Source organism: Olea europaea, unplaced genomic scaffold (assembly GCF_002742605.1).
Source record: "Olea europaea var. sylvestris unplaced genomic scaffold, O_europaea_v1 scaffold532, whole genome shotgun sequence".
NCBI lineage: Eukaryota > Viridiplantae > Streptophyta > Magnoliopsida > Lamiales > Oleaceae > Olea > Olea europaea.
In genome coordinates, this window is record NW_019263644.1 from 178,474 (window position 1) to 249,098 (window position 70,625).

Below are 70,625 nucleotides of genomic sequence, written 5' to 3' on the forward strand. Positions count from 1 at the left end.
TTAGTACACAAGAGAGGGATTGAACTTGACAAAAATAAAGCGAAGGCCATCTTAGAAGCCAAACCACCTAGTAATAAAAAGGAGTTGCAAAGGTTTCTAGACCAACTAAATTTTTTAAGACGCTTTATTTCTAACTGTGCAGGGCGAACTAAAGTCTTTTCGCCGCTATTAAAGCTGAAAAATCAGGACGAATTCGTCTGAAAAGAAGAATATCAAAAGGCTTTTGAAAGCCTAAAGACATATCTATCAAGTCCACCAGTGTTGGTGTCACCAATCCAGGGACGGCCAATGAAAGTGTATGTATCGGCTGAAAAAGAATCTATAGCTGGAATGGTTACACAGGAATACCAATTTGGTGAAGAAAGGGCAATTTATTACTTAAGTAGACGGTTAACGAAATGTGAATGTAATTACCCTGCTGTTGAAAAATTGTGTCTAGCACTGTATTTCACATGTACAAAATTAAGGGCTTATTTACGGCCCGTAACCGTTTATTTAATTTCTAAAGTAAATTTAGTCAAATATATGTTCTCGCGCCCTATTTTACACCAAACGGTAGGCCTTTGGACACAAGCTTTATCAGAGTTCGAAATACAATATATACCTCAAAAGGCAGTAAAAAATCAGGCTTTGGCTAACTTTCTAGCCGATCATCCATGCCTTAACATGCCTGAAGAAATCGAATTAGAAATCAATTCGTTCGAATTTGTATTTCGATGGGTCAAAAACCTCTAAAGGTGTAGGAGTAGGGGTAGCATTGATTAATCCTTTAGGGATTTGCTACAAGTTTGCATTCACCTTAGACAGAATGTGCACCAACAATCAGGTCGAATATGAGGCTTTAATTGTAGGCCTAGAACTAATGGTAGATATGGGAATAAGAAATGTGATCGTTAGGGGCGATTCTCAATTGGTGATCCATCAATTGATCGGTGATTTTAAATGCCAAAGTGATTCCATTATAAGTCAGCACGAGATCGCCCAAAAATTACTAGAAGAATTTGATCAAGTAGAACTCCAATGCGTTAATAGGATATATAACGACATGGCAAATGAGTTAGCCCAAATGGCATCAGGGTACTCAAAGGTTTTGAATTGGAAGTCTACTTGTGAATATGGAATCATATTGCCCGTGATTCAAAGAAGGGCGAGAAAAATTGAATTTCACTGTATACAAGATGGAGATGCAGTGAATTGGAGAATAGAGATTAAAAGGTTCCTTAAAGAACCTAATGGAGGGATTAGTAGGAAAACGAAGCTATGTTTGCTGAATTACACACTAATAGATGAAGAGTTGTTTAAGAAACACTCTGATGGTGTATTACTAAAGTGTGTAAGTTTGCAAGAAGCCAAGACGATCATGGCTGAAGTGCACGAAGGGATATATGGAGCTCATCAAACTGGCCAAAGGATGAGATGGTTAATTATTAGGAGTGAATATTTTTGGCCAAAGATGGGAGAATTATGCGTTCAGTATGCAAAAAGTTGTTTAGCATGCCAAAACCATGGTCCAATACAAAGGGCGCCAGCACGAGAGATGACACCTATTATTAAACCTTGGCCGTTTAAAGGTTGGGCGATAGATCTGATAGGGAAGATCTACCCTCCATCGTCCAAACAACATACTTTTGTTATAGTTGCAACCGACTATTTCACCAAATGGGTAGAGGCGGTACCTTTGAAAGAGATCACCCAGAAGAATGTTATAGAGTTCATTCGTGATCACATTATTTATAGGTTTGGAATTCCACAAACTTTAATGGTAGATCACGGAACATCTTTGAATGGGGATCAAGTGAACAAATTTTTGAGCGAGTTTGGGATTAAATTAGTAAACTCCACACCGTACTACTCTCAATCCAACGGACAAGCGGAATCTTCTAATAAGATTCTAAAAAATATCATCAAAAAGATGATAGATGAAAACGCCAGAAATTGGCACGAATGTTTGAACAAGGCCTTATGAGCTTATAGAACATCACCTCGGTCAAGTACCAAAGTTACTCCTTTTCAACTTATTTATGGTCAGGAGGCTGTTTTGCCTATGGAAATCAACGTGCAATCGATTCGAGTGTGCTTACAACATAAGTTGAATGATGACGAGTATACCGAATCACTAGTTCAAAATTTATTGAGTTTAGACGAATTGAAGTTGGACGTCTTAGATAGGTTGCAAATTCAAAAGCAAAGAATGGCTAAATTTTATAACAAAAAAGTCATAGCCAAGTCGTTCAGCCTGAATGAACTAGTTTGGAAGACGATTCTCCCTTTGGATACCAAGGATCCAAAGTACGGGAAGTGGTCGCCCAATTGGGAAGGACCATACAAAATAAACAGTGTGTTGCCTAATGGAGCGTACCACTTGGAAGATCTAGACGGCACCAAGCACGTAAGATTCATTAACGGCAAATATTTGAAAAAATATGTTCCTTCTTTATGGGAATGTGAACAGATAAAAACATAACCAAACATTCTGGACCATCAAAAGATAATAAAGACAGAGCGAAATACGTTTGAATAAAGTTCTTTATTATTAAACGTTCATTACAAGAATACAAAAGATACAAATAATGGACGTGCTACAAAATACAACTAAAGTAAGATGATCTCCCGGTTAATCGCTGAGTAAGCTTCACACGGCCTTCCTAAATGTATCGCTGCAATGGTGGGATTGACGAGTAAGAGGGTGTACTGGCCCCACTGCCTTCCTAAATGCATCGCTGCAATGGTGGGATTACCGAGTGAGAGGGTGTACTGGCCTCACCACCTTCCTAAATGCATTGCTGCAATGGCGAGCAAAGAGGCTGAGAAACACTCTCAGCAGGCAAGCTGAGAAGCACTTTCAGCAAGCAAAGTGGCCCACAAGCAGCCCAAAAATTGCCTCCCATCATTGACTCCTTGTGAAGAATAAAGAGACGATGGGAAGAATTTTGCAGAAAAGAACTTCGCTGCTGGCCAGAAAATATTTCCTATACCTCCCATACCAAAGGTGACATCAAGGTAAATATAAGGTGGACGGACTAAACAATCCATTTTTGAATCAGGTTGATTGTCAGAATGCCAAGGAACGGCAGCAAATTGATTTCGAAGAAGAAAATGAAGAGATGAAGATAGAGGATGAAAAATGCGAAGCATTTATAGGGGGGTGAAGATGAAGAGACAGAATATGAATAGCCACATTTCTGTCTAATAAACGGAATTAAATAGCCCTAAGTTTTGGGAACAGTAGTGGGAATATCAAGAGGGAATGGACAAAATTCTTAGTGCAAAGCAGTTAAGTGCTTAAAGAATTGATGACTAAAAAATAAACAAATAAATGCACAAGAAATTAATGTTCATTAATAATGAACAAAGTTACAAAAGGAAAAATTGAATTACAAAAGAAGAGAGACATCGTATGTCTTAATTACAGTCTACCCCATAAAGAACGAATTCGTTCCCTAAGTTTTTCCCAATCCTCGTTCTGCCGGGAGGAAGTGATGTTCAATTCAGCCGCAACGTCATCATCATCAACCTCCAACTAGCTTGAAGTTCCCTCATCTGAGCAGCCAAGTTAACCATCAAAGAGTCTTCAATCATGATTTCGGAGGAGATTTCTTTCAACTCGTCCTCAGCCTTGTTAATCTTCATACGCAAAGACTCTTTCTCAGCTACGGCTCGAAGATATTGAGTACGCTTGGCCTTTAGTTCAGTATTCTTGGCCAGCATAGAAAGGACCTCGGAGTGGATAACCTTCAACGTCGCTTTAAAATCGGCAGAAAGATTGAGCGACGGAAGCGTCAATGCTTGCTCCAACTTCGCACTCAAGTGCTCAAGTTCATCTTTGTGCCTGGTAGCATTAGCCCTTCCAATATCCATATCCATGAAGGATACGTACTCAAATATCAATTCCTTCAGGAACTTCAAGTCTTCCTCTGAAGAAGTAGCAGGACGACCGGATGGAGCAGGGCGAAACGTCTGAATTTGCCCTCAGGAAGCAAACAAGTCTTGGATAGAACGCACAATCCTGTCAGCGTCCTGCAAAGAAGACTGCCAGTATTGAAAATCCTCACTACAACGAACAAGGTGGAAATAGAAATGAAGCAAAAAGAAAAACTACCTCGTCGATAATCGTAGAAGATGGCGCGCCCTCAGCCAAGCTTGCCTCCAACGACTCATCCATTCGTGAGGACTTCCCCTTGTCCGAGCGAGAAGATGTTGCCACAACGGGCGGACTCATAGGAGTATCTGCAAAGCTCAAGAGCAACAAATCAGAGATCAATAGCACGAGCAAAGGTAAGACATCAAAAAACTGAATTACCTTCTGCTTCGACGTTTGGGGGGTCGACGCCCTGAGAGGAAGGTGGCTCATCCATGGGTTGTGATGAAGACTCTGGGACTGAAGATGTATCTTTAAGCATGGTCCCTTCATCAACCGGTTTGGATGAAGTAGCCTCAGCAGAGGATGATGGAGCAAGAGTTGTCGATGTCAAAGCCTTTGAAGGAGAGGCTGAACTTTTCTGAAAAGTCCAAAATATCATCAGTACACAGAAAAGTTTCAAATGTGGAAAAGCATATTTGTAAACAGACCAATTTAATTACCTTCCTCCTGACGATAAGAGGGGCATCATCATCATCATCATCATCATCATCATCCTCCAGAATGGGAGATGCTGAGGCTGGCCGTTTACGGCTTGGAGCATTCTTGGCCGTAGTAGGCTTAGCAGGGAGAGAAGAAGATGGACGAGCAGACTGTTTAGCGCGACGAGAAGGAGAGGGGCTCCGAACAGACAAAGGAGTGACCAGAACAGGAGGAGGAGAAGAAATGCTCGGTTGGTCTAATGAATGAAAGGCACGATTGGCCTCAGTCGCAAATAATCTGCGTTTCACCGATGGCCAGAGTTGTTCAAAAAGAGGGTGAGTGGCATGACAAGAATTAAAAGGGGCTAATGAAAAGTGGCTTGATAAATGGAGGTTGCGAGCGTTTATAGCCTCTGCTTCCGCCTTATTAATGGTATGAAAACGGTCAATTAAGTTCTTTGAATAGCAAAGAGGAATAGGCCAAGTTTGGCCAAAACCAAGTCGGCGAGCAAAAAATTGGAGAGCATAAATTTCTACCCCGCTTTGGCATTAGTCCCAGTTAGAATATCATGAAATAGCTCCCTCTCGGTTAAAAACTGAATCCAAATGAGCAGGGAGGTGCTCGCGCTATCTATGGTGGAAGGAGGATGTACATAATTTGGAGTCAAAAAAGGAGGAAAAGGAAAAAAGGAAGAGATTGAATCTAAAGAATAAAAGAATGAAAAAATGTCCATTCTGGACATATTTACAGGAGTTAAGGGCTCCATAGCTAGCCCGTAACAGCTAGCAGAAGGACGAGAAATGGATAGAGCACCAAGCGATGGAAAATAGGATCTCAACCACAGTTGAGTGAACCAAAGAGGTCCACTGCCAGTGGGAGATGCACCGTTCTTCAATTGAGCTTGAAGAGAGGCCATGCCTCTGTAAAGGGCAGCCAAAAACAAAGAACATAAATTCAAAGGCCTGCCACGTGCCAATTCGTGCGCTATGGGTAAATAACTCAGAGAAGGCCTTATACTTAGCACGCACAAACATATTTACAAAGCCAAACTAAAAGGAAGGCCACTCGCTCAGTATGGGTAGGCTCAGCACTCGAATGATTGTGGAGGGTTTGCAGGCTCGAATAAGAGTCGGTATAGTTTTTACCAAACTGTGGGGCGCCACCAGAAACTAAGATACCTGGGAAAATGGTATCGCCCAAAGGTGGTAAATTCACCAGGGCCCCAACATCCCTTAACGTAATAGACATGGGGCCGAAAGGAAAAATAAAGGTGTTATACTCAGGGGACCAAAAATTCAAAGCAATCGAAAAGAGCGCTGAATCAAAAGTAGGGGGGCGAATAGAGACTTCTAACAAATCAGAAATCCTAGCGCTATCAAAAAAGTGCCTTAGTAGGACCATGGCTCACAAGGCGAGCATGCCACCTACGAAAAGCTACATCAGATTTAGGCCAAGTGCGAATATCTCTTTCGCGAAGTGGCCCCAGCGACAGAGAGTTTAGAAAAGAAGGGCCATGAGTGCAAGGAAACTGCTGACCCACCGCCGCCTGTTCAACTGCCTCCGCATTGTTGAAGAAATGACCCAAGTAAAACTCATTACGTCCAACGTCGGTGGGCGCGAGAAAACTTGGGGTTATATATGGGCGACTCAGAAGTTTCTGAAAGTCATCAAAACTAAAGGAATCGCTAGCTTAAGATTGTGAAGCAGCCATTGAAGAAGGAACGAAGCTTTTCGGGGTTACGTAACAAGGAAGCAAAAGATGAACAGTGAATCGTGAAAGAGATGCAGAAAATATGAGGTGTGGTTTGGTAACAGTGAAATGCGCGTGTTTGGGGTTTATAAAGGTTTGCAAAACGACGCACTTTTTCAAGTTATAGAAGGAAACAATGATTGAAATTCTTGGGAATTTCGAACGTTGGTGGAAACATGAAGTGAATATGGCAAAATTCAATAATTATTATTAATTCTGCCATATTATGGGGTAATTGTTGACACATAAAAAATTCAGCCCAAATCGAACAGCCCAATGAGTAAAGCCCAATTGGAGGATCCCCAAATCGGATAGCCCAAAGAACGAAGTCCAATCGAACGAATCAAGGTGAAGGCCCAAATAAGGGGCCCAAGAATGCGGTAACGCCATCGCCCAAGTTTGCAAATCGCCCAGAATCTGAACGAATAGAGTGTCATACGGTCGCCCAGAGCTGTTATTCTATTCTCGCCCAAACCTTCAAGTCGCCCAAGGTATCAACAAACATAACGCATCGTGGTTATCAAGAAATGCAGTTATCAAGGCAGTTGTTAAAGTAGCATTATCACGTTCCACGACTCAAGGAATTCAATCGAAAGCGGTTGGACGATGAAAGATAATGGCAACAGTTAAAAGGCAGTTTCATGACAAAATGGCCATTACAAAGAAAGTGGGTAGTTATAGGACGATCAAGCAGTTTTTAGAGTAGTTAATCACAAAGAGATCGTCTATGAGGTATAAAAGGGAGAAAGGACGTAGAAACAAAGGACTGAATCCAAAACTCTCGAACAGAGAATATGTAATTTTCATTTCTTTAACTTTTAGACTTAAACGCTTTTCTTTCTGTAACTCGTGTGCTTGCGCCCCTTAGAGGCACGCTGTTTTTCATTTCCAATTGTAAAGTTCATCGCCAATAAAAGAACACCCCTTTTTGGGACTTTGTCTCAAGAGGTTTGTCCCTTACACAATCGTCTGATCCTTTTTAATTGTTAACGACTTAACCCGCGCGAAACAAAATGTATAATTTTTAAAATTTTAAAAAATCACCGGTCCAATCCTAGTTTGATCTTGATTCAACATTTTGATTCTTAACTTTTTATCTTTTTTGGGTTGATAGTCGGACTGATTTTTAAAACATTGATTAAAACTGTAATTTGGTACTAATTAAATAAACAATTGCACATTTCTTGGAACTCCCCATTTTTGGACATGGAACGCCCATTTGGCTCTCTTGAATTATTTCCATGCAATTAATGAAGATTTATCATTTGCGATTAATAATGACATACGAATTTTCACATCCTCGGTAACTAAATATTTAGACCAATTACGAAGAATATATGCGAGAGTGTATCTCTTTGAAATCCCAACAATTTATTTAATTGATACAAATTGAGATCCCGATATTATTCTATTCACCACTTTTTCGACTACAATTATATCTTTAAATATTTACCCTGAGGTCCCTGGGAAAACTGAACAACTGTAAATTGATACAAAACTTCCAAAGAATTGAACATATGCCACACAATTTCCCATAAAAAATTGTGGTTCATTGCACATTTTCTATGGCCTGTGCAATCATGAGTTTAATGAATATCAATTTTGATGTGTTTTTGGGTAGCGTTACAGAGATGTACGAAATTCAAGCGTGAAAATAGTTTTGACTATATTCGAGAGATTGTCAATTAAATTATAAATATTTGACCATCAACCCGAATAATTATTGTTAAGTGTGCAATGGATTGAATTAAAATGCATTAATGAAGGTGAAATAAGAAATTCTAATGTTTGAAATAATCGAACTCACTAAGAGCATGTTTAAGTTTTTATAGACGATTAAGTTATTAATTGATGGAAACGAGTCATGAATAAGTGCATAGAATTAGAGATGAACCAAAAAATCATCAATTTGTCAAATTGAATCGAATTGGTGATTTTGAAATCTCTAATTTAGGTTCACATAGTTTATGACGGTTTCTAACCGATAAAAGCATTTGGAAATGACTCGATTTACATTTCAATAGTGAAGAACCACTTAAAACCAAGACAAACACATTCATCCATTTTTTTTAAACAAATACTTGTTTTACCAAAATATATTATTTATCAGAGCAATTTATACTTTCACAAATTTATTTGCTAGTTGCGCTCCATATTGGCTCTTAGAAAAATAATGATTTATTTATGATAATACTTTTTTATCCAAAGAATAAAAATGTAAGTTCAAATTATGGTTGAATTAGTATTAATTTATTGGTTTTTGCTCGTATTTAGAAAAATATATTGGTATTGTAAAGTTTATGTTTGGAAGCTTTTAATGTATAAGTGTTATAGTGAAATTTTAGACCAATGTATTTTGTTTCAACTTGTTTAAAAGATATTATTTTTATGTCGGTAAAACCATGGTTTAAAAAAAATAAAAATAAAAATCGAAAAAAATGGTTTTCTTTGATTTTGTTGAAAAATGATATGGTATGGAGTTTTTTCAAATCGTTTAAAATATTTCAAAAACTGTCCAAATCGAACCTTGTTGACTTCTAAATAATATCTATGAGTTCTTCGAAACATGTGTAGTTTATAAACATGAGTTAAACATTTCGTTGTGTTTTTATTCTTTTAGTTGATTTTAATTCAATCAATTCATCAAATAAAGTATTTGCACAGTCTCAACAATTGTAAATTTAAACAATATCGATTGGAAAAAAAATAAAATAAATACTTAGGACCTTGTTTGAACATCCTTTATTTCTCATTATTTTTCCAATACTTTTTTTTTTCAATCACAAATTTTTACAAGAACATATCATTCCCGTAAATGCAAAATATTTACTTACTTTTTAATTACACGTTCTCCAATTTTTTTTCGAAAACTCATTTTTTCCAAGAAAAATCTGTCAAACAGGGATTAAATCACTTTGTTACTTATCACTAGTCGATGTCACGTGCGTTGCTCGATTTTTTATTAGCGTATGAATTTTAGTTTTTTGGAAAGTTTTTGAAGTAATAACTAAAAATATTTTCATGATATAAGAAAATGATTGCAAATTATTTTTATAATTGCAACAGAAAAAATATGCTTGTATATTTCATGCTTGAATAAGAAAAATACGAGGTTATACAAACTATTTTGCTTGTATTCTTTGATAGTGTTGATATGATTGAGTTGAGTGTGAAGATTATATTTCTAAATTTTATGTAATTCAATATTGAAAAATTGAAGATTGAGCACAAAATTATAAATCGACTTGCATATTCATATGTGTTTTATATTTTGTCTTTCATATATTTTAATATTTATTTTATGCTTATGTTGAAAAAATAAAAATCTGAAATTTTTTCTAACATTCGGTTTGGTAAGTGAATGTATGGTGTTCTGCATTCTCGGTATTTGTAAGTGCAAAAATCGGTATATACAGTAAGCTGCACATACGGTAAGTTGCCTGCAAATACGGTAGACGGCATATACAGTATTGAAATTTATTGTAGTGGACGAAACCGGATTTATTCATACCGTATATACACTTTACATACCGTATATGTAACATGCCGTATTTACGCATACTGTATTTGCAACTTATCGTATATGCAGCATACCGTATTTACAACATACCGTATTTACAGCATACCGTATTTGAATTATATTGAATATGCAATACACCTTATTTGCATCATACCGTATATGCAACACACCGTATTTACAGCATATCGTATTTGTATTATACCATATTTACAGCATACCGTATTTGCATCATACCGTATTTACAGCATACTGTATTTGTACATATTGTCTTTAGATACCGTATTTGGCAGATATTGATTTTTGTAATCCAATATTGTTTTCTTTTTTATAATTGTATTTTCGAGAATTTTTTTAAAAAAAATGTGATTATGAAATTGCTAATTTTTAAATGTGTTTTTTTGTTGAAAATAAAAATGATTTTTTTATACTATTTGTAAAAAAAAAAATTGTAATTTTATTAGCGTAATAAGAAGATTTATTACGATTATTTAAAAAAAAATTCACAACACAATAAATTTATACTTTTAACCTGGTGACTGCAAAAGTCTTTTGTGTATCAATAAAGCATTTATCATTCGAACAATAATGCCAAATTTTTTGGCATCATGCTTTCATTTTCTTCTTTTCACAAGTTTTATTTTTTTTATTTTTGTCTTCTTCATTTTTTTTATATTCTTTTGTTGTTAGCAACGATTATTTTTTTGAGATTTTTTTTGTATTATATTGAAATCATACTTATTCTTGTAATTATATTTTTTTATTAGATTTAATGCATATTTTTGTGATCACTATCACTCTCCCACGAGATACCCGTCTTGTTTATGGTCACCGGCTGGTTGTTGCAGTGAAGTCGTAAGTATCATTAAACAGGATCCAGGCTATAAGACCACAAGGCACAATTGGCATCCCGTGGGCAGTGTCTTCGGGCTCACAAGCACTTGTGTCACCTTCATCTCCTGGATTTCTCAGTTGCTGATCACTTCGGCCCTTCACATATCTTAGAAGGGCGTAGATATCAGCCACATAGTTTGAAAATAAAAAGGAATAATAAATTAATATGTTCATGAAGAATTCCTAACAATGTGCAAAAGATTTCAAATATACAACTATTACAAGATACCAGAAGAGAGAATAAAATAAAAATTTCGGTGGAGTCATTTCTCTTATAGAAGAGTTCTGTATCTATGATAAAAACAAGGAATCACTAACACTCATCCACGGAGGTAGAAATCCAAAATATTGCATCAAAGAAACAGTTAAATATTTAATTTACCAAAATTAATGTCAGAATATAGAAACATTAAAAGTACCTCCGATGATTCTGGTAGAAATTGTCAAGCTGTATCATATACATAAATGGGCCGTTTCATGCATTTTGTAACTTGATGATTAATCAATAGTTATCAAATTTTAGATTTTATAATTATACTTAAATTTAAAATGCAATTGACATGGTAAAACTCAAATACCATCGAATTGAAACTCACCATTAGATTTATGTGGCAGGTTTTATCTTGAGGGCTTTGAATAAATCCAACCTATCATTTCTTGAATCTAAAGGAATGCAATCAGTCTCATATCGATCGATAATCTCAACAACCTGATGAAAAGAAGCCACTTTAGTGAGGGAAGCACAAAAAGCAAAAGAACGATAGGTTAGGAAATACTGAGCATACATCCTGGGAATCAAATAGCGAGACAAGGCCAATGGGAATAAAGACGATGCTAACAAATAAGAAAGCTGAAATCACCTGCACAGAACATAGTTTATGAGAGGAAGTAAATCCATAGGTAAAATAAATCCCCATAATGTGGTGAATTACAATAAGACACCAGTAATGTGTAGAGACATTTTATAATATTTACCCATTTAGGTGTTAAAATAGGCTTGCATGCTGGAAGTTCTTGTTGCATAAACCTTGAATCTGAAGAGATAACAAAAATAGTAATGATGCTTTAATCAATCAAAATCCAAATTATGATCAAAATACATATATTATTGCTTCACAATCAGTGTGAACACTCCGTACAATCAGTGCAGAGTGTCCGCACAATGTGCGGATGGAGTGCAGACACTCCACACTGATTGTGTGGACGGAGTGTGGACACTCCGCACAATTCGCACAGATTGTGCGGAGTCTCCGCACACTCCGCACTCCGTCCGCACAATCAGTGCGGAGTGTCCGCACTCATTGTCCGGGCGGAGTGTGGAGTGTCCGCACATTACTCTCGACTTGTGTGGAGTCTCCGCACATATGAGGGAGAGTTTTTTTTTTTTTTTAAACTTATTCTTGTAATTATATTTTTTATTAGATTTAATGCATGTTTTTAACTAATAAAATAACAAAGTAAACAAATATTAGTTGCATGATCCAGGAAAAAAAAGAAAGTTCTCTCAAATTTGTGCGGAGTCTCTACACAAATTGTGCGGAGACTCCACACAGCACGTGTAATTTTTTTCAGTTAAATTATTAAAGCAGTAAATTAGACGAAATTAAAAATAGGTAAACGCTTTTTGTTTACTTTTTTGTTATTGATTTTTTGAGAAATTTGATTTGTATACTTTTTTAGTATATTTTTTATTAGCTTAATAATTATTAATAATTATTATTTTTAAAGCATTTTATATAAATAAATTAAACATAATTATATATATAAAAAAAATGGAAATGCACTTATTAAGTAATGATATCAATTAAAAAAAATAAAAAAATATCTCCGCACAGTTGGGAGAGATCAATTGATCTCTCCGAACAATGCGGAGGTCTCTCCGAACAGTTTCGAGAGTTTTTTTTTTCAATGACGACTAAATCTTAACTATAACATATTATTATAACATATTGTTTACCAAAAGTGAGATCAAAAGCTAAAACGGAGAGTTGGCAAACTGCAAACTCTCCGCACCATGGCAAAACTCTCTGCACAGTGCGGAGAGAGTTGATTTCTTCACGCAGTGCGGAGAGATCAATTAATCTCTCAGCATTGAGCGGAGAGATTTTCTTTTTTTTATTAGTAATTTTTTTCTCTTTTTTTCCTCTCTGCTTTTCCTACTTTTCTTTATTTGTTTACGTAGTATCTATTTTTTCCTACCTTTTTAAGCCATTGATCTTTCTTCTCTCCCACAACCCATTTAAGACACTAAGAGATGACAACATGAAATTTTGTCATAAAACCACAACTTAAAGTTCATTTGTAGTAATAGAAGGCTTTCTGAATTTCTTTGCAACTCATACTCCAATTAACAATTTATAACTACAATAATAAGATTATATCCAAAACCTCTATTTCAATTAGCAATTTTTTATAAAAAAGGACATGAAATAAATAAATGAATGGAAAACATAATTTACCACTGGTAAATGCACAAGTCAAGCCATCATAAAAGCAACAAAAGTAGTGAACAATCCTAGCAAACAATAATTCAACCGATGCTTCTGGAAGCAGTAAATCGCAGCAAGAGTGCTAACCCAAATAGCAGAAGGATGAAGAAAATGTGGTGTAATCGTTGTTTGATTTTCTCGATGGTTTTCTTTTGCCTCCATCAAGTTAGAAGAAGAGCAGAGGAATGGTCGTGGGAGTGAAAAAATGGAAACGGTATGGTATTAGCCGAAAACAATAAAAAAAGGTACAAAAAATGACGCCATTTTTTTCTCTTGTATAGTATTTTCGGATTAATTTACTGTTCCATCCATAGTAACATCTCGTTCCTCTTTTTATTAGAAGTTAGATAATATCACAAACATCACACATTCTATTTGCCCCATCAAAGCATGCATCCTTTTTCTCACTTGAATTAATCTAGAGCCTTCATAGGGTCTGCACCGACCCTCACATGGGGCCCCATGTGATTTTATTTTTATTCCCCCCCCCCCCCCCCCCCTGAACCATTCATCCCCCCTCCCGAAAATGAACCATTCATCCCACCTCCGATGTCTCGTTTGTATCGACCATGTGAACCATACATCTGTATGTGTAGCGTGGCTCATTAACCTATATGTACGATCTTTATTGACGATAATGATCGACAATATTGGCGTTATCTAAATTCGAACCATTACTTTTAATAACAGTTCTTGAAATGAATGATTGTGATGTTAACAAGTGTGAATTGTAAAAAAAATTGTACACGTAGCATGATTTTTCTCATTTTGTTCCTATTTGAATAAAAAATTTGAGATTAGATTTTGTAAAAGTTTTTTTATTTTTTATAATAAATGTATAGTTGAAGAGTAATGAAAATTTTAAAATTACATCCAAATTTATTTTATCAAAATTAACATATAATTTAAAAAGATTAAAAATAATAATTTAAAGAACATGGCTAGGGCTATAAGCAAAAATTGCCAAGTCGAAAAATCGAACCGAAATCGCATTTTAGAAATCGTCGATTTAATGCCACATGGACCCGGTCAACGAAATGGTTTTGAACCAAGCCAAACCTGTCAAAATGGTTTGATTTAGGTTTGAGAATTTTAATTGCGGTTTAAAATCAAGTAGGATAGGCGAAAAAATAAATAAAAATGAAAAAATGAAAAAATGAAATTTTTTGAAAATTCATCTAAATATGTAAAATTCAATAGTTTTGTCATTTGTAGGTATTTTTGTTAATTTCTAATTTTCTAATACAGATATATTATTATTATTATTATTATTATTATTCAATAATCCTAATTTATATCTAATAATCTCAAGACTAATATAGTCTATCAAAAGCCATTTTCTTCTTCAGAATTTGGATGAACTCCAGTTGACACCAAATACAGTCTTGAGCCACCGGCACACACACTTCTTTTTCAGATTTTTCACGCCTCTTCAAAGTTGAATTGAAATCCATTATATCAAATCGCAGACAAAGAGATCCTAGACCTTTGATGATAATATTTGCTACGAATAAAGTATCAGATTAATAATTTTTTTTGGAGCAAACTAAGATAAGAACCTGAAATTCAATGTGTGTCGTAACATCATACAAACGTAAACCTGTGTAATTGTTATATTTAGATATTATTGTGGTTGGTTATTCTCTTTATCTAATCAGTATCCTTTTTTCAGATATGATGACAGGAGATCTTGTTGGATATCATTATGTTTTTTGGGCCTTATATATAGTTTAGTAGACTTGTATTGTAACGTTATTATATCGTCATTAGCCTAAAAAAATGAACAAAAATGAAAAACAAATTACATTTTAGCTTATTGTGATTTCACTTTAATTTAGTTGATATTTAAATTTATAGTATGTATATTTAGCCCCTGTTTGAACCATATTTTCCATATCATCATAATGAGAAAATTGACCATCGGAGAGGAGGTTAGGTCTCACACATGAAGCAGCAAGTCAACAAGGTAGCTAGACTTGTGGGATAACAATCCAAATTTTCAATTTTTTGTCCGAAAAATTTGGTTCAAACAGAGGCTCGTTTGTTTTAGATTTATTGCTAGTAATATATAAATATATATTGAATTCAATGAATTAATGACATAAAAGTAGATACGCAAAAAAAAAAAAAATGACGAAATCAACGGTTTAAAATCGGATCAAATCATTAGATTTAGATTTGAGTTTTTTTTCTAGCTGTTCAAAATGATTTGATTTTGGTTTGAATTTTTCTCAAATGAATTTAAAAGATTTTGAGAATTAATTTTTTGACTGTTAGAAGAAAAGTAGGGTCCACTCATGAGAGAAGAAGTCAAATATGACGGTTAAAATAGTAAAATAACGATCAAAAAATTAATTTTTTGGATGAAAAAATCGAGCCCAAACACGCCCTTGATCTGAAAATTTGTCAAGGACCGCTTACCCCCTACACGACTCAAACATTGAATTGAAGGTAAAAAGGGTAGGCAGAACAAACTCACCGACGTCGCTTCATTAACCAAGGAGAGAGATTTTCTTACTCCCAGACGTGCCACTGAAGAGTGTTCGCCTAGTACCATGAATGCCCCTGACCGCTACGAGCGATTCGTCGTCCCCGAGGGCGTCGCCAAGTACACACTCTCCTTCGTCTGCAAATTATATGTATCTGTATGTGTATATACACATATAATCACTGTTTTGTGTATATACGTTTGCTTGCTAATGCTATTTCTGCCTCGGATATGTATATAATGAAAAAGGGTGTCCTACGAGAGAGACACCAAGATCATCAATGCGGCGTCCTTTACCATCGAGCGTGAGGACCATACTATCGGCAACATTCTCCGCATGTAAATATTTATTTTTCTTCTGAGCTTTTTTTAAAACCCCATTGTTAAAATGCTAATTTTTTTTTTTAATTGATAAAAATATGACTCAGGCAATTGCACAGGGATGAAAATGTGCTCTTTGCTGGCTACAAGTTGCCTCATCCCCTTAAATACAAAATCATCGTTAGGGTTTGTATTTAATTGTTATTTATTTATTCTTAATTATTTTACGAGCTGCATTATTTTTTGTATTCAGAGGAGGAGGTGTGGGTACTAGATTTTGGATTCTAAGATTTGCGGGAGTTTGTTGGAAGATTTAATTTCATGGTGTTTCTTTACCTTTTGCTACACCCCCACAAAAATAGACTAGTTTCTAAGATTATTTGTAATGTGATGCGTGTTAGATATTGTTAAAGCTATAGGTTGACGCTGAACCCTTTTTCCGTAACTTGCAACTCAGTGCGTTGAGTATTCATTTCCTGTGTATGTGTGTACACATCTATATCATCATGATCACTGTAACTTCCACAAAAGATGATTGAAAATTCACACAACAATTTCTTTGTTCCTTTCATGAATTCATAGCATTTATTTGCTTTCTCATTTTCTTAGTGAGAATGCTCGCACTTTATAAAAAAATCTGATATAATCCCAACTTCAAGATTGTTACTTTCTGATTTGTCATCGTATTTATGGTTATTACTTATTTGGTCAATTTGGTCAGAGTATTTCATGCCCTTTGGGTTTTAACTTTTCGATGGCCAATCTGCAGATTCACACTACGAGCCAATCATCACCAATGCAAGCGTACAATCAGGCTATCAATGATCTGGATAAGGAGCTTGATCATCTGAAGAATGCATTTGAGGTAATATTTCATTTTCCTGATTCCTGTTAAACCATGTCTTTTGAAGGCTGTTAACTCTTGTTTTTGTTATTAGTGCAGTGCCCGTAGGCAGCTTATTCTGATCCTGTTCTCTAGTTGAACATCTACCTTCCACTAGGCTCAAAAGTTACTGCAGGCATTAGGAAAAAAAATGTGAAGCTTACTTTAACAACTTTCAAATAGAAAAGGTCCTATATGACATACAATCAAGTTTGAATAGAGGTCCCTGTTTAATTTTATTAACAACTTCGTTTTGATAATTACAACTTGGTATTTGTGGGTTAAAAGTTCAGCCTCTGACTCAAATCTGCAGTCACATATAGACTTTTGACTAGTCTTTGGATATTGATTTCTTCGAATGGGTCGGGTGAAAGCACTGAAAGGTATAAAAATACGGGCTAAATTTCAAACTAGGCTTCTGCTTAGAACCTTCTTTTACAGCACTCTATTTATCAGGAACTTTTCAGATTCAAAAGGCTCTCTGTATAATTGTTTAATCATGAAAACTTCTCTGCTAATTTTAGAATTTAGCGTAACTGTAGTTTTTATGACAAACATTTGAAAACGATGAAGAGAGTTCAATTGAAGGCGAATTAATCCATTATAGATTCTCAAATAAAGCTAGCCAAGATTGTATCCTAGCGTCCATTTAAGGGGCCTTGGCCAGGGTCCCATTGATGTGGGACTACAGTTTATGAGAGAATAGTTATTAAAATGGTAGATTATTGAGCCACCCTTCGTTCTTGTGATATCTATCTTTTATCTTCCATTGTCTTGTAGGCTGAGTTGTCTAGGCACTCTGCGAGGCAGTGAAGGGAGTATTAGAGCTGCAGGGCATTTCATTATAAATGGTTCGCCGTATGGTGTCTTCTGTAATGTAGTTTTCATGTGAACTTAGTAACCAGAATTGTGATTTACTTTAGATTTTGTGGAATCCTTCGGGAATATTATATCGTGACCAAAAATTGTAGTGCTGGCTGGATCCTGAAAGCTATCGAACACTGTTGGTGAAGCTTGATTCTGATATCTATAATCTAACTTTGCAGGAAAGTCTCATTTCAGCATTTAATGAATGGTCTGATTACCTGTACCCACCCCATCTACATCCTGATACATGCTATTGATCGAGTAAAAGTGCAAGAACGTACCAAAAAACATTTTAGAATATCATCCCCATTCAGCTATGTATGAACTGTATTACATCCGTGCACTCTCATTTCCCCAACTCTTTAAATCATCCAGTCATGGACATAGTATCAACACCTTTACTGTGTGCTTCACTTGTCAATGCATTTCACTTCTCTACTCGTTTTGCTTCTCACCGGAAATCTCCTCCGTCCCTCCTGTACTCCAACTTGCTAATTTCCACAACCTGTCCAAGGTTTAAGCCTTGGGTTTTGACGGTGGACTTAAAAGCATATATGGATGCTTTATGTCAAATCATTCTGGATAAGCTTGCATCCTTGTCCGTCAATTCTTTCATGTCAATTATGTAACATTATTCTGTGATCTATTGGTCAATGATGGGAAGTAAACAGTGGTAAATAAGGTTACACGCAACATGCCAATGTTAGATTTGATAGTGGACTTATAAAGCACGTATTGATGCTTTATGTCCAATCATTCTAGATAACGCTTGCACAAATGCAAATACTTTCATGTCAATTATGTAACGTTTTTCTTAGATCCCTCTTGTGGTTAGTGGTTAACTAAGTCCAAGTTGGTGATTCCATCTCTTGTGGTTTAGGACCGAGAATGAGATTTATATGTATTGCGGTCGCCTCGAGAGTTCATCCTTCATAGCACATAGATAGTACCAAATCCCTTATTTTCAAATGGGGGTAATTGGTACACAGACGTCCTTGTCGATTGTCCCTCTATAATTGTCACTAAAACTTCTATCATTTGTATCCTCGCATCAATCTATTCTTATGCGAAATGTCCTTTCAGTAACCTATCATCCATTTGTTTCATTAAGTACGTGCATCCTCTGCGGACGATAAATTGTTAATTCACTCAGTCCTTATCAAGTAATTTTTAATAAAAAATGAAAAAAAAAAAATTGAAAGGGAAAAAAATATTTTCTTCTCGTAAGCCGCCAAACTCCTTCCCCGCCCCCCACGAGCTCTACTTTCATGAGCTCACCACCACGAACCAACCAGTCTGTCGTCCCAAAAGTTCCCGCATTGCAATTTTTATGGACACGATTTGTTTTATTTTTCAATTTGCGAAAATCTTAAAAAGAACCAGGATAAGAATATGTACGTATGATATTGGTGCCGTGGCTCTTCAATTTCTCTGTTTAGAAGTTGAATTTGTACATTTTTTTTTTTAAATTTGATTTTTGAAATAGGTTTTCGATAAAAATTTTAAGACCTTAAGAAATCTAATTGTAAAGTTTAGACTGAACACGTTATTGCATTGTTGTACACTTAGCACTTTCACAATTTTGAGATGAGCAAATATAAATTTGGATGTGGATTGCCAAGAATGCTTAACGTATGGTGATTCTTGAAGTGAATGACATAGTTTCAGATTTAACATGACATTAAGGCATTGGTTCAATTTGTAGGTCTTTTCGATTATAAAGAGACTTTCTTGGGTTGGTAGGCTTGGCAACCAACTTTAACATTTATTTGTGGCTCGTTTTCATGCATGGTGTTAATTTTCTTTAAATTTCGTTTAGTCATTTCGATGTGCAACAACTTCATTCGATTTAAATTTATAGATTATGTTTCGTATACGATATTAAACTAGCTAAAATGTGCTCATAACGTCTATTAATTAACGTTTCTACTACGAGTTGATGTAAATCTCACCAATAAAAAAGCATTGATAAAGGCCAAAAAAGTAGTGGATAATTAACGTTGAAATTCACGTACAAACGCAACATAAACACTAAAACACACATTTGTACGTGTTACCCATGCAAAGGTTATGAACTAAGCAACAAATCACAATCCCACCACACAACCCCGCCTCTCTCTTCGCCGTTGGAGGAAGTCGGAGGTTATCGAAAATCCTCTGACCTTTCTCTCTTCCCGTTCCCCCAGTGTTCTTCCCAAATCGAATAGTCGAAATCTGAATTCATCTTATCACATCTATGTCAATTTTCAACCCATTTTGACATTCGATTATTTATTTATTAATCATTTTGGAGAACTCATAATTAGAATTTCATTCTCTCTTGGTCGGGAAGAGTCTTTTGGGATTTCTTAAGAGGAGAGTATTCGTTTTTCTGACGGATTTGAAAAAAAATGGATGTGGTGGTGAAACCAGTGATGATGCCCGCTATCGATACCCTTTGCATCTGTTGTCCGGCAATGCGGCCGAGGTCACGGCATCCCGTGAAGCGCTACAAGAAGTTGTTAGCAGATATCTTTCCTCGGGCTCCGGTTAGTTTGATTTACACGAATATTATTATTATTATTATTATTATTATTATTATTATTATTATTATTATTATTATTATTGTTATTATTATTATTGTGATTTATTGTTGAATGTGGATTTAAACTTGTGAATCAGAGATGAATTGGTTAACCGCTTCAGTTTTTCATCTTGAGTGGAGAAGCTTTGTTTGAGCCCAATTCTTTTGAAAAAATGTATTTTTCTACAATATTTTTACCTCGCTTCAACCACAAATTCTTGAATAAAATAATATTACACGCAAATTCAAAACTCTTCCATATTTTTTAACCACATATTTTCCGTCAATACACTATTCAAAAATTCATTCTCTTCCCTAAAATGGGGCTCAAACAAGGTAGCTTCGTATTTTTGCAACCCAATACTTTCCCTAGTTGAGCAATCAAAGCCCTAGTAGAACTCCTCAAATATGCAATTATCTCTCTTAAAGATGGGAATAAGGATTCAATAGAAAAAATTGCTCCTTGATATTATGATTCATTGGGCCCACATCTTGTTTGAAGATCTTAATTTCTGTTTGTAACTCGCTAATACCAATGCGGCAATGCCTGCCAGAAGTTAGTATAAATCTGACAGAGAGAATCTCATGGTTCGGAGCTTCAAGTGGATTGCTAGTGTGGTGAGTTTCACTAAGATAAGGACTTAATGTCAGGGAAAAGTTTGAGATTAAGCCTTTGTTCGAGTCTTATTCTTTTCATAAGAATGAATTTTTGAACAGTGTATTAATTAAAAATGTGTTGTTAAAAAATAAGGAAAATTTTTAAATTTGCGTATAATATTATTTTATTGAAGAATGTGAGGTTGAAATGATGTCAAAATACTATTTAAAAATGTATTTTTTTTTTTTAAAGAATGGGACTCAAATTTGAGTTTTAAGAAATAGTGCTCGGGAGGAAAATGGGCTTGTTCACAGCTTCTGGATGGCATCATATCTAATCATGATTAATCTTAATCTTCTTCCTTAATCTATCGACCTTCATTTGAGTTAAAACCGACTCAAATTGATCTTTTAAAAGCCGTCACGCATCACTTTTGAAAGCCCCAAGGTTCATTGTTTCTATGACTCCCTATGTTCATCGAAAAAAATCTTTCTATCATTTGGTGCATATACGAACTCAAGTCCTACATTTGCTGCTTAATGAGAATTTAGTTACGATCAGTTGGATAAGACTCATAGTTGTGCTTTCTAGTTAATAGGCATCTTAATTTAGGTGGTTAAAGAGTCGAGGAGTTTTACTTTCTCATGTCTTTAATATTTATTAGTTACTCCCTCCATCCCATTTATATTGGCTGGCTTTCGTTATTTTCTCATCCCAATTATATAGTCCTGTTTCTTTAATGAGAATATTTTGTTTTGTTCGTTTATTGATATTACCTTATTTAATTTGCCTACTTATAACCAATTTTCCCCACATATTCTTGAAATTTTACAAATATAAATAAGGGTAGACTAGGAAAGTTTTCGGCAAAAATTGCTTTTTCAATAACTTAAATAAGATTTCTTAATCCATGTAAAAAACAAAATCAGCCTATATAAATGGGACGGAGAGAGTATTAAAATGGAGTTCCATCATGTAAACCATATTGGTGCTTTGTTTCTCTAATTGATTCATTTTCATTGTTAGTTATGAAACAGTTGCTTTATTCCGATTTCTCCATCTAAGTGGAGACCATTCACAAAAGTTTGACCTGACCTTTATACATTTAACCCTTCCCTCTGGAATCCTGTTATCTTTGCTACTGCATAATCTCTTTTAATGTATTTAAAGAGTTCTTCATATCTTTTTGATTACTGATATAATATTGTACTTTTGACAGGGTGAAGAACCTAATGACAGAAAAATCAGCAAATTGTGTGAATATGCTTCAAAAAATCCACTACGCATTCCCAAGGTTAGGTTTCTCAGTTATCCTTATATCTGAGCATCTTTTTTGTTTCCAATTATTTTTACAACATTGTGCAGTATTATTTTTATGCACATAATATTTTATATCTGCCATTTTTTTTCCTATTTTATGTAGCGATAAAAAATTTGGTGAACAATTGGTTTATTCAAAATATTCGTTCTCTGTTCTTATTGTTTTCTTGGAACTAAGTGGTAGAAAAAATCCAAGTACAAAGACTTATTAAGTTTTAGAAATGAAGTGACCAAGAAAATCTGAAACATTGGGAATGATATAGGATGGATGAAAAAGAAAGTGGAAGATACGAGCTTGTTTGAATATGTGAGACAAGCAATTATTGGATCACAAGGGTAAAGTAATACCCAACTTATAATCTCTATGGCCTAGTGATCCACCATATTATCTGTTCATTGCGCGAATTTTGCCCTTAATATTTCCTCTCTGAATATTATTGCCAATTGTCTTTATTTACTGAAAACATTTTTTGTTGTTTATTACATATTAGATAGGGCATTCATTTAGTGACGGTACGTAGTATAGGAACCATGTTCGTTCCATTTAGAACATAGTGGCTCATTTGGCATTCCCAGTCAAATGGATGGTTTTTTATGTAAGCATATTTTTAATGTCTAACATTTTAGATTTTCAGAATTTGATGTGAATTTTATTGCCATTATCTTTTTGAAAGCCAAATTAGGTTATAAGAAGTTGCATCATCGAAAAACCTTTCTTTTGACCATGAAAATCAAACCATCCTCCATTATAAAAGTGTAATAAGTTGATAACACTTCAATTCTATTTTTCATTACTTTAAAAAATATTATCATGTGATCATCAGTTGTAATATCTTTACCTGGAAGATCTGTTAATATTAAGATATGTGGCACGTGTAATGGTTGCGGCTGCATTGGTGGATACTATGCTAATAATTTTTTTAGCCTTTGAATATTCATGATAATTGAAGTTCTTTCTTCCACAATAAACCTACTTACAAATAGTATGTACCGAGCATCAGACAAATTCGCTGTTGTATATCCATTTTCAAATCTTACAAGTCCGAAGCACGAGTTAGGATGAGATGAATTATGACAATGACATGAAGGGTGGACACATTAGTGTTTGTTTTGTGTCAACGTCCCTTAAATCTGGATAGCTAGTTTATTGATTAGTTGTTTCTCTAAGTAATTTTGTATATTTTCACCCAGTAGACTTTCTAGATTCATGTACTTTAGTGGTTCTTGATTTAAATTTTTTTGCTACATAAATGCCCTTTTTTTTGCTCCTTATACAGTTGATACCTTCTGTAAGTTTTCTTCCAATTGAGCTATCCGTAGAAAACTTTAATGATAGCTCATAACTTATTGGTCAGATTACAACTTCTCTCGAGCAAAGGTGTTATCGGGAACTGAGGATTGATAATCTTATGTATGTAAAAGTCATAATGTGTATCTACCGAAAGTTGTTCATATCTTGCAAACAGCAAATGTGAGTTCATCTATCCTTAACTTTTAGCTGGATTGCTGTAGTAGTTTCACTATTTGAAGCTCAATTGACTTTCAGTTGTCAGTATTAACAAGGAGGTACTAGGTTGACATACTTGTACATATTAGAAATGATGTAGTACATCACAACTACAACTGTTAGTTTCCTACTACAATTATGTTTTATCTTTTCTAGGAGTTTATTTTCAATTATATTTATCTATTTAGTTTTTTTTTTTTTTTTATAGGACTTTTATATTTTATTTGATTAGGTTTATAATTTATATTAATTTCAATTTCCTAATACTATTAGAAGAAGGGGAAAATTTTGCCTATAAATATAGGAGCATTATACACTTTTTATAACAATCAATCATTAATAAAGCAAGTTATTACTACACATTTCTTATTTCAATTCTTCTTATAAGAATTTCATAACGCTTCCGCCCCAAAATTGGTATCAGAGCAAGGAAATTGCCCTAATCTGATGTCGACGAGGGTCCTGGTGTCAGTTGAACCGTCGACGACATATGAAGGCTTGACAAACTCGAACAACGAATCAAGGGAATTGAAGAAACCCTTCACAACATCACGCAGATGCTTACTGCGTTGTCTTGAAAGGAATCGTGAGCCTATGAGGAAGCAAACTGACAAGAATTTGTTGACTTTAACTGCTATCAGGGGTAGACCCAGACACTTAGGGTTAGGGGGTTACAATCAAACTTTCAAACGGTGAATAAACTGTAAATGGTAATGACAGTTTGTAGTCGATAGGTTGAGAGAGAGATAAAGGCACAAAGTTGAGTTTGGAGCTGCCGGTTGCATAATATATTTATATTTATAGTGAAGGTTTTAAACTTTGACATTCTAAAAAAAAAATGAAAAAGAAAGCAAAAACTGGGTGATCAATTGACCCAATAGGACCCCTTAGGTCCGCCATTGACTGCTATGAATGTTGGTTGCTTCAACAAGCTTAAAACACGACAATAGGTGGCTAGAGAGTTTCATCGGGTCCCAACTAAGTTTGAATACGCGCAAGTTATTAAGGATTCTACGAAGGTATGAGAACTTGGTATCCAAAACATTAATGAAAGCTTAAAATTTGAAAACTGAAAAATATTATCAAGCTTCACATGTTAAAAGAGGGCAAGAAATTCAAAATATGGAGGTATGCAAAATTTCTCTCTTTCTTAGAAAGTACTATAAAGATGAGATTATATATAATGTGGTAGAGATGGACGATTGTTATGTACTTTGGGGACAACCATTGTACTGTAATGTAGATGCAACTTACATAAGTAGAGATAATAAGTATATGTTTTGATGGTACGATAAGAAGATTGTTTTGGTGGCATGTGACGAGCAATTTGTAACTACTAGTGTAAACAAAGAGAAAAAGGTCCACAAGGTAGATGATGAGGTAATTCAAGATAATTCAAATGTTATCATCAGTGATACTACAATAGAAAAAGAAAAGCATGTGCAAGTTGAAAATCCGAAACCTAGTGATCCCTTATACCTGGAAATTAACAATGAGAATAAGTATAAGGATGAAAAACAGTCAGGTGAAATGATAATTCAAAATCCCACGATTGAGCCGTACTCTGATGATGAACTAGTTGAAGTTTAGAATTTTCCAACAATGAGAGGAGAGAATTAAAATTTTCATTAAGGAATCAAACGTAAGGTGTGTCAAACTAAAGGCCGATAATGTAGAAATCTAGTATCCTCCAATCTTTCAAAGTGGTGGAACTTTTGATCTCAGGCCTAGTGCTTTAAGCAACTATGAATATATATGCTATGATTCTGCCAGTGCCATCATTTGTGCCATTAGATTGAGATATAAAAGCTACTGCTCCAACATTGCCAGACTTACCTCATTGATGCAAATACAACATAGAACATGGCCTATGAAGTTCTTCTTTAGGCCCACGAGGCGGCAACTTTTGCGTTGAAACCAGGAAATAGGGTTAGTGCTATTTATCAAGCAGCCGTTGCTCTGGTGGAGAGGGATGCTCCCGAGCTGGTTCCAAACCTAACTAGATCTACACGTGCAGGCTTCAGTATGGAGTTTCGTGAATCAGGGTTGAACCTTAATGCAAAAAATGAATTGGTTTCAGAATGTGTAAATTGGGACTAGCAATCCCAAAAGTCAGAATTTTTCGTTGTTCCCTGCAGAAATAGTGATTGTGACGGAAATTTTTGAGTATTTCCTCTTGATTGATCAATTATCTTTTTCTTCATCCAAACTCGAGGGCGAGTTTTCTTTCAAGTGGAGGGGATTGATGTAGTATATCACAGCTACAATTAATAGTTTCCTACTACAATTATGTTTTATCTTTTTTAGGAGTTTATTTTCAATTATGTTTATCTAATTAGTTTTCTTGTATAATGGTGATAAGACTTTTATATTTTATTTGATTAGGATTTACATTAGTTTCACTTTCCTAATACTATTAGAAGAATGGAATAATTTTGCTTATAAATATAGTAGCATTGTACATTTTTTATAACAATCAATCATTATTCAATCAATATGAAGCAAGTTATTCCTACATATTTCTTATTTCAATTGTTATTATAAGAATTTTATAATGCTTCCGCACCAAGAAACTTATGGTCTAATCATACTATGCATTAGATTGATTTCTAAGAGGAAAAATGGACACAAATTATTCCCTTCATGGGCAATGATTATACTTTTTTATTCTTTTGACAGTATTGTAAAACATAAAATTTTCCACCTTCTTGATTGACTTGTATCTTTTTGCATTTTGTTGATGACCTCATTTTTCACATATCATTTTCATGGTACAAAAATTATGCAAACTTAGAACCTTCCTCTTGAGGAAAGATGAAATGTTTGCTTCAAGGGGTCGGAGATCTATCATACACGAAAAGATCTATTTTTAGGAAGGCATCCTATTTGAAAAGTTTGATGCTAAGCCTTCCGAACAATCGGTTACTGTACTCAGGAAGATAATCTCATAGCTTTTATTTGGGAAAATTATATTTTACAGAAAAGGAGTAGTTTTAATGACCTTCAGTATCGAACTTTTTTGTTTTCTTTTTTCTTTTATTTAAAATTGATTACATTTCAATTGTTCAAACAAATGCACTGGGGGCTTCAACTAAGCTTTAGTTTTTGAGATAGACAATACTAAACTTATTTGGTCAATCGTTGACCATTTTGTCAAGTCTAGCAAGATTTGCAAGATGCTCATTTTAACTCAAAAACATTCAACTTTTTATCCTGATATATGTATTCCCATGCCAATTCACTTGAACAAGAAATATTAAATTTTGCAACTCAGATTCATGAATGTACGTTTTTCTGCGTGTTATTTTAGCTATCCAGTTATCAAAGTATAATGCCATTATCAATCAAGAAAAGAAGTATTTATGACCTCATCTCATAATAAATTGTAGTAACGTAAGGCAAAAAATAGTGTAAATTTTACATTCGATATCTCACTACTTTGGGGCTTGGAATTTCTTAGGAATATCTGAGAATTATATGTAAAAAGGTCTCTTTAGTTTGAGAAATTCTGATGCAAAAATTATGTCTGATGTCATGGTTACATTAAATTTATTCATTGCTGAATCCTGGTTTAAGTACGGAGTATTGCACACAGGCCATTGTTTGCAGGTAGTTTTCTTAGTATTATTCATATCTTGCTGGAGCAAACAAGGCATGACGAGATGCGGATTGTCGGCTGCCAAGCTCTATTTGACTTTATAAATAACCAGGTGCCTTTTTTTATTGTTGCTCTAATACTGTGAACACTTGCAAAGATGCAATTAACTTATGTGGTATCACTTGATAGTGCAGAAGGATGCTACCTATATGTTCAATCTGGAAGGATTGATCCCAAAACTATGTCTTCTAGCTCAAGAGATGGGAGAGGATGAAAGGGTACTGCACCTTCGTTGTGCTGGCCTGCAAACACTGTCATCTACAGTAAGCTGCCTCTAACACCTCTGATGTTCAGCAAAATGCAAGTACCATTGAAACACTTTTATTCGGAAGAATATTAGTGGGTATTAATGTACCAAAATATCCTTAAGAACCCCACTTCGCAAGATGTGCTTGCCTGGCTCTATCCTCACTGGAGAATCTTGTGTCTCTTAACAAAATAAATGAACATTACTTCATTTTAAAGCAGCGTTTTAAAAGGCAAAATTGGGTATTGAGGAGTTTCATCTTGAGGAGCTATAGAAACCATGTTTTAAAGCAGTGTTTTAACAGCTTGTTTGAAGACAGCTCTTTTTTGTGGGTGGAATAACAAATTCTTTATATGCTTTTATGCTATTCTAAATATTACCTTTTAACTGATTATATAGTAGCTTTCAGATTTCTGATATGAAACTGAGGAGGTATCCTCACAGATCTTATCCCTGAAACTCATTTGGTCAATATCTTATCGGTGGAGAATTTTGTCAGTTACCTTCCTTCTTGAATAATTTAAGTTTTTACATATTTATGTGTGACAAACATGTAACTTCTCAACAAATAAACGAAAATAATTTTTAGCTTATATATTGCTCGTTTGAGCTTTATTGGGGACCGTTGTCACTTGATGGTACATCATTCATTCATTTGGTTTGTATGTTGAAGCAATGAGCTTTTCTATACCTTCACTAGTTTCAAATTTCATTGTGTGTCATTTAGAATGTTCTTGAGATATGCAGTTCAAGAATGCCGTGCATGTTTCTACTTCTTGACTTGTAGTTTGAATAGTTGACAATTTTTCTATAAACCATTTTTTTTTTTGTTGAAATTGAATTTATATAATATGGACTCTGAGACAACTTGTCCTAAAAATTTTGATGGACAGATATGGTTCATGGGTGAATTTTTTCACATCTCAGCGGACTTCGACAATGTAAGTTACTTCAGGGTTATTTGTATGTTCACGATTACCTAAACTGAGGCACATCCTTGGAATATGTTAAACATCTAGATTTTATCAGCTGTCGTGCAACTAATTCTTTCTTTTGAGCATATATTCAATTAGTAATTCACATGACGATAATTGCATCAAATGGAACTTGTAGGTGTTCCTTGGTACCAGGCATCTTTTCTTTTAAATGTTATGGTTGGCTATGATCTTATACATTTAACAGTTATTACCAGCTCCTTTTGCCTTCATGTTACTCAGTGGAAAGAGCAAATTAAGATAACTTTCAAGGCTTCACAAATTTATTTTCAAGCTTGAAGCTACTTTACTTTTATTCTTGATGTTTTAGACCGTTCTAAGCATCTTGACTTTTATGAATTCATGGTGAATATTCTGAATGATGATAGTCTCGAATGAATATATGCTGGTCATGAAAGGGTACATAAATTCCAGCTTGGATGACAGCTTCTTTGTTTTTTATTATTTCTGCTCTCTTTTTATTCATTTTTCCTTGTCCTATTATCATTCCCTCTGCAGATGAAGAAAATAATAAAGGTTTAGAGGCTTAACTGGATCCCCTCTTTCCTTATCTTTCGTGCTTTTCTCTTGATGTGGGTCCACTTCTCTCCTTTGCTTTTTGTTTCTCTTGATGAAAAATGATAAAGCCAAGCTTCCCTCAGGAGACTTATTGCTTCTTCGTTGCGTCTTTTTTTCTCTCTCCCCCCTTCAAGCTGGCATGTATACTTAAAGTCTACATGCATTCTCCCCTTTCTTTAATGAATTCTTTGTATCATCAAGAAAAGTCTGCTAAAATGCAAGTCAGTAATATAATTTCTCTTACACAGAAATTTCCTCAGCAATTTTTAACCACTACCGAAGATGTCATGTTTGTTACTTGTTAAGTAATCACCTTTTTCTTATTTTTACAAAAATCAGGTTGTTTCTGCAGTCCTGGAAAATTGTCACTGCCCAGACAAGGAGTCCAATTATCTTACAAACGGTAATCAAGAAGAGGTACATAGAGTTGAAAATCAAAATTCTCCACCGGGTGCCATGAATAGGGCCATTTCTTGGAGAAAGATAGTAAATGAGAGAGGCTATGTTACAATGTAATTTCTCTTCCCAAGGTGTTCACAACTGGAGTCATGTTTGTATTCTGTGCTGTGGATTTGGTATATCTAACATGGATTCTGTTCTGGTAAACAGGGAAGATACAGGAAGTCCTAGATTCTGGGCAAGTGTATGCTTGAATAACATGGCAAAGTTGGCCAGGGAGGCTACAACTATACGTCGTGTTCTTGAAGCCTTATTCCGTTACTTCGATCAGGGCAATCTCTGGTCACCTGATGAGGGGCTGGCCCTTGCTGTTTTGATGGACATGCAATCAATAATGGAGAACTCTGGTCTTCAACTTTTCAAATTTCTACATGTTTATGAATGAGCTTCTTAGGAATTAAGCAGCCTTTTTATCATCAACTTCAATTTTTTTAATATCCATCGAACTGTTAATTTGACTTTCAGGACATAACACTCATTTCTTGCTATCTACTGTAATCAAGCATCTTGATCATAAGAATGTCTTGAAAAGCCCCAGCATGCAGGTAGATATTGTTCAAGTTGCTACCACCCTGGCGCAAGCGACGAAGGTCCAACCATCTGTGACAATTGTTGGTGCATTTAGTGATATGATGAGACATTTGAGGAAAAGCATACACTGCTCTCTTGATGACACAGAACTCGGGGAAGAACTAATTCAGTGGAACAGGAAGTTTCACGCAGCTGTTGATGAGTGTCTTGTTCAACTGTCTTACAAGGTTACTTTTTCACAATTACCTTACAGTAATTACTTTGGCAGTGTGGTAAATAAAGTGCAAATTATGACAACTTGATGCAGTCGTCAATATGTTGAAGATAATATTATCAGTGATAATAAGCTGAGCTTTAGCTATTTTCGTATTAGAAAGGCCCCCATCTCAATGCAAGGCCAACAAAGAAATTCCTGTGTAATATAAGATATGAGTGAATCTAAAATTGAATTCCTCTTCAAGCCAGGTTGGAGATGCTGGCCCAATTCTTGACGTGATGTCTGTGATGTTAGAGAGCATTTCAAATATATCAGTTATGGCTAGAAACACAATTAGTGCTGTCTATCGCATTGCTCAGATTGTGGCATTCTTGCCAAATATATTGTATCAAAATAAGGCAAGGCTGTTTCTATCTCACGTAGTATGCCTGACTGTCTATGATTGAAATTATTGAACACCATCTATTTGTCTCTGTCTGACTTAGGCTTTCCCTGAGGCTTTGTTCCATCAAATACTGGTCGCCATGGTCTCTCCAGACCATGAGACAAGGCTTGGGGCACATCGTGTATTTTCGGTTGTGCTCGTTCCATCATCTGTTAGCCCTCCTAGTAGCTCTACGAGCTCCTCAACTAAACCTGATGATTTACAGAGGACGCTGTCTAGAACTGTTTCTGTGTTTTCTTCTTCAGCTGCTTTGTTCGAGAAGATGAGGAAAGAACAACAATACTCCCAAAAATTTCCAGATCAAACATTTGTAGTTTTAAATAATGGCGAAGTAATGCTCAACGGTCCACCCATTCTGAAACGGCTGACATCCAGTTATAGTCAAAATACTAGCACGAGGAGATGTTCAATGCCTGTATCCACGGGTAATTTAGAGAAGGAACCGGTACTTGAACCTTAGACACTTCGAGTATTTCTTTTAAAACCATAAATGCTATATGGTTGCTACACTTTTTGACAATACCCCCTTACAATACAGAAGGGGATCTCTCTTAAGTTGAAAAGCCGACAGATCAGCCTCTTGTTGTCCTCCATCTGGGTGCAGGCAGTCTCTAATTTGAACACTCCTGGGAACTATGAAGCACTTGCAAACACGTACAGCTTGGTGATATTATTTTCAAGAAACAAGGTAATTTTCTCGCCCCAGATATTTCTATGCATTGCAAGTGCACTTTCCATTCTGTAGTGACCACTGTATATTATCTTACCCGTTCTCTAAGACTCAGGAAATATTATCAAATCTTGTTCTTCTATCTTTCAGTGTGTTTCTGATTATAACACCTCGATCAATCTCTGTTAGATTACAATTTAACCAACTCATGTTCTCATCCACAAAAACTATATCACCGATGAACATACCTGAGGAAACCTAATTGTTGACGAGTCTCTAAGCTTCATGCATAAAGCGAAAAGAAAAGGACTCAAGAACCTTATGAAGCAGCCTACAAGGAAATAAATTCTCCACTACTACCGTTACTATATTTCACATTTGTCACTTGTCTATCCTACATATGATCAATCATATTGATATATCTAACTAAAATATTTCTCTCTAACACTCAGTATATTACTTTTCGTGGATAACAGATTGTAAGCTTTCTTGGAATCAATCAAAATCATTTGAAAATCTTGTTTCTTTTCTTTCAACTTCTCCATCAATATCCTAAGCAGGTAAATGAACTTGAAAGTAGATCCTTTTAACATAAAATCGAACCCCTTCCGTGAGATCTTTAAACTAAACCTTAATCTATGTACTACCAATCTCTCAAATAATTTTATTGTTGACTTGTGATCTTAATAACTTGTTATTTATTCTTATGAATAGGCACCAGGACACTTTTCTCCATTCACCTCGCATCCTTAAGTTTTTAATATTTCATAGGATTATTGTGTCCTGCACAAAATACTGGTATCATTTAGACGCTTATATTATTTGGTACAAGTTCTATCCGGACCATTTACTCTTTTCGACTCCATCCTCTTCATATCCTTTCACTTTTGAGGCCACGCATTCTTCTAGTATATTTAACATTCCTATCCATGATGTAGTCTGTCAAATCTCTAGTATCCACATTATTCCTTACACTAAATAGATTGTCATAATAATTTCTCCATCTTTCTGTGACCCTCGATAAACAAGCTCTTTGGTTTTATCTTTGATGCACTTAACTTGGTTTAATGTTTTCTTCCCTTCTTCGTTTTGCTGAAATATCTTTCTTTGTATTCTTGTCCTATGACAAGTTCTCTTCAAGCCATGATCTGGGATCAACGTATTGACTTCCCAGTTAGCTAATACTTCTAAGGGGTTCTCCACATTTAAGTTCACTAAGAATATATAGTTTACTCTTATTGAATTGTCAAAGACATCTAATGTCTCTTAAATGAGGAAACACGAAATTTTTTTCTAAAGGAACACTTTTGAGAAAGGTTAGATGCTAAAGAAAGGGAAAAAAATGCATAATCAGGCACTTATATTAGTGCACCCGTGGTGGAAGCATGACAATATGACACACACATGTATTTAGAGAACTTTAAAGAGTTTCAGCTTCTTTCTTTCTTTTTCATTTTATTTCCCATGTTACACAGTTTGATATGTATTTTCCTGCAGTTGTATAGAATGCTCAGTGTCAGGGCCTGAAAATTTTCAATAGGGGGCGAAAAAAATTTGAAAGAGGCAAAAGTACAGTTGTATTACGTATAAAAGAAAAAAAAAAAAAATTCTACATTGATTTTACAGAAATTTCAAAATGTTGCAGGGGCAGTCGCCAACCCCCCGCGGCTCCACCATCGAGTATGCATATTTATCATCCTCAAAACAACCTGCGTTAGTGCTAACAAAAGTATAACTTTCACAGATTGTTGGAAAAGCTTCGGATGCAACATATCTTTGTACCTAGTTAGCAGGCTTGAATAGTTGGCTTATAAATATTTATACAAAGAACATAGTTTGACTTCATCCGTTCATATTTTCCTGTCATTCAGATCCTAATTTTGGAAGTCTTCCTTGTAGTTGTAACAGTAGGACTTGAATTAGATTTTCCATTCCCAAGAAGAATCGCAAAGTAGATGAAAATTTTGGCTTTGGAGATGAGAATGAAAAAGGCAACATGATTTGTATTGCTGAAACACTTGATCTTAATGGTTGAGCTGTTTTATAAGGCATATGTATATTATTTAAAAATTATCTTCAAAATGTCCACTCACATGTAGGCATGCTTTATTTTTTTTTCCCCAATAAAGCCTAACATGTGCACAATTCATTAAAAGAGTGGCAGAAAGACTTGTACTCAAGATCATCGCCTACTGTGACACCATGTTATTGAGTCTACATATATTTCATTTAAATATTATTTTCAACAGGAAATTTGGGATTTCTTTTGATTTGGTACCCTTAAATACATAAAAAGAGAGTTTAATAACTTCATGGACCAAATAATAGTCGAGCTGCTTAATATAGGTTAATGGTGCTTGATATTGTTGCGTTGTTTTGAGAAATTGTCATTCTTACTGCTTTATACTTAGAGATGGGAGTAGCCCTCAATCTAGCCTCTTTTGCTACTGCTTTCTTGGTTTCTCATAAATGGGTTGATTGTAATTCGATATTTATTGTGACTTTTATACGTGGTGATAATTCTTTAATAGATATTCGAATAGATTCAGAAAAGGTACCAAAGGGGTTTGAGTTGATACAACAAGAGGTAGAACCTACATATTGAACTACAAATAACTTCTAAGAACACAGGTTTGAAGGAAGTATTTGGGATAAATACATAGTGGTGACTTGGTTTAGAATGAGACGACCAAGTGCATTTGAAATGTAGCAAATGAGACCAGGAGAGTTGACGTAAGATTGTAATGAGCAAAAAACAAGATTGAGAAAGAAAGTGAGGAAAGAGTAGAAAGAGAAGAGAAGGAAGACTTCAGGAGAGAGGAAATATCTTTATTCAATTTATCAAAGTCTACACATTACAATGAATAAGCCCCCAGTAAATAGGAAAAAGAAACTAAAATCCAAATAATTTCTAATAATCTAGAATCTTATCAAAATATTAAAACTAAGCAATCTAAACAAATATAATTTAAATCAAGCTCTACTTTAAAATCCTATCTTTATTCATATCTTCATTTCCCATCAAGAGTTCAAGAGCAGAAATGCACTTAAATAAGAAATTGGTGTTTGCACAGTTCCATCTTGGATAAGACTGAAAGATAATTCCTATGAACTTATCAGAATATGAAAATGAGGCTGTGGAGATGTATAAGTTAACCAAATGGGAAGGCAAGAGAGCAATTTCAGATCCATGAGTGGAAATATATGGATAGTCATTTAAATATCCCAAAGCAGTGGTCTAGAGAGAATTGTTTATTAGATATATCAACGAAGGGAAAAGAGAAGTAGGAATTTAAAACAAGTTAACTATATCAAGGATGAGAATCAAGAGGGATTTTTTTTTTTTTTTTTAATAAATGCGCTGCTGCTTAGGTGGGAGCTTGGCAGACCATAGCTGTAGATAAATAAATAGAAGGAATAAAATAAGGGGGTAGAAAAAAGATCTTTATGCTCAGAATTTCCCGGAGGAACAGTAATTTCCTTAAAAATGAGACCACACAAAGATGGAAGAATTATGTTAACAAATTAGTAATAAGGTTTAAAGTGGATCTTGGAGATTTATCGAACTCTACTGATTATGAAATATTTAACTACGCCACAAGAATATTGGTTATGGAAGTGAGGGACAGTTGAACAGGATAGAGATGAGAAGGGCAATTGATTCATGTGGAATCATCAAAAGTATGGTATATGCAGTTGATATGAGTAGAAAGCTGCCTGAGCCTATTTTATAACTTGATGATTCTTGAGCCTATTTTATAACATCAAAAGTATGGATATAACATGAAAGATTGGGGGGTTCCCAACTATGGAGTTTCTTCTTTTCTCCTTTGATACAACCAGCACGCGAAGATATTGTTCTAAGAAAGCTATTTTTGTATACATGAGGTCAAAAGAGAAGTCTGTAATTGTTTCATGCTATCCCATATCCTTTTTTGCTTTCTGAATCTCACTTGGCAGACTCTGAAATCTTGTGTTGATTTCTCTCTGTTTATCTATCGAATTCGCCTTTATATATATGCTCTTATCTTTGCTCCTGTGAAAGTTGGTCCTTTATCATGTACATTACTTTCCAGCGCTCATGAACATGCATCAGTTTAACATCATGAATCACAATCTTGTTTGTGATTTTCTCAGCCTACCTTGTAATGCTGCCCTCCAATGTTTTCATGTAGAAATCCAGTAACTATATTCTTATTCGAAGTTTTCAGCTAGCATTTTCCTTAAGGAGCATATCTCTTCGAGGAGGTAGGTTCTTTTAGTTTCATTTGAATTTTAGTTTGTTCTGTTTCTGTTTTATCTAAATGAATGCATTTATTCTCGTTGGGAAAACGATGAAGTATGAAAAAATTGTTTATTGACTCCCTTTTTTTCATTAACTACATACAAATTGTGACTAGTATGCTATTTGGTCCAGCAGTTGCAGAAGTTATGAATTGAGGCTAAAAATTTACATCCATTTTACCATCTGTCATTCCAAATGAACCCTCATCTTACCTTATCCCCCCCCCCCCCCCCCCGGGGGCTTCCCCATGAACTCGAAAGTTACATATTACTTGGTGGTGGCATCTTCCCGCTCCAAATTATCACTCGTTAAAATTGTTCGTGTTTAATAAACATTGAGTTTGCAGTTTAAATGGTTTTCTACTCATCATATGAATAGCCGCAATTACTATGTTAGACTTAGCTTGGCTAAGGAGAACCTCACATCCTTTTGTATGATAAATGAAGGACCTCAAATTTTCCTTTTGTCAGGGAATTACTCACTCTGGCACACCTCTTTTCTGAACTTATAGATAACTCCTATAGTTTTGTACAAAATCTAGCAAAACATTGATGTTCCTTCTTTTAGTAACTTAATGCTTCTTTACCAAACGTTGAGTTCCCTAAATCAATCTTATTTCTCATGCACGCAGGACAACTTCAGCCATCTCGCCGCAGATCTCTTTTCACCTTGGCAACATCGATGATACTTTTCATATCGAAAGCCTACAACTTTATCCCTCTTCTCACTTCTGCAAAGGCTGTGTTGACAGAGAAAACAGTATGTGTAGCAGCATTAGTTTGTGAACTGTGCTTAGCACAGGCTTGTTCACTAGATGCACAGTGGTTCAAGAAATTTTAAGCATAGATAATATTATGTTTAACCAGTGACTGGTTTACCAGGAGCAAAAAGCTCGCCTAACCTAGAGAATGCTTCAACAGGTTGATCCTTTTCTCCAGCTGGTAGATGATAGCAAGTTGCAGGCTAAATTAGTAGATCCGAAGATGAATACTTATGGATCAAAAGAGGATGACGAAAATGCCCTAAATTCTCTTTCGGTAATTAAAATTAGCGAGGATCAATCTACAGAATCTTTTGCTTCCAAGATCGTGAAGAATTTGGAGAAGCTATCCAATGTACAATTTTTTCACCGGCTTATATGCTCTACACCATTTTTATCCTATATTATGGTACTCCATTCAACTTTTGAGTTCTATACGCAGACTGAATCAACAAATATAAAGGAGCAACTGCTTAAAGATTTTCTTCCTGATGATATTTGTCCATTGGGAGCTCAGCTAGTTACAGAAACCCCTGGGCAAATCTACCAATTAGATATGAACGAAAATGAACATTCTGAGAAGGTACTCAACATTCAGAGATTACAGTTCACTTTTATCCTTTTAGATACCATAGTTATTTACTTATACTGTAAATCAGCAGGCCGAGTATCCAATGTTTACAATAGATGATGACTGTCCAACGGATTTATTGGTAAATCGGACAGATCACTGCTCCCAGCTGACAATAGAAAGTCCCTGTCTCCTGAGTGTAGATCAATTTATGGATTTGGTATGTTGGCATTTCCATTGGTTTATTATTTCGTTGTCTCTTTATAGTTAATCTTGATACTATGCAGCCGAAATCTTTGTGGGGAAAAATCAGCCAAGTTACAGTTCTTCCTCTTGTATTAGTTTTCATTATGAGAAAATGGAGCCATAACCTTCTCTTTCCAATATTTTGTGTCTTCAAAATTTTTTCTTATTTATTACGTAAAAGACATAGGATGCTTTTAGTAGGAGATATGAAGATATCTAGAAATCCTTGCATCAGAGAATGACAAGCACAATAAATATACCAATATAGGTTATAGGCATTTAAGCACTATTATTTAGAGAAAGTGCCCCCAATAAAAGTAACTGTGTTAGATAAGGACTAAAATGAAACAAAATTTTGAGACTGATAGATGGAAGCTGTGATTTGCTTCTAGATTTTTGCCTTAGCTTATTGGAGAATATGGTCAGTCAACAACTACAACAAAGAGTAAAACTTTATTTCCATGAAAAAATAATCTACTTTTAGGTTTTTATTAATTAACTTTGGGCATTATGCTCAATCACAAGAAATTACTTTTTTAGGGCGTATGAGCATAGATTCTAAGTTTGAGTTGATGGAATGAACATATTCAACCCTCGCTAAGCATGACAGTTGAGCCATTCTATATTTTTTGGCAGATCTTTTATTGTTAGATTATAATTTATGCAAGTTTACAGTAATAAGTTCATGCAGACTTGAACAAACTGGAAGAATCTTTACAATACCTTTAGTTTCAATTGGGACATTAAGTATTGGACTTCAGAGTTGTGCTATGTATCTGGTTTTCCCCTGCTACATATCAGCGATAACAAATTGAATAAACATTTCCTAAAGAAGCTACTATACCTACTTTTTTTCTCAAAAAATTTGCTGGTGAAATTATTATAGAATCAAATCTCCAATGTCCCCCTATACGAAGAACTAAAAAATCATTGATTATATAAGTTTTGCCAGCTTATCTGAAAGCAATTTTTTCCATTAGCTTGCAGCTGTTTATATGTCGATAGTTTCCTAGAGTGCTGATACATCTAGAGTTAAATTTTCTCTCTTTTGTTTTTCTATCTGTGATATATACTTAAGGAAGGAAGCTTGTTTTCTATCTGTGACACATACGTAAGGAAGATTGTTTTAGAAGTCTGGCCAACTCCGGATCAGATTCATTTTCTTAAGTCATTTATTCTCTTTCCCAAATTGATTTTGTTGGGCATGTTTCAAAAAGTGTGTTATTTAGTTAAAAATTTGGTGATCCTCGGTTTCTGTTACTAATTACTTCTACTTTTGACATTAAGTTGATTAGTCTAATCCAGAAAATAGCACAATAATGGTTTCATACAACTACTTTTTGGTTATGCAAATGAAGTGATTTCACTTATTTCACTTCTCAGAAAGAGTCTACTTCATTATGCTTCAAGTTCCATATTACTACTACATTTGTTGAGAATGTTGAGTCAATATGGAAACTATATTTTTGACTTGGAAATTCAAATCAAAAGGTCGACTATGGGAAGCATTAAAGAACTTCGATATTTAGTCAATGCTATATAAAGGTGTTAGAAGACTACTTTGTTCGTAATGGATTTTGAGAACCGTATGAAGAATTGAGAATTATGAGCTGGATGAACTGACCCTCTTATTCTTGCAATACTGCTTGGATAAAATAGATGACAGCAAACCTTAATCATTACAACTTACTAAAGATTGACAATATATGTCTATGACACCAACCTTTCAATTGGGTTTTAAAAGTTTTCTGGAGCTCAGAAATTTGGATACATTTTAATAGCATCGCATCATTTGTCCTGAATGTGTTTCCTAAAGTTAAGTTGATGTTGTTGCAGGTGTCGGAGTCAACAAAGCAGGTTGGACGGTTTTCTGTCTCAGACCCCTCTCACATGGCATATAAAGATATGGCAAGCCACTGTGAGGCTCTTCAGATCGAAAAGCAGCAAGTAATGTCAAATTTCATGAGTTCACAACTGATGCAAGAGAATCCAGCCAGCTTATCCTGCCAGGATGACGCTCAGGCTCTTAACAATCCATTTTATAAATCCGAATTTTTTATGGTGAGTTATATCTGAAAAGTAGACTATTTACCGAATTATACGTTCCTACTCTCCGAGTTTGTTATGTTGAGAAAGTAATATTTTACCATGAGTTAAAATTGTCAAATACATAACATTCATCCATAATTTTGTGCAGCAGTTCCTGGGGATTTTAACGTTTTTTCTGAATATATTTTGCAGACACCATCTACTGGAACCATTCCAATGACACGTCCATCCGAATTTCAGCATCAGCCCCATTTCTTCCTCTTGCCAACTTCAAGTCCATATGAAAACTTTTTGAAGGCAGCTGGGAGTTGATATTATTTAGTTGCAATTATGATGTAAGCTTGGCGGTAAATTTTTTATTTTTCAAAATTTTAACCTCAATAGGCAGTTTCAGGTTATTCATTGGAGTCATTTGTGTTCATCAATTTTTTTGGCGGCCGTACTATAAAGCATTCATGGTGTCCCCTTAAGGCCTGGTGGTTCTGCACTCTTGATAGTTGCAGTTAGGAGGAGGACTTGGTATCTTTCATGTTTTTGAATGTATAGATGTACAAATGAGGCTACCAGATAAATTATATGATTGAACATCGAAAATGCAGTTTTGGCTAATAAATTAAATGGTGAAAGGAAACTTCAACAAAGAGCACTCTTTGTTTTCAGCTTAGAAAGGCCAATCTGAATTGCTATTTAACATATAAATATCTATATGCTTCTGTTCTATCGAAATTGATCCGTTGGCTCCTACGCCAGCAAAAGTGGAAAATTTTTATACAGTCCACTGGCAGCAGGAGATCAAGCCTGTCTATTCTATTGTTGCTGTTCTGTTCAATGATTCAATCGGACAAGGTGAAAACCATGAAAAAAGGCTTGTACACAACTAGACAGTATAAATGGACAATAAACTTACAAACTGGCAGGATCATACAGCATAACTGAGGACGCTACCCAAATAACAGCAACTTAAAAAAATAAAAATAAGACATACAATAAAAAGATGAGAACCCATAATTCCTCATCTCAATTCATACAAGAATTGGAATAAAAAAGAAGGAAAATTATTACTATCTGAGAATAGACATCCATGCACAGTAAGCACAGACAATCTTCTGTGACATATAGATATATACAGCAAATGAGAGGCTCATTAGAGTTATGTCTTTCCAATCACCCTTCTGCTTTGGACTCAAATTATCCATCATCACCCCTCCAAGTTTCTCCATGTGCTGCACTATTCCCTTGTTCTTTTCAGCACTTCCCTTCTTCGTTTTCGCGTTAGACGGATCGCGGTTTTTGCTACAAGCTGAGATGAACTTTCTTGAATTTTTTATGGCATTGAGCTGATGATCTAGAATTGGACATAAATGGCCTATTGATAGAGCAGCCATGGAGGAAATGAGAAAGGGTTAGGGTATGGAAATTTTCGAAGTGGATGAATCATAGGAAATGAATGATTTGGGAACAGGAAAAGTGCATTTGACTTCATTTGGAGAAGAAAATATCTCTATTGGAAAACAATTTGTGTAAAGGAATGGATAAGGCATGTATGTATGGGACTCCTTTTTTGAAAAGTCTTCAAATGCACGTGAAATTCACGTTGACTTACACCAAATATTCTTTTATTTCCAATTTATCCTAAGCTTATGCTGGCAGCATTTATTTATTTTTTGGGTGTTCATGGGGAACCGAAAAAATTTTATTTTTATTTTTGTTAAATTTATTTTATATATATAATGCAAAGTTAACATTTTACCCCTTTTTAAATTATTGAAGAAGGTAAGAAGAAATTGGGTAGCCATAGAGATGTCAAACGGGTCGAGCGGCTTGGGCTCCTCATCACGAGCCAAAGTTCACGAGTTCATGGGCTTGTCAAAAATGTGCAAATTTACAAAAAAAATTAAAAAAATCACAAGCTCGCGAGCGGCTCGTGGCTCTTGAGTTTACGAGCTCATGGGCCGAACCGAGCTTGAGTTAGCTTGTTTTCCATGAGCCCGAGCCAGCTCAACTCTGTCCGTTGCCATCCTTGAGTAGTCATTGTGAAATAAAATCTAATTTGGTAGTGAATGTGTGCCTGAAACTTTTATCTAAGTCAGTTTAGGCTTCAAAGATAATTGTATCATCAACAAAGTTAATAGCCCTTGCAAAGCGATCCATTTTCATATATTGTAATATAATTCTTGCGCGAAACATGAACTCAGCAATTTTGGACCTATTTCAACAGTAATTCTAAAATTTATGAAATGGTATATCCATAAATGCTGCCAGCATATATAGCTAGTGAAGTTTAAATCTACCAATAACTACTCAATTAGAGATTGAATCACAGCATGCTTTTTTCTGACTGCTATTGTGAGATTATAGAATTAATATGCAAGAACTTTGACAACTTGGCTGATTCATACGGCCGTCGGGTCGGCTTATTTTCAGGGGCTTGGCCCATAAGCCTTTTGAAAAATAGGAGTAATCTATAATATATTAAATATCACGTCAAGTAAGAATAATTTTTTGAACGATTTTAATCCTACTACATTAAATTATTTCAATAATACCTTACTTTTCTTTTATCAATTAATAGTAAACACTACAAAATAATTTCATATTATTACTTCTCAATTAATTAACATTTACATTAATTTAAACTCAATGAATATTGACTTAGTGAATATTGATTTACATGAATATATAGAATTATTATAGATGAATTTATTTCTATTCATGTATCTATGTACCAAATATAGTATAAAAAGCTTGTTGAATTGTAGTATTTCATCGTCACAAAAAAAATTGAATCATAGAAATTGAGTTTTGAGAGTACAATATTCTTATCTTAAACTTCTATCCTAAATTTTATTTTTTTAGTTTTTATTTGAGACTCATCAAATCCTCCGAACAAATTGATATCAAATATTACTTTTACAGCACTTATAAAATATTTCAGAATAATGTGTAATGTATGTTGAACTCCGACCAGTTACACAAATACCCTGAAATTTAGGATATTTTGAAAAAGTCGGGATAAAACTTAGGATACCTAAAAGTTATTTCTAGTTACATACTAGTACCGTATTGTTTACGATTAAAATACAAATACTAGTCGATGCTATGTGCATTGCACGATTATTGTATTTGATGTGTCTTTATTAGCGTGATGTAGAGAATTTAATTTTCTTGGTATAATCCTAACATGCTTTTGAAGTTTGAATTAAATTTTTTGTCATGAATCTTCTCTAGCAGTTAGTAAAAATTAGATTTAAAATTGTGGGAATGTAAGTAAAATATAATTTTGCTATAGTAAAGATGGAATCTTAAGATTATTTAGAAAGCAAATGATATGAAGAGATTAGACTTATAATTTGAATTTCGTCAGACACCAAATGAAGATGTGTATTTGGAAGTGTATGGAGATTGTTTCTTGGAAGTGGAAGAGAGAGACAATGGACATGGTCCATAATATACAATTAGTCAAAGAAGATAATAATTTGGACGACAAAATGTTGTAGAGCACAACAAAAGAAAAAGAAAAAGCAAAGAACCTTACATGCAAAAGATAAATGCCAAAAAAGAAAGAATCTTGCTGCAAGAATGCTAAATACAATTAATGTTAGTAACTATTTCACCAACCTACTTCATTTCTGAGGAAATACACGGAAATGACTCTTGACTGTAGCAAATTTTAACATTAGCCTTTGACCCATTAAATGAATTAAAAAAAATTAAGTTAAAATATAACTTTACACTAAAAGGGCGATTTTACCCTTTAAGGTTACAGACTGTTTGAAAGTTTCCTTTCTAATCGACAAACCCAAAAAAAATCGGCGTCACAGTTGCCAGAAAAATTGACCGATCAACCACCGACCTAAACCACCAACATCATAGTGATTTCAATTGACGACCAGAAGCACGTATCTACCATCGGGCGAACTATTCCGGTTAGTTTTCTCACAGGAAGTTGTATTTTTGTTCCAATTTTCATTAATTGAATTATTTTACGTTTATTCGGTTTAATTAGATGAAGATGCATGAGTAGTTAGATTGTGGGTCATGCTGAGGTGAAAATGTGAATTTTTTTATAATTTTGATAGCTCTCCATCGTCGATAATAACAATTTCTGACGAGAGGGATAGTAAAAAAGACGGTGACTATTAACAGTCGGGTCGATCCGACTGTTAACAGTCGACCCATTAACTGTTACCAGTCATGGACAGACTATTAACTGACTGTTAACAGTCGGTCCAGACAGTTAACAGTCATGAGCTGACTGTTAAACATCAATGGACCGACTGTTAACAGTCTACAATTTTGTCAAAAAAAAAAATTATATATATATATATATATATATATATATTAATTTTTATTTGTTTTATTATCAATTTTTATAATTAATTTATTTTTTTATTTGATTAAATAGTAATTATGTTATTTATTTAATTTTTCTAATTGTCTTTTATTTATATAATTTAATAATTGAATATTATCTAAATTTAACAATTTATTTTGTTCCTTTTTTTATGAAATAATTTTTTTAATTTTTTTAAAATTTATTTAAATATATAAATATTCTTTAAATTTTTTAAAAATGCATTTAATTTGAAATTTTTTGTTTGTAAATATATTTTTCAAACGATTACAAGATTAATTTTCTTTATAATTAATTTGATTAAATAATATTTATGTTATTTAATTTTTATAATTGCCTTTTTTTATATAATTTAATAATTGAATAGATAATGTTGTCCGAAATTAAAAATTTATTCTGTTCATTTTATTTTTCTTTTATGAAATAATCTTTGATTTTTTTCTAATTTATTTAAATAATATTTATATTCTTTAATTTTTTTAAAAATGTATTTAATTTGAAATTTTTTTTGTAAATATATTTTCCAAATGTAATATACAAGATTAATTTTCTTTATAACTAATTTATTTTAATTTTTAAATTTGTATTAAATTTATTTTGTTACTAGCGTCAATGTCTTGCGTATTGTATGGTAGTTAGAATTTGGTTGCCTTGATTTTTTGAGATTATGCGTTATTTTATTATCTATTGTTCAATATTCTAACATTTGAATTTTTGCAGGATGGAGTATCATTTAGATGAAGAGTTGAGACGGATGGCAGGGAAAGTTACTTGGAACAGTAGCTTTGAGAGATTTACTACTGTGTTGGAGCTGCTCGATGATCATCACAGAGATATGCTACGATAGTCCTTCTTATGGCTACTGTACCAGATGCGAAATGTACAGTATTCAGGATAGATCGTCACGGCACTTCTATGTCGGCTTCTGAGGCCAGTCGACGACGATTCCCTCCACTTCGACCTCGGGGGCAAGGTCATCAGTTTCTCGATGTATGAGTTTAGCTTGATCACTAGACTGAGTATTACGGGCGACGTTCATTGATGGGATGCACCCGAACTTATTCAGGGAGGTGGACAACGCCAAGTGGAAAGCGTTCGAGACGAAGTGGAGGAGAATTATCCCCGGATAAGCATTGTATGATTTTAATAAAGCACTGTATGCTAACTCGTTTATGCTTATTTTAACATTTTCCTATTTTTTTAGAGTTAGCCACACTATAGGTAACCGGACGGTCTCAGACCCTTATAAGTGGTTCCACGATATCACCACTTCAGGAGTTTGGCTCGCTGGCGATGTAAGTGAACTATTCATTTCGTGTTTTTTATGTATACGTCACTTTGTGTTTATTAAATGAATAACTCATACTTTTTTGGTGTTTCCTAGTGCAGCACATCGACCTGGCCATAGACTTGCTGTGAGATCGAGCTCAAAGACATCCAAAATCATTTGACGTCCATGGTCGAGTCATATTAAACATCGAGTTCCTGCGTGCCGTTACCATAGAGTATCATTCGCTCCAACTTATGGGTAACGAGTACACGGTGCTAGAATATATGCTCGAGTGGATCATATGAATGTCGCTGAGTGTCGGGGAAAAATCATGTGAGGGTTGTACACATATGTACATTTCAGCGTGCATCAATAAGCACTATGTTACGCTGGAGATCGTTTTTGTTGACACGACTATATATGTGTACGACCCAAATCATTCATATTTGACACAAGACCAGCTGGAGCAAAACCTGGAGTCCATAGCTGTAATTGTTCCTATGATAGCCAGACGAGCGGGGATGACTGTACATGACAGATTGCAGATTGTTCAGAATACAACAACAGCTCGACAATCCATAAGGTAAGTGTTTGAACTTTTTTTTTTCATCTTTCAGATTTAGTTTTTAGTTACACAGTATTGAACTGATTCATTCTTGTTCAATTGTAGCGGCGCCTGCGGCATATTTACCTTTAGTACGTTGAATTTTTAAGTATAGAACATAAGGTCGATGGAATCAACTAATCGTGGATACAGAACTGGAGAAAGAAGCTAGCTTGTGATTTGTTCGAATTTAATGGTGACTCGTAAATTTGTATTAAATATATGTAACATTCGAATTGTAAATTTAATTATTTTTTGTGATTATGAAATAATTATAAATTTGTGTTTAATGTATATAACATTCACATTGGAAATTTAATTATTTTTTTGTAAGTTGATTTTTTGTTATTTTACATATATGTCGAGTATGGAACTATTTTATGATTACCATTTATCAAGAATAAATATTGAATATTGAATATTTATGAAGAACAACTATTGAACAGTGTACATTAAATGGAAATATTATTTATTTAACGTACTTGTCTAATTGTCATTTAGGGAAATTTAACTGGTACAAAATTGTCGAGTATGCCCTAAGGCTCTGCACCTGTCAAACCTACGCGGTCGAAGAAACTCTCCGGTAGATGGTATTCTAGATGTACTTGGACGTCCAGGACCACGCGGTTCAACTGCTGGTGGCAACAAATTATGAAACGGGAGAATGTGCTGGGGAACTTCCGACTCGATTTTATTCGGCAGAGGAAATATAGTCTCAGCATATGCTGTTCACCAAGACTTAGTCGTATAATACAAAGAGCATAACGTTCTCGTTGCAAAGCCTCGATACATGACCACCGCAACTGCATGCTCACATGGAAAACTCTCCAACTGCAATCTCGTAAAAGTGCATGTGTTATCAGTCAAGTCCACCATATATGTCGTATTACGTGAACATTGCACCGAGAAGCAAAACTCATCTAGTGCTTCCACATTCAACTTCCTCGCAACCTCTGCCGCCTTAAAGAGTTTCTCCTCTTGAGTTGGGGCCAACACGCTAGTGCAACTCTGTGATGCCGCACGTCGGTCATGAAACCACTGTTGCAGCTTGTTTCGAATGTTCTCAATCATTGCGAGAATTGGTAACTCTCGATCCTTCTTAAATAATGCATTGAGAGACTTCGCGTTATTCGACGTCATCATGTTGTATCGACGTCCTGGAAAGTATGATCGCGCCCAATGTTTGATCCCCATGTTCGTCAGATACTCCAACGCCGGTAATGATTTACTTTCTATCTCGAACATGAACTTATTACACTCTTCAGCACTATAAGTTTCGGCTGCTCTCCTGGACAATGAAACAATGCCTTTGCCCCCGATACCTAGTCTTCAAATTATCTTGTATATGGTACATGCAATACTCGTGATGTGTCTCGGGAAAAATTTCAGCGATACTGTTTAATATAGATTGTTCCCGATCGGTTATAAAGGCAAGGTCTTCGACTTCCTCGATCACTTCCCTTAGTTTAGAAAAGAGCCAACACATGGACAAATCATTCTCACTGTCGACTATGCCGAATGCAATAGGGTAAATTTGGATGTTGGCGTCTTGACATGTAGCAATAATTAATTTTCCTTGATATTTAGCTTTCAGAGTTATACCATCAACTAGAATTAGGGTCATATTGCATTTCAAAAATTTTGAATACATTGTCGAGCTATGAAGAAATACTTAAAAGAATTATCGTTCCCCGTCTCAATAAAAAATGCCGTGCCAAGATTAGTTTTCCCCATGTTATGGCAATACCTGGCCAATTTAACATAGCTCTCCTCAGCGGATCTCATTAAATCCTCCAACGCACATTCTTTGGCCTTCCAGGCTTTTTGGTAGCTCATGACCACTTCATACTCTCGACGGACGTCGTTAATAATGTCCGAAGGTCTGTAGATCGTCCGTGGGTCCTGATACTTGTGTATTATCTGTCGACTAATAAACCATGCTTGAGCTTGCCCGTGATCGTTTCGAAGAATTCCTACTTCACAAGTATGTTCCCATGATACTTGTGAATTACGAAGCACTCATTCGTGTCCATCTTAGCTGCTCTCAAGCGCCAATTGCAACTATTTTTGACGTAGGCAACTGTCAACAATGACTTGTTTGATTTCTTTACCTTGAACTCAAAGTTATATTTTAATGCCAGCTGGTGCACAGCTTTCTGTAAATCGTTCTTGGTTTCAAACAGTTGCTCAACATAGAAGTCCTCATCATTGGGAGCCACACGCGAAAAATTGGAGGACGGTCTACTTGTTCCAACCTGTGAGCTCCCACCCGGCTCGTGTCTCTGTCGAGATAAAGCAATCAAATTATCATTTGTAAACTCATTTATATTTTCATTGTCTTCAACTGTTGACGAAATTCTGTTCGTAACAGTGACATCATGATCAGGAGCAACTGTCTCAGGAATAACCACATCATCCGCAGGAACTATCTCCACTGTCTCCCAAAAACCTCGATCATTATTATCCGTCCTATCTGAATCTTTGCGTTCACCTTCGATAACATCCTTCTTAACTAAAGTCACATCAAGAATAGTCGGAGTCTGATACATTTTATTCAATTATAATAGATAATTCAATTCAGCATCATTAGTAACGAATGTCGGTGGAATGGAAATGGATGAATCCCCATAACCATTGAATAGATATCTCAATTGCATATCATATTAAGATTGATCGACATTCAACTTATTTTGCAAATCGGGGTACACTTCTGAGTATGATGTACTGTTTGTTATGGGAATTGCAATACACCTCATATGTCACTCGTCACTCGTCCATCTCCATTCCCACCGATTATTTTCATTCAATTCGAAATCACCAAAATAACAGATGGAGATTATCATATCTGCATAAGGAAATAGAATTTTTTTAATAACTTACAACAAAAAAATTCATATGTTTATTTATTTAATCAACTTCACATATTAATTATAAGAAAAAAATCAGTGCCAACAAAAATTAATTAATTAATTAACAGATTTAACAATCGATTTTTGTGAAAATAGAAGCACAAAAATCGACTATTTGGTTATTTAACAGCCAACAGCCGGCTGTTAAACAACTGACAGAGGCTGTTAATAGCTAAATAGTCGGTTGTTAAACTGCCGATTGTTTGCTTGTTAACAGCCGGACAGCGGACTGTTTGGTTGTTTTGCGTATGAATTTTTTTCTTCTACGGTTCTAAAGAAAAAAATTATAGATCTGTTCAATTTTTTTAATAGGTTTTTCTGTTAAAAAAATTTATACTAACTATTACTATGTCGAAATAAAATTTCTCTATTCAAACGTATACTAATTTACTGAAAACGAAATTAAACATGCGTAAATATACTTACCGATTTGAAGTAATTGATATGAAAAAAATTTCGGCTTCAGCGTTTGAAAGTTTTTTGAGATTTTGAGGTTCAAGCAGATGAAATATGAGAGTTTTTTCTGTGTAGGAAGCTCGTTTTGAAGTTTTATAAGTGGGAAAGTGTTTGATTTTCAATTATTAACTAAAAGGGTAGTAAAGTCTTTTTAACAATACATTATTTTGTAATTGTATAATACATTTAAGGACATCTTTGTCTTTTACCATACAAGAGGCATGTGATAATATTCAAGATTTTCAAAGTCAAATTGAAATTTTGAACTTTTGACTAGGTCAAATTTAAAAGTACCCCTTCATTTCTTCACCTCAAATTCATAACTTATTCATTTTTCATCTGCATCTTCAATTCATTCACCTCTAAGGAATCTCAAACTAATTACAGTCTATTTCAAATGAATTAAGCAACAAATTCTAAGGTAGGTTGATTTTTATGAATAATGTTTATTTATATGAATAACTTACTATTTTTAATCTGTTGGTATTTGTGGAAGAAATGTGAAGTTTGTGGCGAAAATGAAGTTGGTGGTGTGGGAAGCAAGTAGCTTCGTGCGGAGTCCTTGCTTCGTGCAAGGAATTTGCCTGTAGTGCAGAGACTTTGCACATCTTCGTGCGGAGTCCCCGTTTCATGCGGGAAATCTGCTTGCAGTGCAGGGACTTCGCACAAAATGTGCGGAGTTCCCGCACAGACTGTGTGGGAACTCCGCACCAATTTCGTGCGAGGAGTCTGCGGGGATCGGAACTCACTCTTTTTTTTTTGCTTCTTTTTTTAAAGTTAAATTATAATATTTTTTTTATATAAATTGGAGACAAAATCTCAGAATTAGAAATTATATATTAAATCTGATGATTGATATGCATTGACAACAATTTTTTTTCCAGCTTACATGATATATATCATATATAAGTATATGAAATCGTGAACATATGTTGGTATGCATTATGACATTTTTCATATATATGTTCTATTATTTGTGCAGATATCTCTAGATTATATATTTTCACCAAACCAATGGTTTTCTGCTACTATCACTCAATACCCCAATTACCAATATGTAAAATATTGTATAGGATTGCTTCAAGCAGATGAGCAATCACTTTTACTCTCTAGCAGTAGCAGTTTTCATGGATTTCTTTATGGATTTATGTATAGAGATGAAGAGCAACAATTCAACAGTAAACTAATACATAAATTTATAATGAGGTTTGTTGACTGTAATAAAACGAATGAGGTGTAGGTGAGGTTGGACGATCATTTTGCTCATTTTGGCTTGAAAGAATTTTGTCTAATCACAGGATTACCTTACCATGAAGTATCTATTAATCTTGATCCCAACAATTCTCGACTTAGAGATCAATATTTTGAAAGGAAAAAAATAATTAACATGATAATACTTTACGATGCATTCCAATTGTGTGAAGATCCAGAGGATAAATTAAAATTGGGATTGGTGATGTTGGTAGAATGTGTTTTGACACCAATGGAAAGATATATTGATTACAAAACTTTAGGCATGGTTGAGTAGCTGAACGATTTTCTGTTGTATCCTTGGGGTCGTAAGACATACTTTGTTTTGTTGAAATCGTTGCAACAATCACATATTGAAAGAATACAAGAATGCAACAGTCTAGCCAAAATGAATGTAGATATATACTAAGTTTTTTTTTTCTAATTTATTTACTTTATATTTTGATTTTATATGTATTTAATATTGATTTTGAATTTTCTGTTGTAGTTTTGGATATACGAAGCATTTCCTCAAATTGGAGACAAATTTGGATGACGTATGTATAAGATATTACATGCTCCAAGAATGCATAGATGGAAGCAAAAAAAAATATTGAGTGAGAGAAGAGTAAAGCAGTTTTTCACTACCCAAGAGGTACGATAATTTTAGATATACATTTAATTATCAATTATCTAATTATTTAATCGTGGGAGAGGAAAGTATTCTAATATTTTATTATATTTGTAGATTGAAGTAATTACAGTGTTAGCACCCACTGAAGAAGAATTGGACAGAGTTTGGTAAATGACTTTAGCATTACCAACTGATAACCAACATACTATTTTAGATGGCATCGTTGGTGGAGAATTCGAGAATGCACGTCAACAAATTTACAACAAATTCCACAACGTATGGACGAGCAACAAACAGGTGTTGTTGGTAGTTCAACAGCGCAGATTTCAATTGGAGTTCAGGAGCCTGGTTGTTCTTTTCTTGATTTCAACTATGTAAGAAGAGAAGAAATGAAAGAAATGTTCAGTATGTATAGGCAGCATGTAGTGTCAGATATGTCTAGCTTGTGTCATAATTTGAAGACAGACATAGTTGATGAATCAAAAAGACAGGAAGCAGAAACTCTTCAAAATCAGAGACAAATGTTTGAACAACATCAGAAATAGTACGAAGATCAACACCAGGGTTCGGGCTTCCAATCTGGCATGCATTCCTATCATACTGCTCAAGAAACAAAAGAACAAGATGCTTGTTATCAAGCATTTCTTGATCAACAGAAAGAAATGTTTCAACAACAACAGAAATGACATGAAGAGCAGTATTAAGGAACGCTTCAACAACAAAAATGGCATGAAGATCAGTATCTAGGAATACAGTTTTATATGAACAACAATTTTGCTTCCATACAGTCTTATATGGACAATAATTTTGCTTTAATGAGGTCGTACATTGACAACAAAAACGAAAATGTGATAAATCGATTAGATGATTTGAAATCAAAACTAGAACCTATTGCTTGGTCACAACTACAAGATGTTCCTAATTCTAGTAATGACCAGAAAGCAAGATTTCAACAAATTCAACCGGTGGGAACATCCAGAAAAGAAAAGAAAAATAAGAAAATAAAGTATTCAGGTTATCCGTTAGAAGACTATTTTATGGAAAGATATACAATAATAAGAAAATGGGTGGCGCGAAATTCATTTGGGTAAGAAATTTGATTGTACTTTATTAATTGTATTACGTTGATTTAGTATTAGTTTAAACTACAATATATATACACAGTGCATATTGGAAGATTGTAGGAGGTGACAACTTATATGGAAGAAATACAATAAAAACTATAATGGATGCAACCAAAGATATCAACATTGCGGTTAGTGAAGTTTATAACTCATGCTTAATTAATTTTATTTTATGCTCAATATATCTAATTTATCTCTATTAATTGTATTAGCATATAGAAATTGAATTAAAGGTATTGAGAAAGTTGATCAATGAAGGTTGCAGTCTTGTTTCCAAAGAATATGTAATTCTGGACTTCAAATTTGAATACAAATGTGTTGTCCAATTGATGTGGCAACATAATGTAATGGCAGAATGTTTTAGCCATTCTCAAAAGGATTTATTAACTGTGACTTTATAGCAATACATGAATGGTGATTTGTCGGTGGTTGGCCGTTCATGGATAGCTTGCAACTATTTATTAATTCCATGTTCATATCCGAGAAAAAATTGGTATCTCTGTCTTGTTAATTTTTCGGAATGAAAAGTTCAATTATACGATCATAGTGAGTAGTCTCATACACCAGAAGAAATCAGGGAACAAATAAAATCATTAGTTGAAATAGTCCAAATTTCATTGAATTCTAGCAATTTTTCTTCTAGGAGACTGGATTTAAGGAAGCATAGAAACAGAAGGCTCAATTTGAAAATTATACGTTACCTACCTCACGCAAATAACGGGTATGTATTTAGTCCATTTAAATTGACAACATTTATTCTTTCTTGATTTATGATTTTACCCTTTCATTATTTATTTTGTCTAACAGAAAATAATTCTTTGATACAGGGCAAATTCTCCAGTATTTTTACTCAAATACATAGAATGCTTTGTTTTAAACTATCCATTAAAAACAGTTGAAGCAGACATGATGAGTATATATAAAAGAAAGATTGCAATAGACATTTGTTATAATCAATATTTTCTACATCCTCGTAGTTCCTAATTAGTTTTTGATTGTAAATGTGAAGAATTTGTAATATATGAACAATTTGAAATTAGCTTAAGGTTATTTTTGGTGCAACTACGTAAATTCAAAATTTAAAAGTGAAAAATTGTGCATGAATATTTTATCTGTTTACTTGTTTTGAATAAAGTAAATGAAAGACAAAGAATAAACCAGAATATACTTTAGAATATATACTTAATTAATGTTGACAATTCATTGCAAAAATACAAAATAAATATTCTATTGTCCATAATAAATGGATAGCAATAAATGATGTTATATATATACATCATTTGTCAACATTATGGTTGCCAAAATAAAGCAAAATAAAGAAAAATAAAGCAGACAACAAGAAGCCATCTATTTTTTTTCCAGACAAAAAGATTTCAGTCATTCTTCACTCTATCTTTTGCTTTGGAGCAAACGGATTTATGTCAGATATATTTGAAACTATGTTTGCATCACAAGTAACATTTGAATTTGAAACATCATTCGAAAATTTGAAAAGGGCTCTCTTTGTTGGAGGTGACCAATTTTCCTCAGGCGAGTTTGTATGGATGCTTTTCTCAACATTTTCTTGGCTTTTTTCACTTGGAGTGTTTCTATCGTCTAAATTTGTCAAATCTGTCACGGAGATGATGTCAAATATATAATTTGACGAATTAAGCTCAGTTTGGAATACTTTCAAATAGAATGCTCGTGAAGTATCCTGCATCTTTTGAAGAATAACTTCAAATTTTGTGTGTGAATCCTGTATGTCAATGATGTATACTCTATTAATAGTATTGTCTAGGAACATAAATATATTTATGGACTATCAGGATGTTTAAGTCAGGTAAAAATTCTTACAGAATTTGTTTTCTCCATCAATGATTTTGCATTTGTAAACAATAATTTTTTAGCTACTTCGCTAATTGCACTTGCATTAATTGAGCATGTGATATCTTACAATTGCACATACGCTCTAGCCCTAAAGTAGAATAAATATAGATAAAACAAACATTGAAGAGAATTAGAAAAGTATGTATACAAGTAAATTTATCAAGTCTAATAAAGGAAAATATAAAGATCAATTACTTCTTCATATTATCGAGGAATAGCTTTGGAGTTTGGATTCTTGCAAAAAATATAGAGATATGTTTCTCCAAAATCAACATTGGATCGTCTGTAGTAGTTGTTACAAGCCATATACCAAGATTTGTTATCAATTGTCTGCGGTTGCTATGCCGTTTACTCAATAAAACATCCGTTTCTTACGACAAAAATGAAGAAAAAATTAAGACATATTATACATAACAAATAGAAATTAATTACATTTATATAACATGTAATATTATCGTCAATAGACGTCTTTGAAGATTTTGAATTGGAGTGAATTTATTTCGCACGGGATGAGAAAGTTTTGTGGAATTTCTCTCTGTGTATGGTTTCTTCAATACCAAATCATCGATTTTAATTGAATTTATTTTCATCCTAAATTATTTCAAATAATATGAACACATTTAGAAGAATTAATATGTGCGAAATAACAAAAAATTAAATACTAAAGTTAAAATAAAAGAAACGTACCATTCTGTCATTTCTTTCACTCTTGTGAAATGTGTATTTATAAAGAATGTGCTACGAACTTTTGTAGATAATTTCAAGCTTATATAAGAATTTTTATAATATATATTAGTGGTGACTATGTATAAAATATTACATGTGACTATGTGTGCGGTAATATATGTGCTTGGTACGTAATATATGTACTTGGTAATACATAACAAAGAACGACGTAACTCTGAGATGTGTTACAAAGATAACTGATTTTTTCTCAACATTCTCTACTGTTACTACACATTCTCTATCTACAAAAGAGTCTTAAAATGTAAGCACCATTGTTGTAAAATTTTTGTCCAGAAGTATGACATCTTGTACCCATGTTTGATTGTCATGTTTCGATTGAATCATTCATTTAGGTATGACATCTATTGCAACAGCGAGTATATCTGAAAATTTAAAATTAGAAATGATATTACTTTTATATGCACCATTAAATAAGTCAAATATATTATCAAACAACAAATGTGTAACTCTTACTCAAATCAGCATTTGTATCCAGATATTGTTCAACTTTCTGAAAAGGTGTTAGGCGATATTTTGAAAAACCAAATTCCAGATTATCTTCTTTTAGTTCAAGAAGACGAGTTTCTCCAGATATAATCCAGTGATAAGATCCTATAGAATATTTATAGTTAGTCGTATTGTTCTTTACATAGGCTTTTGAAATAACATAAGTTTTTTCCAGGATAAGCTGATCTTTAAAAGCACTGATATTGGAATCATATAAGCTAGCTTGGATAATATTGCCCTGAAAAATGAGGAGGAATTTCATAAATGTTGGTTTTATGAGTATATGTATATGTATGACTAATTACGCCCAAAGATTAACGTGGTGATTGTTGTACAGTTTTGGAGTGTCGTATCCACAGGGAGATGAAAAATTATTTAAAGGATCAAAAGCTTAGTGTTTGTAGAAAACTCGCAAGCGTACGGAATCGTTGTACAAGTAATAAGATTTGTGAGTTAGTAGTATCGTTTCCACGAGGAGTAAGGTCTAATACCTAGTTAAGTAGCTTTTATTAAATTCGAAGTAATATAAAATCAAAAAAGTTATGATTTGTATGTTTTCTATGCTGATCTTAAACTAAGAAAACAAATAAAATATTTATTTAATATGTGAATATTTGTATTGGAATCGTGAATCCCCATATTGCCATTTAATTCAACTCTTAATTCATAATTTAGTAAATTCATGTATTCAAGACAATCGATAATCAACTGTTATTCAATATTCTTTCCCAAAATATATTAAATATATGTTTAACACGACCCGATCCTATTCCTAATCCGAATTCATATGAAAAATATGCATTGATTCACATGATTTATCACGCATGATTGCGCATGCCATAAGTATTATTCCTAATACCTATTATCGATACGTTGATTTTACAGAGTTCTAGACTTATTGTGAGTATTTCTACACTACAACAAACAATTTACTATCTAATTGGTGATCAAGCAATTAAATAGTTCAATAGGAATGCAAAACCAATCAAGAAAAAGTTATGAAATACTAAATTAATTGTCTTGAATGAAAATAAACAAACGGTAGGGTTCATCATTCATCCAATACAATGAAAAACTAGTCTAGCATATTAATATATAAATTACAAGAAGAATAATAGAAAAATATCACCCGGATTATGGAAGAATACAAAAGATGTTGATCTTCACGTCCAAAGTTGAATTCTTCAAAATTTGATGTAATTGAACTTCAATTCCTTGCTACGACTTGATCTTCTCTCTCAAAATATAGCAATTGACCCCTTGTTCTTGATGGATTTGATGAAACTATTGTGTATAAAGAGGTAAGAGAGAGACCATTTCATTGCCTTCGCGCGAACGTAATTTTGTCTCTGCACAGCTTTCAGTATTTTGATCATAATTTTCTCTTTTAGTGTCCGATCTAGGTGATTCAAAGTACATTGGAAAGTTAGTTAAAAGAGCTACAATTCTTCTAAAAATACAAATTTTCCAATTCAAACGTTCTCCATCCAAAAAATGGGTCTCAAGTTGATCAAAAATCTTGAAGATATCTTATATGATTTTAAGTCGATTTATGGTAATATTCTAACTATATCCCTTTCCTTTTTGACTTCAATTTGTATTCAATAGACTCCTATTAATCTTTAAAGTATCTTTTGTGGTCCAAATCAACCATTAAATATTTACACTTTGGTCCCCATACTTTGGACTTGATTCATTTAACCATTTTCTGTTTTTTTTTTCCAGTTCTTCTTTGAAACATAAACTTTTCCTAATAAAAACAATAAACAACAAATCAGGTACTAATTCATTCAAAGAATAACAAAATATCATCATTTAGGATCCCAATTAAGTGTAGAAACTACACTTATCACTTAGGGTTTTTGTCGCGATTTGTGTGACAATAATTTGTTGATTGAAATAAATTGAAATAAAAGTTTAATATCAATATATAAAATAGTGAAGTGCCGAAATTCCCTCGATTAGATTGGTTCAATCAATGTCAATTTTTGCATGAAAATACTCAATTAAAGGTTTCATTCCAACACTTTAATTGGAAAATTTAACCTTCAAACCTATGCAATTTCACAATAATTCTCCAAACTTGGATTTCTTTCCTAATAAAATTCCACAATAATCCATTGAAATTAGATCGAAGAGCGATTATATACAGCAAGCATATAATGGTAAAGAATCACACCAATAGAAGATTTAATATTGAAATTCAATAAGTACTTCAATTATTCGATGGAAAAAACGTGATTGAATCCATGAAAATTTAATACAAATTAAACCAACCTCAAAACATGTTTATAAGAATAAGAAATCTAAATCTATAATTGTTTAACAATGAAAGAATACATTTAAACAAGAAAAGAGATGAAAATTCCCAAATCTAACCGAGTTCTTTCGTGGTTTCACCAATAAGTTTAGTTCTCATGGATTTCTTGAGCCAAAAACCAAAGAAAAGTGATAGGAGATGAAGAATAGCCGTGTTCTCGCCAGTCTAGGGCTTAAAATCGTGTGCTAAGTCGTTCCAAAAGAGGTTGAACCGAATAAGGAAACTAAATTTTCGGTTAGAATATTCTGTGCGACTACTTTAAGTATTTAGACCATAACTTTCTCTCCCGATGTCCAATTAAGGCAATTCAAAATGCGTTGAAAAGCTAACACAAAGGGATACAATTTTACTATAAATAGATTTTTCCAAATTCTAATGTTTACTAGGTCAAACGTGGACTTCAATCTTCGGATGAAAATTTGAAAAATCTTTATGCGGTCGGAATTTGATTTGTGAAAATATTATGATCATATTTTACTTCTTTTCACTTCTAATTATACCTAATTAGGGATGTAAACGAGCCGAGCTGACTCGCGAGCCAAAATTTTCGGCACGGGCTCCGCTCGAGTAAATCGTAGCGGGCTTTTTTTGGGCCCGAGCCGAGCCGAGCCAAAGCTCAGCCAAAAAAATAAAAAGCACGGGCTTTTTACGAGCCCAGCCGGCTCGGCTTGGGCCAGCTCGATTTTTTAATCTTTTTAATTTTTTTTTTGCAACTTTTAATGACATTTTTTTCACATGCCAATTGTTGTGGTGCAATTTATTTAGTGTAAAAAGTAAAGAAATTGTTTAATGACATTTTTTTGAAAGAATTTAAAAATTGCATCATTTATTATTTATACAAATTACAAATTAAATAAAAGTACAACTTTCAAAATTATGTAATTTATACGAATAAGCAAATAAATAAAAGTTACAAATTACAACCCTCCTCCTTTTTCCAGGCTTGGGATCGGCTACAATCAACGTAGGCAGAGTTAAAATTATACACGAATAAAATATTTTTTGTACAATTTTCTTGAATAAAATAAATTTAAAAAATACATTTCTTAAAGAAAAATAATTAATTTAAAAACTTACAACATCCTATGTTTGGATATGCTGCAACTCTTCGGTCATTATACTATCAACATGTTCTTGAACACATAATTCTACACATTCCCAATCTTTCAAGCATATCAAAACCTCCAATATATCTTCTTTTAGTCTTGATCGTTCATCTGATAAAATTTGACCACCTAAACTGAATGCAGCCTCCGATGCTACCGTAGACACCGGAGGTGTTAGTAGATCACGTGCAATTTTTGATATAATTGGATATTGCCTTTCGTTACATCTCCACCAATTTAAAAGACTAAATTCTTGTAATTCGTTCGGTTGCAACACACTACAAACATCCACGCACATATACCTAGCTAACTCAGAAGGAATTTCTAGATTTATACCACCAATATTGATTGCTCTAGATGTTGATGAGCTAGAACTAGAACTAAATGAAGGAACACTTGTATTGCTATCTAAATGATTCCATAAATTTTCGGAATTTATTGACATATTTCTTGAAAAAGAACTTTGCGAAGTAGAACTACGCTGACCTTCCTTTTCAGCATAATAATTATACATTTCACATAAAAAGTATTCTATATTCACGTGTGATAATTCTATATTCAAAAAATCTGATATCCCCTTTACAGTAGTTTTGTGCCAGTTAAATTAAGTCGAGGGTCCATTACTGAAACTAAAAGAAATAAAGAAGGCAACTCTTCCCAATATTTACAAAATTTTAACTCCATAGAGCGGACTACATCAGCAAAAAGTGGCAAATTCTTATATTTATGAAATGCTTGTGAAATGTAGAAAAAATGTTGTAAAACAAGAGAAGATGTAGGGTAATAAATACCGCTACATTCTTTTGTAGTATCGAAAAAAGGTTGTAAGAATTTTTCACGTAAAATGCAATAGTCCATTCCCAATCTTCCAAATTATGTTCGGGTCTGAGTGTATGCCTACGATTATAATATAGTGAAATCACTTTATCGTAATTTTCACATGAATGTAACATAAGATATGTAGAGTTCCACCTATGTGTTATATCAGTGGCAAATGATTTCTCCTGTAATCCATACTCTGCACACAAACTATTAAATGCTTGTTTTCTTGCTGGTGACACAGTAATAAAATTTATTGCTTGTCTAATTTTATCTAAAAGTGAACTTATATGTTCTAATCCATCTTTTACAATCAAATTAATAATATGACATACACAACGTTGATGAAAAAATAAATTTCCAAATACGGGGTTAAGATCAGCAATAAATCTTTTAATAACAACTTTGTTCACTACAGCATTATCAAAAGTAAAACTTCGAACCATATCTTGTATACTATATTCCTGTATGATATCTTTTAAAACCATGTATATGTTAGTGGCATTATGGGGAAATTCTACACATCTGAATGCAATAATTCTTTTATGTAGAAGCCACAGGTGATCAATATAATGAGCCGTAGCAGCAATATAACATTTTCTATTACAACCAGTCCATAAATCAAAAGTAAACGATATAACACTATTAAAACTTTTTAGACCTTCAATAGTAATTTGTTTTCTTCTGTTATATAATTTTATGCTATCCGAACGAAGAGCATTTCTAGAATAAGAAGAATACCTAGGTTGGAGATATTTCTGCACGAGTCGGGTAAAGTGTATTGAGTCTATCATCGTAAGCGGCATCTCTGCTGCAGCCACGTATGCAGCCATTCCTTCACGAAATCTTTCCTGTGAATATACAAAGGTGGAAATAGTAGAATTAGAACCACCAAACACTAGTTCGGTCTGTTTCGAGTCGAGATCGGCTGGGTTCGCTTTGCAACTCCTTAATACGTGTCTATTCAAATGCGTTGTGCTCGAGCCAGGCTTCCAACTAAGTTCTTTGCCACAGTAATTGCAACATGCTTTCCAAATATCTACTCCATTTTGAACACCAATTTTTTTTTGTGTCATATGTTGCCAACAGTCCGATGATTCTTTTTTTCACCTTTTTGTCTCGAGTACTTGAACTTCTTCCTTTTCAATATCCTCCAAATTAATTGGAACATTTTCACATGCATCGTAGTTAGATGGAGTACTCGAGCTACCGTCAAACTGATTAACTTCATCATTTGTGAAATCCATAATAACTAGTATAATAAAAAATACAGAATATTAGACTGTAAAGTGAAAGAAATTGAATATATTAATTGTTATATGAGAAGTGAGAAAGAAGAAATTGAAACTTGGATGATTGAATCTGAATTTATAATATAGAAATAATGCGAATTAAAATCGATAGCAAAGTGATTTAAAACTTCAAAAATCATCCCGTATTTATAGATAAAAAAAACCTGCGTTATTTTTCAAATTTGAATTTCAAAATCTATATGATTAAAAGTAACAGTGTAATGCTACATAAAAAATGCAGCCATAGTTGCCTTAAGGCAGCTATAGCTGCCTAGTGTGCAGCAGGTCAAATTTAAAATTTTTTTTTGTCCTTTAATTTGCTTGGGTCGAGCATTATTGTCACGGGCCATTTTGACACGAGTCGGCCCGTGTGGCTCGGCGAGCCACGCAGGCTTGCTCGGGCTCGGGTCGACCTCTTATTTTGAGGCTCGGTCACTACGAGCTACGAGCCGGGAGAGCTCGGGCTTTTCCCGAGCCGAGCCACGAGCCACCGAGCCTTTTTGACACCCCTATACCCAATGGACTTCTAGCTTTCTCAAATCATCATTCCATCACCCGTCTCATCTCTAGATTAATTGCAACTTGGTCCCTGAACTTTCACTTTCTTTCATTTTGATTATTTCTCGTTCTTTTCTTCTAAATTTCACATTTTCTACCAAAATGCAACCTGAATCAAAGTATACGTATAATGAGTAGATTTTGGTATCAAATAATCACACGAATGCAATAATTAAGATCGAAAAATATTGTATTTTACATTCTTATCACACTTCCCAACTTGTTTATTGCTGGTCCATTAGCAATTTCATGTAGAACAAAACAAATGAGTGATTGATCCATATTACGAGTGAAGTTATTGAGTTCCAATTCAACTGCAGTTCATTATCTTTTCAAACTCAACACCATAAGAAATTAACATTGTTATGATCATCAAGATATCAAAAACTCTTGCTAAATATATGAGTGTGTGTCAAGCCATAACCATTTTACCACCAACCCTAACACATGTAGCATCAAGTATGCCTCGAGCCAAACGTTCGGCCCCATAACTCACAGGTATCAAAATGTTTTGTGCAATTTTCTTTCTATGGAGTTGAGAAATGGAGACACTCATAATTTGGAGGCTTAGATGTTTCTGAATGAGCAACAAGCGAACATTGATCTTATGATAGACATACCGTTAAATGAAAATTCATCACTTTCTTACCACAATCATACTTGGGATCAAAACAGTCAACGTAAAGGGTTGCAACATGGTTTAAGTTAGGTTGTATGAAAAGGAGTATATAAAGATTCAAAGACTTCCAAGCATGTAGCTAGGCATTTCATCAAGCATCTCAATAGATTACATCTCTCGATCAATACACTCTTCAATATTTCAACTCCAAAATCAATCTTTTTTGTTTTTTTTTTGTTTTTTTTAATAGGGGTGTCTTGTTTGAGCACATAGTTTCATTTGAGCACATATTAACTCTTTTTATTTTCTTGCTTCTATTCTTCACAAATAAGCATTCAATACTTACTACACACTTGGAAGTAAAAAAAAGGCTGGGCAAATATATAGATAGATTATACTCCAATGTGGAGAAGTAGGAATGTCATGGTGCATGAAGAAAGATGCTATATATGTCTATGGCTCAACAAAGTTACTAGGGGTTGTAAACATAAGAAAAACTGAGTTGAAAGGTACAAATTTTGATCCTATATTGACTTTCATCATTTCCCAAGTAACTACCATCTTAACACAAACCATATGTTTTCAAAACAGTTTCCAATTCACAAAACCATTGAATGATTATTGCTATTTTAGTGTATGGTGGCTCTCGATCCTTACTTATTCTCACATAATAAAACTTAGACAAAAGACTCCTCTAGTTACATGTGTTAAACCACTATCTTACCACAAGACTTGTGTACACAAAATGATTCAACAAGTTTCTCAACATCTAGACTCACATGAACAATATCAACTCCTAGTGGCATATTTTGTCATTCAAGAACATGAATATGTAGTACATAGAACTTAAGGAAAAATTTAGACCAAAATTTCATGTAAATCATGCAATTTACAACAAAATTTAAGTTAAACTCTCTCTCCAACTAAACATTGCATTGTCCTCAATGCAAAAACATGTCTGCCAAATAAATGTAAGGAAAGATGTCACCTGAGTGCAGAGATGAATCACATGAGCTAAAGTATAGGAAGCATGAAAGTTTCCAATGGAAAGGGTGATGCAGAAAATGAAAATAAACTAAAAAAAAAAATGCAAAAAACACTAAAAAAATTTGAAACTATTATGCAGAAACACAAAGTGCAAAATGTACCTGAGGTGTGTCATGGATGGTAAACCGGGTCTACAAGAGAAATCACTTCCAATGCATGCACATGTTGCCTATGGAGTATTTTGAGTCTCTGTTCATTCATTTTGAATATCCTACCATCATTAGGGTCCTCAATTTCAACCTCCTCATTCTCAAAAGCTCGTGTTACGACAAGGGACCAGTCCACCTAGACCGTAGTTTTTTCGAGTGCTTGTCAAGTCCAGAATCATACAAGTACACTTTCTGGTTTGGTTCAAAAGTTTTTCTCACAATGTTTTTATCATGAAATGCTTTCATTTTTGACTTGTAGATTCTATAACTTTCATAGGCATCATTTCTTAACTCCTTTAACTCATTCAATTGAAATTTTCTATATTTACCTCCCTCTTCTAGATGAAAGTTGAAGTGTTTAATGGCCCAAAAGGCGCTCAAGTTTGACGGGTAAATGGCAAGGCTTTCCAAAGATTAGTCTATAAGGTGACATGCCTAGGGAAGTCTTAAAGGCTGTACGATAAGCCCAAAGTGCATTATGCAGTCTCAACAACCAATCCTTACGATTAGGGTTCACTGTCTTTTCCAAAATTTGTTTAATTTCCCCATTAGCCAATTCTACTTGTCCACTAGTTTGTGGGTGATAAGAAGTAAAAATTTTATGAATCATCTACTTTTTCATTAGTGCCTCAAATGAACAGTTGCAAAAGTGTGTGCCTTTATCACTAATGATAAAACATGGTGTACCAAATCGAGATAAAATATTTTCTTTAAGGAATTTAACAATCGTTTTATTGTCATTGGCTCTACAAGCAATCGCCTCTACCCACTTACACATGTAGTCTACATCCACAATGAAGTATAAATAGCCAAAAGAGGGTGGAAAAGGTTCCATAAAGTCAATGCCCCAACAATCAAACACTTCAACTGCCAAAATGGGATTTAAAGGCATCATAATATGGCAGGAAATAGCACCTAGTTTTTGACACCTCTCACAAGATCTACAACAGGCATCAGTGTCTTTAAACAAGGTGAGCAAATAAAAACCGCACTGCAAAATTTTTGCAGCAGTCTTTTTCATAGAAAAGTGGCCCCCACAAGCTTGGATATGGCAAAAGTCTAGTACACTGGGTATCTTCTCATCAGAAATACATCGTCTCAATATTTGGTCGAGAAATGCTTAAATAAATAGGGGTCATCCTAATAAAAGTTATGTACCTCAACCAAGAATTTTCTCTTATCATGTGCACTCCACTCCTTTGGGATTTCACCTGTAACCAAGTAATTCACAATATTAGCAAACCATGGTAGAGGAGAGATAGCAAATAAATTTTCATTAGGAAATTCATCTCTAATTGGCAAGGTATTTGAGTTGTTTTCAAAGGTTAGCCTTGACAGATGGTCTGCTACAACATTTTCCACTCCCTTCTTATCTTTGATAATGATGTCAAATTCTTGAAAAAGTAAGATCCAACGTATTAGTCTAGCCTTAGCATCTTTCATTGCAAGAAGGTGCTTAAGAGCTGCATGATATGTGAAAATAGTATTGGGAGAGACAATCGATTAGGATCGAAACATATCTAGCGCAAAGACTACCGCTAGTAATTCTTTTTCAGTAGTGGAATAATTCATTTGAGCACTATTTAGTGTTCTACTAATGTAGTAAATCACAAAAGGCTTATATTCTTTTTGTTGCCTTAGGATAGCACTTACCACAAAGTCACTAGCATCACACATAATTTCAAATGGTAATGTCCAATCAGGTGGTTGCATTATGGGTACGGTGGTGAGTTTACCAATCAACAATTCGAATGCATTTTGACATTCAGGTGTCCATTTAAAAGTCACGTCTTTGTTTAACAAGTTACATAGGGGTCTAGATATGGATGAAATTTTTTGTATAAACCTCCTATAAAAACCTGCATGACCAAGAAATGATCTAATGTCCTTTACTGTCTTAGGTGTAGGCAATTTAGAGATCAATTCAATTTTTGACTTATCTACTTCTATCCCTCTTGAAGAAATAACATGCCCTAAGACAATACCGGAAGACACCATGAAATCATATTTTTTTCAATTCAAAACTAAGCCTTTTTCTTCACATCTAGCCAAGACTCTTTTTAAATTTAACAAACATGCATCAAAGGAGATCCCAAAAATAGTCAAGTCATCCATAAAAACTTCCATGCAATCCTCTATCATATCACTAAAACATACTCATCATGTATCTTTGAAACGTGGCAGGGACATTGCAAAGTCCAAATGGTATTCTACGAAATGCATAGGTACCAAAATGACATGTGAATGTGATTTTTTCCTAGTCTTCTAAAGCAATCTCAATTTGATAGTATCCTGAATAGCCATCTAGAAAATAGTAAAAGGGATTACCAGCCACACGTTTAAGTATTTGGTCCAAAAAGGAAATGGAAAATGGTCCTTGTGAGTGGCAGCATTTAATTTCGATAATCAATGCACATACGCCAACCAGTTACCATTTTTGTAGGGACCAATTTACCTATTTCATTTTTTACCACAGTGACACCTGACTTCTTGGGGACTACTTGTGTAGGGCTAACCCATTTACTGTCTGCAATTGGGTAAATGATTCCTGCGTCTAACAATTTAAGCACGTCATTCTTCACCACTTCCTTCATTGTAGGGTTTAGCCTACGTTGTGGTTCTCGCCTAGGATTAGTCCATTCTTCTAGATGAATTATATGGGAACAAATTAAAGGACAAATACCTTTGATGTTGGCTATGGTCCACCCTAATGTAGATTTATGTTCATTTAGAATGTTTAAAAGTTGTTTACATTGTAATGCATCCAATTCTGATGAAATAATGACGGGAAAGGTATCACCTGGTCCAAGGAACACAAATTTTAGTCCTGGGGGTAGTTGTTTCAATTCTGGCTTAGGGCTATCAATGCTTGATGGTTTTTGTCCTCCAATCCTTTCGAGCAATTCTTCAAACTTAGGTTGCCATGGCGAAGTCTCATAGTCCCGTAATTTAGCAAAAACAGCACAAATGTTAGCATATTCATCAATATCAGAACCAATTGAGATTTCAGAGTTTAGGAGGAAAGAGTTCAAGGGATCATAATCAATTTTTGCAGATGTTTCCTCCTACATTAATGCATCAATCATGTAGGTTTGATGAGATTCATCTTCTTTTCTAGGTTGCTTGGTGACTTGAAAAACATTAACTTCTAGAGTCATATTCCCAAAAGACAGCTTCATCAGACCATTCCTGCAATTGATTAGAGCATTAGCTGTAGCAAGGAAATGTCTACCAAGTATAATTGGGATTTTAGAGTCAACATTCACATCTAGTACCAAGAAATCAACGGGATAGTAAAATTTATCAACCTGAACTAGCACATCCTCAACTACTCTCCTAGGTCTTATGGTGGACCTATCAGCTAACTAAAGGACCACTGAGGTAGGTTTCATTTCTCCCACACCTAACAACAAGTATATAGCATAAGGCATGAGGTTAACACTAGCTCCTAAATCAAGAAGGGCTTGTGCAAACTCATTGTTCCCAATGACAAAAGAGATGGTAGGACAACCAGGGTCCTTATACTTTGGTGGGACCCTCTGCTCTATCACAGTATTCGCCTGCTCGATCAAGAAAGCGATTTTCTTGACATGATATTTTCTCTTCACAGTGCATAAGTCTTTAAAGACTTTAGCATATATAGGAACTTGAGAAATCATGTGCAAGAGAGGTAATTTAATTTTTACTTATTTAAGATGCTCTAGGATTTCATTGTGTTGAGTGGTTGATTTCGAGGTAGATTTGAGGGCTAGAGGAAAAGGTACCCTAACTGGAGCTTCTACAACTTCTTCACTAGGACTACTCTCGTTAGGCTCACTTGATTCTTTTTCATTCTCCCTAGATTGAAGGGTTGATTCAATGACTTTCCCAGATCTAGTGGTTATGGCATTTTCTTCATTAAAGTTGGTCTCTCCCGATCCCAAAGTTTGTGCCATGTGTTGTCCTTTGGATTTGGTTGAGCTTGAGCTGGAAATTTTCCACCTTCTCCTACTGCTAAGGCATTGGTTAGTTTGGAGACATGATTCTTTATCTCTTTATTTTCCTCAACTAACTGGCTAATCATAGTCTCAAATTTTTTATTTGTTTTACCTTGTGCATCAATAAATGAATGTATAGTATCTTCTAAGGAATTTCTAGAGGATGTGGATTGATGTGGGGATGCATTGTAAGCTCTATTGAGTTGGACAGGTTGTTGGTTTTCAGACTTCCAGCTAAAGTTGGGGTGATTTCGCCACCCTAGGTTGTAAGTCTCGTGGTAAGAGGTATAGAGCTTTTGATAGATGCCTAGGGCATTACAGTGTTCCTCATAAAGTTCCCTCATTTCAGCATAAGTGGCACACTCCTGTGCTAGGTGATAACTCTTTCCACACACAAAATAAGGCTCTAAAGACTCAACACGGGAAACAGATCGAGTGGTTTTTGAATCCTTAATACGCAGGTTTTCAAGTTCTCTAGTAAGTGCTTCTACCTTTGCTCTAAGGTTATCTTCCTCCTTAAGATGATAAATACCTGTGCTATTTGGGTTTCCAGTGGGTCGTAACCTATTAGTACTCTCGGTGGCACTAGGTCTAGTCCAGGTATGGGCTTTCTCAGCTAAGTCATCTAAGTAGTCTATAGTCTCATCCGGATCTTTTTGCAAAAATTCACCATTACACATCATTTCAACAAATTGATGCTTCCTAGGTAATAATCCCTCATAAATAACTCACAATGCGCCAACTTTCATAACTGTGGTGGGGACAGAGAGCTTGCAATTCTTTGTACTTTTTCCACGCTTGATATAAAGTTTCATTCTCCTTTTGAGTGAAAGACGAGATTTGCTTTTTCAATGCAGTCGTTTTGTGGTGGGAAAAGTACTTGCCAAAGAATGCTCGAGTCATTTCAGCAAAAGTCCCAATCGAACGTGATTGCAATGAATACAACCAGCTCTTTGCTCTTTCTTTGAGAGAAAACGGAAAAAATTTAAGTTTGACTGCATCCATTGTACCACGTTGATTGTGGAAAGTTGCAACCACCTCTTCAAATTTCCTAATATGTATGTATGTGTTTTCATTTTCAAGACCGTGAAGGGTGGGAAGAAGTTTAATCATTTCTGGTTTAAGGTCCATACGTGGCATATTATGTGGAAATATAATGCATGATCGTGTAGATGTGCATGTGGGGTGAAGATAATTAGGCAAAGTCCTAGTTGGTGCCCCTTCGTGTTCACTATCAGTCATTGTGTTATGTGATGTGATGTGTGTGCCAATAGATTCAGTATCAAAGAGAGGGTTAGGAAGAGATTCAAACAATGGTTGCAGCCTTGGAATGAATCGTCCCCACTCGTCTCGATCTCTGTTCATAAAGTACCAAAAAATATGGAATTTTGTGAGAAATAACAAAATAAAAACTAATAAAATTAAATTAACTAAAAAAATGTAAAAGAGGAACAAAGTCATCCTTTTGCTCAAAAATCCTTCGATTATTTGTACCGTCTCCCCACAAACGGCGCCAAAATTTGATTACGCCCAAAAATTAACGCGATAATTGTAGTACAATTTTGGGGTGTCGTATTCACAGGGAGATGGAAAATTATTTAAAGGATCAATAGTTTAGGGTTTTTGTCGCGATTTGTGTGAAAATAATTTGTCGATTGGAATAAATTGAAGTAAAAGTTTAATATCAACATATGAAATAGTGAAGCGCCGGAATTCCCTCGATTAGATTGGTTCAATCAATGTCAATTTTTGCATGAAAATACTCAATTAAAGATTTTCATCCCAACACTTTAATTGAAAATTTTAACCTTCAAACATATTCAATTCCACAATAATTCCCCAAACTTAGATTTCTTTCATAATAAAATTCCACAATAATCCATTGAAATCATATCCAAGAGTGATTATATACATCAAGAATATAATGGTAAAAAATCACACCAATAGGGGATTTAAAATTGAAATTCAATAAGTACTTCAATTATTTGATAGAAAAAACATCATTGAATCTATGAAAATTTACAAATTAAACCAATCTCAAAACATGTTCATAAGAATAAGAAATTTAAATCTAAAATTGTTTAACAATGAAAGAACACATTTAAGCAAGAAAAGACATGAAAATTCTCAAATCTAACCGAGTTCCTTCGTGGCTTCACCAATAAGTTTAGTTCTCTATGGATTTCTTGAGCCAAAAACCAAAGAAAAGTGAGAGGAGATGAAGAATAGCCATGTTCTCGCCAGTCTAGGGCTTAAAATCGTGTGCTAAGTCGTTTCGAAAAGAGGTTGAACTGAATAAGGAAACTAAATTTTTGGCTAGAATATTCTGTGCGACTATTTTCAGTATTTTGGCCATAACTTTCTCTCCCGATGTCCAATTAAGGAAATTCAAAATGCGTTGGAAAGCTAACACAAAGGAATACAATTTTTCTATAAATAGCTTTTTCCAAATTCTGATGTTTACTGGGTCAAACGTGGACTTCAATCTTCGGATGAAAATTTGAAAAATCTCTATGCAGTCGGAATTTGATTTGTGAAAATATTATGGTCATATTTAACTTTTTTTCATTTCTAATTGCACCCAATGGACTTTTAGCTTTCTCAAATCATCATTCCATCGCCCGTCTCATCTCTAGATTATTTCCAACTTGGTCCCTGAACTTTTACTTTCTTTCATTTTTGATTCTTTCTCATTCTTTTCTTCTAAATTTCACATTTTCTACCAAAATGCAACCTGAATCAAAGTATAAGTATAATGAGTACATTTTGATATCAAATAATCACACGAATGTAATAATTAAGATGGGAAAATATTGTATTTTACATTCTTATCAATGACATAAAAAGAGTTACCCACTTATCCATACATTAATCCATATATTAGTAATAATATATTAGTAGTATGTGCATGTGTGAAGAAGACTACCTCAATATCCTTCAACACCAGATGTTGATACCTTCCATTGTCTTGTTTTTAAGGTTTTGGTGATTGTTTCTCTACTACAATAAGTATGGCTTTCCACTTCTGAGTGTTCGAGATAATTTCTGGTATTAGTTGGTATTCTTCCATTTTCAGACTCAAACAAAGATTTTGAAGTAAAAGACTTATGGTGTGTGTGTGTGTGTGTGTGTGTGTGTGTGTGTATATATATATATATATATATATATATATATTTCAAATGCAGCTCCAATTATCAAAACCAAAAATGACATGGTTCAATTTATAGCGATAAAGTTTGAAAAGAAAGCAAGTAAGATCAAATCAACCTTACAGCTATGGGTATTGCCAAGTAAACTTCTATTAACTATGCAAGCAAATAAATTTTTTAAACTTTTTGAGTACAGATACAGATAGTTGAGTATGGTGGAATCAACCAATAACCAGGGTATGATTGGTGCAATCAAACAATAATAGAATGGATATGGCAAGCAATCAGAATGACATGGTGAATTCAAGCAACAGTTAGAATGGGTACGGTGAAGTCAAGCAATAATCGGAATGGGTATGGTGAAATCAAGCAGTATTTCAGAAGCAATATTCAAAATAGGTGTGGTGAAACTAGGCAATAATCAAAATTAAATGAGATGTTAAATAACTTCACGCAA

At 34.2% G+C, this 70,625-nt stretch overlaps 3 protein-coding genes and 1 pseudogene across 7 annotated transcripts; 2 read left to right on the top strand and 2 right to left on the bottom strand.

Moving 5' to 3' along the window:
- Window positions 1-10,597: 10,597 nt before the first annotated feature.
- On the bottom strand, window positions 10,598-13,795 carry LOC111388854 (annotated as a pseudogene).
- Window positions 13,796-15,651: 1,856 nt separating this feature from the next.
- LOC111388870 (DNA-directed RNA polymerases II, IV and V subunit 11) lies at window positions 15,652-17,954 on the top strand. 3 transcript variants are annotated; one of them, XM_023013685.1, is made up of 5 exons: window positions 15,652-15,819; window positions 15,949-16,038; window positions 16,128-16,206; window positions 16,790-16,885; window positions 17,684-17,954. In XM_023013685.1, the coding sequence occupies exons 1-5, from the start codon at window positions 15,767-15,769 to the stop codon at window positions 17,714-17,716; spliced, it is 351 nt and encodes a 116-aa protein (XP_022869453.1). In that variant the 5' UTR covers window positions 15,652-15,766; the 3' UTR covers window positions 17,717-17,954. The 3 variants fall into 3 exon arrangements, with proteins under 3 accessions (XP_022869453.1, XP_022869452.1, XP_022869454.1); XM_023013684.1 differs by lacking the exon at window positions 17,684-17,954 and adding an exon at window positions 16,959-17,646; XM_023013686.1 differs by lacking the exon at window positions 17,684-17,954 and adding an exon at window positions 16,964-17,646.
- Window positions 17,955-19,328: 1,374 nt separating this feature from the next.
- Window positions 19,329-40,293, top strand: LOC111388865. Of its 3 annotated transcripts, none has more exons than XM_023013678.1 (19): window positions 19,329-20,298; window positions 22,151-22,225; window positions 23,607-23,722; window positions 27,354-27,468; window positions 27,551-27,679; window positions 28,557-28,604; window positions 29,556-29,728; window positions 29,826-30,022; window positions 30,141-30,433; window positions 30,672-30,821; window positions 30,909-31,313; window positions 31,407-31,556; window positions 35,714-35,786; window positions 36,455-36,582; window positions 36,744-36,938; window positions 37,026-37,166; window positions 37,243-37,374; window positions 39,237-39,461; window positions 39,642-40,293. In XM_023013678.1, the coding sequence occupies exons 1-19, from the start codon at window positions 20,161-20,163 to the stop codon at window positions 39,759-39,761; spliced, it is 3,003 nt and encodes a 1,000-aa protein (XP_022869446.1). In that variant the 5' UTR covers window positions 19,329-20,160; the 3' UTR covers window positions 39,762-40,293. The 3 variants fall into 3 exon arrangements, with proteins under 3 accessions (XP_022869446.1, XP_022869447.1, XP_022869449.1); XM_023013679.1 differs by having other exon boundaries at window positions 37,246-37,374; XM_023013681.1 differs by lacking the exon at window positions 23,607-23,722.
- Window positions 40,294-40,323: 30 nt separating this feature from the next.
- LOC111388867 lies at window positions 40,324-40,963 on the bottom strand. Its single transcript, XM_023013682.1, has one exon. The coding sequence runs from the start codon at window positions 40,832-40,834 to the stop codon at window positions 40,511-40,513; it is 324 nt and encodes a 107-aa protein (XP_022869450.1). The 5' UTR covers window positions 40,835-40,963; the 3' UTR covers window positions 40,324-40,510.
- Between the last annotated feature and the right edge of the window lie 29,662 nt (window positions 40,964-70,625).

Bases quoted from the DNA above. Each gene is read 5' to 3' on its own strand.
- LOC111388865 (XM_023013678.1), top strand. From the start codon at position 20,161: ATGGATGTGGTGGTGAAACCAGTGATGATGCCCGCTATCGATACCCTT. The intron at 29,729-29,825 runs GTAATTTCTCTT...TCTGGTAAACAG, and splicing joins GAGAGAGGCTATGTTACAAT to GGAAGATACAGGAAGTCCTA. The intron at 39,462-39,641 runs GTGAGTTATATC...TATATTTTGCAG, and splicing joins ATAAATCCGAATTTTTTATG to ACACCATCTACTGGAACCAT.
- LOC111388867 (XM_023013682.1), bottom strand. From the start codon at position 40,834: ATGGCTGCTCTATCAATAGGCCATTTATGTCCAATTCTAGATCATCAG.
- LOC111388870 (XM_023013684.1), top strand. From the start codon at position 15,767: ATGAATGCCCCTGACCGCTACGAGCGATTCGTCGTCCCCGAGGGCGTC. The intron at 16,039-16,127 runs GTAAATATTTAT...AATATGACTCAG, and splicing joins ATCGGCAACATTCTCCGCAT to GCAATTGCACAGGGATGAAA. The intron at 16,886-16,958 runs GTAATATTTCAT...TTTTGTTATTAG, and splicing joins ATCTGAAGAATGCATTTGAG to TGCAGTGCCCGTAGGCAGCT.